This window comes from Orcinus orca, chromosome 5 (genome assembly GCF_937001465.1).
Source record: "Orcinus orca chromosome 5, mOrcOrc1.1, whole genome shotgun sequence".
In the NCBI taxonomy this organism is placed as follows: Eukaryota; Metazoa; Chordata; class Mammalia; order Artiodactyla; family Delphinidae; genus Orcinus; species Orcinus orca.
The window spans coordinates 23,206,018-23,278,106 of NC_064563.1; the positions used below are offsets into that span (position 1 = coordinate 23,206,018).

General features: G+C 36.9%; 1 protein-coding gene across 1 annotated transcript; it reads left to right on the top strand.

The window, feature by feature from the left end:
* Positions 1-29,044: 29,044 nt before the first annotated feature.
* Positions 29,045-46,844, top strand: PLSCR5 (phospholipid scramblase family member 5). The gene is made up of 8 exons (XM_004278202.2): positions 29,045-29,185; positions 34,320-34,483; positions 38,901-38,943; positions 39,874-40,094; positions 42,106-42,267; positions 43,885-44,046; positions 46,572-46,654; positions 46,738-46,844. The coding sequence occupies exons 1-7, from the start codon at positions 29,173-29,175 to the stop codon at positions 46,608-46,610; spliced, it is 804 nt and encodes a 267-aa protein (XP_004278250.1). The 5' UTR covers positions 29,045-29,172; the 3' UTR covers positions 46,611-46,654; positions 46,738-46,844.
* Positions 46,845-72,089: the final 25,245 nt, after the last annotated feature.

Genomic DNA, 72,089 nt, shown 5'->3' on the forward strand with positions numbered 1-72,089 from the left:
TAATTACACAAGTATGAAAATGAAATTCAGGAGAGAAAACAAGAATTTTCTTTGTACATCAAATTTATATAATATTTATATAATATTAAAATATTATATAATTTTCTTTGTACATCAAATTTATATAATATTAAGTACATCAAATTTATATAATATATATAATATATAATATAATAATCTGCTTGAAAAAATCTGTTCGTTTAAGTCAACTAATCTGTATTGAGTTAGAAAGAGACATAAACAGGATAGAAGGGGTTGCTGTCCTTTTAACACAATAAATGAGAGATGAACATGTGGAAACAAGCAGCTCTAGTACAGCATGGGATAAGCCATGGGGGGGAGCAACAAGATGGGACAGTAGTCCTTAAGAGGTAAACCTGGGTGATGCTCAGGGTCGCTGGACCTAGAGCTCCTGGAGGGCCACATGTGTGTTTTGTTTGATTCTAATTCTTATGTCCAGCGTGATGACCGGCCAGCAGAAAGTCACGTAATAGAGATTTTGTGTTGAAAATTCAATTTGTCATGGAGTTGATGATGGTGGTGGTGGTGTATACGTACAACTTATAAAACATCAGAGCTTTTTAAATAATCAATATGTATAGGTATTTATACATGTTTTACAAAATGTGTTATACAAATCGAAAGATCAGAAGAGTGGTATGGACTAATATTATGAATTTGAGAGTTGATAGAAATTAGAGTGCACATGTAGATCAGATTGTTCAGGGAGAGAGTATAGAATGAAACACAAAAAAAAGGACCAAGGATGCAGCATAGGTAACACCAAAGTTAGAAGTTAGGTAAATGCAAGAAGGCCCTCAGGGTCATAAAAGCAAAACCAGGAAGAAATAATATCAAATAAGTCAAAGAAGGAAAGTGTTTTGAAACAAGCAAAAGCCAGATTGCGCTTGTCTAGGTAGAGAATGGCGGGTAGTGGGTGGGGAGAGGAAGCTGAGAAGGCAAATAGTGATGTTTATTTCAGGAAGCTTTTATTCAAACAAAGGAGACAAAAACACTGACATTGCAACTGACACAGACACCAATGAGAGAAATATGCTCCAGATTTCCCTTCATGTGACACATGGATTCCTGCCCAAAGGATTTCACACAGATTTAAGAACTCTCTGCCAGGAAGGGGAGGTCAAATAAACATTACAGTGAATTATGAGAAATGGTTTCTGGAATCACCTTTTCTCTAGGTTTATCTGTCCAAATTGCTTGTAAAATGTGCCTGAGGCTAAGGAAATGAAGCACCTGAGACCTGGAGACTTTTTGCAACTCTGTAGCACTGTCATTCTTTTTTTTTTTTTTTAAACTTTAATTAGCCTTCTGAGGAGCAACTTAGAAAGGCCAATGTACCATTTCTCAGATAATTCCTGGTTATAAAGAATATAAAATATGAGGGGAAAAATTAAACACAGATGACATAGAAGCCCTTAACTCGATTTCCTTATTTACAAATACTTGCAGCCAAATACAACTACAATGTTCACTTTCCTTCCTTGCCATTGTTTTGTTTATTTCTACTTCACTTAAATAATTGGTTTTGTTCTGTGACTTCTCTTGTGCAGTAATGCATGCGAATATAAATGAATTAAATCAGCCAAAGAATAAAATTAGATGATAACGTGTGATTCCTTCCCTCTGCGTTTTTTGCTAAATAGAACAATTTTTAAAACTGAAAACTCTCAAAGTTAGCTTTTCCCCTTTGTTTACTTTAAACTAATAGAGGGTCTAATCCTCTCCTTTCCTCTGGCACACTAACCAAAGGGACAAGGTGGGCCTCTGTGAGATCCCCTATGGCCTCCTACTTTGTAATCTCATTTTAGTTACAAACTCAAGAAAACGCTGTTTTGGAAATCCTGCCATTTGGGAAAACATGAATGGAACTTGAGAGCAGAGCATTATGCTAAGTGAAATAAGCCAGACAGAGAAAGGGAAATCCTGTATGATATCACTTAGATGTGGAACTTGAAAAACCTGAATTCATAAAAACAGAAAGTATCATGGTGGTTACCAAGGGATGGGGGTAGGGTGAGGGGGAGAACTGGGGAGATGCTGTTTAAGTGTACAAACTTGGAAATAGTAGATAAATAAGTCCTGGAGAGCTAATGTACCGTATAATGATTATAGTTAACAATACTGTATTATAATATTCAAAGTTGCTAAGAAACTAGATCTTAGTTGTCCCCACTGCAAAAATAGAAATGATATTTATGTGACATGAAAGAGGTATTAGCTAAGGCTTTGCTGGTAATCAGACTGCAATATATACACATATCAAATCATCATTTTATATACCTTAAACTTGCACAAAGCTTTATGCCAATTATATTACAATTTAAAAACATTTAATAAAGATGATTATTTGAGGAAATAAAACAGTTTGGAATTCTTTTTCCCTCACTCTTTCTTTAAGCTCTTGGTGACAGAGTGACTTAAGGCTTTCTGTGTAACTGGATAGGCAGAGTTCACACTTCCACCTACCCGGGCAAAATTACAGATCCCTTCTAGACCCAGCAGAGGCATAAAAAGGCAATATTCATACAATAACTGGACAGGTTACGGTTGCTTATTAATTCAGTAAATATCTCAGTAAATACCGTTCTCTTGGTAAATGTAACAGGGTGATCACAGAGACCCAAAAGAATCGACAAATGCCAGCTCTTAAGGAGGATGAAACGAATCTTTAGTCTGGGAGGTGGGTCACGTTCTACTCTTTCTCACTTTCACTTTCCTAAAGAACTGTTTGTATCTGATCGCATGTTTGTTTAATGAAGTGTCTGGCTTTAAATGAGTTAATGAACCTTTGTTTGCAGAGCAAACTAGGCAATGCTGGTTCTTACGTGAATAGCAAGCTGATCATTGCTTCATTTCTCCTTAATTGTAATATCGTTTGAAAGCTTTATGCCACTAATATATTAGAAGTGATTTTGAGAGAATGTTAAGATAATTAATATTAAGAACATTTTGAAAGCAGATTAAATCAAAGCTGCTCTGTTTGGGGCTTCCCTGGTGGCGCAGTGGTTGAAAGTCCGCCTGCCTATGTAGGGGACACGGGTTCGTGCCCCGGTCCGGGAAGATCCCACATGCCGCGGAGCGGCTGGGCCCGTGAGCCATGGCCGCTGAGCCTGCGCGTCCGGAGCCTGTGCTCCGCAACGGGAGAGGCCACAGCAGTGAGAGGCCCGCATACCGCAAAAAAAAAAAAAAAAAAAAAAGCTGCTCTGTTTGAAAGGAGAGAAGAGGAGTCCAAAGTCTCTCTGCCCAGCCTCACATACACCCCTGGCTGCACTCTGCATCCCACACCCTGCCCCTCACACTCAGAAGCCCCTGAGACCTGATCTTGGAATGTGAGGATTTCCCGAGACATAGTCAGAAATTCATTGATCTAGACTATTACCTTCTCACATTCCTTTCCTCTCCTAACTTTGGTCATTTTATGACTCATAATCACCTTCAACTGTAGAGCCATCAAAGAACATTACTGGAACCGAATTTTGTGAAAAACATACACAGCACTTGTAAAACAGAGAGAAAATTACTCGCCTTATCAATTTACTGTGATTAACTAAATTAAATTAAATATATTTAATTTCTCTCATAGCATCTGATACAAAGATGATAAGGGTATAAAAATTAATAAATAAAACCCTCAGTTAAATAGAGGGGCAGCTCTCATGCTCTTCCATGATAGCAGAGCCCAGCAGGAAGAAGAAAGACTCCCTCTTCTTGCCCGGCAAGAAGCTTAGTCAGTGAGAGACAGTCACAAATCAGAGTATGAAAAGCCATGGACTGTTTGTTTACTGTAGCCCTCCCAACTTCCTTTTCCCTCTATAAAAGAGCTGTCCTCTCCATTCATGCTAGGGACTTACTTCCACATGGCTCACCATAGTTGCAGACCCCAAACTGCAATTCTTTGCTGATCCTGAATAAACTCTTTTTCTGCTGGAAAAATAACCGGCAGTCTATTTGTTTTAGGTTAACAAGACCATGTGAATTTCCTTCCTTCCCCTTACCTCCTTCAAGTATTCCCTTTTTCAAATGAACCAAGGACTCTAGTGATGCCCCAGATTTTTTAAAAGAAGAAATTTTATTTAAAGTCATGATTTCTGCAGTGAAAATCATTTTCTCTGTGTGTTTCTCCAAACAGGGGAATAAGTATTCTAAATAAGGGCTATAGAAAATGGAATTCAAAGGAATTCTCTGATGGTGGACCTGAAGCATCTTGATGGGGACAGCTCCCACCTGTTGAATTCCATCAGCGTGTCCTTAGTGATGCAATGAAATTTAAACTCATAGTAGCTCCCTTTTAGGGGTTTGTGTTGCATTATTAACAGAAGATACCAATACTGGCGTCTTTTTACTCAAACAGAAGGCAGCAACCCATGGCTTAGCAGGTGGTACAGTGCACAGTGTTGCCATATCTAATGAAGGCCATACATATTATAGATATGGCAGATTTGTATATTGATTACAACAATTTTTCTAACAGATGAGAGTAAAATCCCAGTTCTAACAAAATCACAGAAGGGTCTCAAGGTAGGGGTTTCATGGCAGGTATTTCCCTTTTGTCCCTAAAAATCCATTCTCTATCGATCTCCACCTATCCCTACCTTGCTCTCTACTCAGAAAAACTGATTTCTTTGTTCTACAAAATAGAAGCCCCTGTCTTCTTGTTGGAGTTTAGCCAGAGACAAGCCGGGAGATGGGAAGGTCAAGGGAGGGAGAAATCAGAGTAGCTATATTCCTTTTACATACCTCTCATGTCAGCCAACCCCACCCACCTCTGTCTTTCTGGGTTCTTGTTGTAAGTCACACACTTGTCCCTTTGGGGCTGACTAGTAGACTGAGGGGTATTCGTCCTAGGTCACCACACCTACAAATTTAGAAATAATGGCTTTGTAAATAAATAAATAAATATTTCTGACCTTGTTCTATTTTGAAAGTGCTTCTGTTTCCTCTTGGTACCCTGACCGCTGGGGGTCCCTTCCTCATTCATATACAAGCAGTGCATGTGTTGGCCCTTCTTTGTGCTCATGCTCCAAATTCAGGGCCTTGGGTCCACTGATATGTGCCTCTGTACTTTCTCCCTAAGAGAAAAAAGGAAATAAAGGGAAAATCTCAGAAGAAGAGAAATGTTTATGGGGAAAAGGACCCTCTTAGAGAATCTAGGGCATACGCTTATGTTCAAATTCAATTTGGAGAGATAAAAAAATTCGTACACATTCCTTTTTACTGTGAAAAACACCATTCCAAAATTCAGAACAACAAAAATCTCGATTTGCTATTTATTTAAAATGCTTAGTACTTAAAACATAAATGTCAAACCATATAAAAGTTTTAAACTATGAGTCTTATAAACTAACTTCCAACTCCTGGTTCCATTTTCTTTTTAACAATTTACATTTTTTTCAAGATGGATATCAGAAGATATGCTTAAAATATTCTAAAAACATTCAAATATCTAAATATTAATATACGAAAATATCTATAAAATTATTCTAAAATATGCTTATGCTTTAGCTTCCTGATTTATACATTTAAATAGTACCTCTTGAGTCAACAATATTAGGTTAGCTATTTAATAAAATCACACTTGGTTTCACCAAACATTATATGGATAAATGTATACAATTGCTTTTATGTTTTCAAGGTTTCTAAAATTTACCTTCTGTTATTTATCTATAACCATGTCCTCTGTGTTTTATCCATAGGTTGATTATACAAACTGACCAATAATAGCATTTATCATATGGCATACAATACTGCAGGATCAAGTTATATGGGGGAAAAACGGATACAAGTAACCTTTAGCTGCTAAATATGTGCCAAGGGGAAAATATTCTCAGCATCAAGGTCAAATTAATTTTCTTTTCAGATACTCAATGAATTGCTCAAAACATTGTCACGTGACTGTGCTTGTTCCTCCATCTTGAACCATAAATCCAGTTATATATAATTTTAAATGAGAATTAAAAATAATCATACTCAAATCCATAAATTATGTACAAATACAGTATTATTTATGTTCAACTTTCAATAGATTTATTAATCCTAAGAAAAATTGTTAATGAAAGTGAGATCATAGCTTCAGGATGGTTACCTTGGTAACAGTTTGGCTTGGTTTCCATGGTTACAAAGAGTACAGCTGAAAGGCTCAAAGAATCACAATTTCCTTTGATTGGTAGAGTCTCAAAAATGATGATTTGGAAAGTGACAGGGGATTAAAAAAAAGAAAAAGGTTTCCCTCATGAGGAAAGAGACATTAAGTGTAATAATAGCACACTGATGCTCAGACACAAGACAGGCCTTTGAAATTTAATGAAATCCCCCTTCGCCTCTTCATAAAAAAATTGGACAGACTATCTCAATTTATAACAGCATGAATCTGCAAACCCAAATTCCTGCTCCTGATTAACTGGTCAAAATATGTTAGATGGTTTATGAAGAACTTTTGAAAAATTAGTTTAAAAATTTACTAATTGACTTAAAAATGTAAATGATTCAAAAGACTAAAATAAATATTTTTGATTTCTCTTTATTGTTTTCTGGGTTTGAGTAGGAAAAAATAATATGGTGTAATAGAAGTATAGTGAGTGATAAGGGCATTAAGAAATCAGAGTCAGGGATATCTCTGTAGCTAGTTGCATGTACTTAGGCATATCATTTTATTTGCAATTATCAGTACTTACTATCAAAATTAACACAGAAACTGAAAACTATCTAAGCTACTCGTTGGAAAATACTATAATACATGATTTTAAGATCTCTTTCTGTGCCTTGAGTCCTTTGATTTTAAAATATTTCCTCCCAATTGAAAAGCACACTGAAGAGATGTGTGGGCAGGCTAGGAAAAATGTGGACAAAAGCTCTAGACACTTAGCCCCTCCCTACTGTGTCAGAGCCTCATAAGAAGAAGAAAAAATGTCTAAGACTCTTCATTTAGATTTTCCCAGCAGGAAGGATGTTTAAAGGAAAGACAGAATGAACAATCTTTCCCAGAGTTAATTGTCTCCAGCCGGAAGGCAAAGCAGTCAAAGACAAAGAACTTAAAAAGCAAGGCAGATCCACCGAGAAAGGAATGAGGCCCATAGAAATGGATTCACTAAAGGCCATGGGTCTAGACACCTTGACTGCGGTCTCCTAGCCCCCTTTACCAGGCAATTCCCCAACCCCTCAAACTCTAAGCCCCCAGTTTGTAGACTAGTCATTCTGGAAATTCTGTGGGCAAAAGCAACAGTTTCCAATTGTGTTTCTGTTCCCCTGCTTGGTGAGAATGTGGAAATGGCAGCTGGAAGAAGTGACAAAAGAACTACCCAGCCAAACCTTGCCAGAAGCAGAGGAGGGCTCTAGGATCCCACTTGACTTTGGATACAAGGGTATCCACCAAACAGAAGCAGGATACACAGCCAACTTAGGACATTGAAATGGATATAAAATCTTTCACAAAAAATGGAAAAAGGAGTACAGAGATCAAATCTTGCAAATAAGATAACACAGAGTCCAGGTTGAATTCTACTCTTGATTTTCATGGTCTTGGGCTACATAATAGTAATAGATTGTGAAAAAACAAGATGTTAAACTGGAGCTCTGTGAATTATATATCAGTCCAGGAAAGAAAATCATGGAGGATTTATCCACACTACCTCAAATAGATTAGAAGATCCTGGCAGAGCTGGATGAAAGATAAAACATCTTAAGACTGCAAAGATGCTATTGGAAGGAAAAAGGAAGGAAAGAATGAGAGAAGAGAGAGAATGAAAGAAAGGGAAGACGGAAAAAAAGAATTTGGCTGAAAGGGAAGTTGGATGAAATGATGGCATACAAAAGTGAAGTAAAAAATTAACTCCCGAAGGAAAAATTATCTAAGAAAATAAATAAAAATTTCTTACTGTTCCTTGACAAAAAATAATATAAAGAAAACACAAACCCAAAATACTAAGTTTACAGTGTTAAAATAGCTGAATAAAATGCAAATGCAGAACTAAGGACCAAGTTGAAAGGGCAAAAATAGCATTACAGAACTAAGAAATAATCTGAAAATAACAGGTACTTCCAGTAAATAGATTATACTAGATAATATAGGTAAAATGCATAACATAAAAGATAATATAGGAAACTCTTGAGATAATAATGTGAATGCAGATGAACAAAGTTATGAAAGCACTTAGAAAAAAAAATAGTAGATACAGAGCAGGTAATAACGATGAAACCTAGGATAACCCTTGAAGTAGAGAGCACAACTAAAGGAACAGAGAAAAATACTTTTAAGAGAAAAATTCTTTTAAAAGAAAAATTTTCTTATATAAGAATAAATGGATGCATGGATCAAAAGATTATGTGTTTCTTTTTCTTTCTTTCTTTCTCTCTTTTTTTTTTTTTGGCCACACCACGTGGCTTGTGGGATCTTAGTTCCCCCACCCAGGCCTTCAGCGGTGAAAGCGTGGAGTCCTAACCACTGGACTGCCAGGGAATTCCCAAGATTATGTGTTTCTAAAAGAAGCGGTGGCGCAGTGGTTAAGAGTCCACCTGCTAATGCAGGGGACACGGGTTCAATCCCTGGTCCGGGAAGATCCCACATGCCGCGGAGCCACTAAGCCCACACACAACAACTACTGAAGCCCGCGTGCCTAGAGCCCATGCTCCGCAACAAGAGAAGCCACCGAAATGAGAGAAGACTGCACACTGCCACGAAGAGTAGCCCCCACTTGCCTCAACTAGAAAAAAAAAAAAAGTACTAAAAAAAAAGTGTTACAATACAATTAGCTTCTAACATGGTAGTCAACTTCTTGAACTTCAAGACTAAAGAAAGTATTCTTCATTCATCTAGGTAAGGAAAGTAAGTCACTTATAAAGTGGGAAATGTCATTGTCCTCAGACCACCACATAAATATTGAAAAAGCCATAGGAGCAGAGTCTACAAAGTTCAAAGAGGAAATCAAGTATAATCCAGGAACGTTATACACAGCCAATCTGTCAAGCAAGTGTAAAGACAACAGAAAGAAATTTTCAGATATGCATGGTTTCAGGAAACATGAGTCCACAAGCCCTTTTTGAAAACACAACATCGTGACAAACGTAGCCCTAAATAATATACTGACCTTGTGGTAAAGAGCTAATGTTAAACATTGAAAACTTTATGTATAGAACTAAGACCAAACATTAAGATATGGTATAGAAGATAACTTTAGACTTTATTACATACATGTGATCAATATGTAAGTTTAGGCTTTATAGAATAGAAAAAGAATCTATAAATTTCAAGCCAAGAAGCTGAAGAAAGGGGGGTTGTATAGGAATATTAAACGGGGTGATTAAGATAGACTGCATATAAAAGGTGATATTTAGGCCAAAATGTAAATGGTATGAGGGAGATTATTTGCAAATATCTTGCAAAAGAACATTCCAGATAGATGTTACTCAGCAAGGGCTTGCTGCCTTATTTGCAGGTTGACGAGCAAAGAGACAAGGGGCAAGCCTCTCAAATCTGTTTGCTGATCCAAGGTTAGGGGTAAAATTTAAGGGGCTGGGGCAATCTCAAACTTGGAACCTGATTGGCTAATATTGAATTCGTACATATAAGTTACTCATCTGCTGGAAGCTAGATTTTCCTTATGGAAGGACTTCTTGCTTTGTAAAGGGCTCCAGTGACAACATTTCTATTCTTTGAGTTCCATAGACTGAAGATTCTTGGCTCTGGGGTCATGCTGGAGACAGGGGTTCCTGTCCTGCACCTCCACAGTGCTGTCTCTGTAAAACAACTCAAGGTTTGATTTTTCAACAACCTATTTGAGGAGGCAACGTCAGTTTAAGCTGATGCTATTTCATAGAGGGAATAGTTAGAGCAAGTCGTAAAGTGGAAGAATCCCAGGCGTGTTCTAGGAATAGCAAGAAGGCCAGTGTGACCAAAATAGACTAAGGGGAAGAGTAGCAGAAGATGGGATAATAGAGACCAGATACTATAGGGTCTATCGAGCTCATTCCAAAGTTTCAGGAGCAGGATGATATGATCTAACTTACATTTTCAAAGAGTCGTTCTTGCTGTTGCATTTGAGAATTAACTGTAGGGGGCAAGGGTAGGAACAGGGAGTCTGTTCCCGAGACTACTGCAATAATCCAGGCATGGAATTATCATGGCTGGGCTAAGATGGAAACAGTGAAAGTAATAAGAACTGGTGGGATTATTGATGTAGTTTGAAGAAAGAGCCAAGGAACTTCCTGTGTGAAATATAAGGTGTGAGATAAAGAGAGGAATCAAGAATGACCCACAAGATTTGACCTGACTGGGAAGACAGGGTTACCAATGACTAGACGGGTAAAGCAGATTAGGAGTTCAGTTTGAACCTGCTGAGTTTGAGATGTTATTACGTAAGTAGAGAGTTCAGAACAGCAGCCTGAGCTAGAGATATATTTTGGAGTAATCAACATTTTTAAAACCATGAGACTAGACAAGATCACCAAGGAAGTGAATGTATAGGAAAAAAGGACTAAGGATTGAGCATTGGAGTATTCCAAAATAAACATTTGAAAGAAGAAATGTCTCCAGCAAAACAGACTAAGAATGATCAGTAAAAACAAACAAACAAAAAAGGGATATGCTAAAGCCTATTAAGAAAAGTGTGTCAGCAAATGAACTTATCTACAAAACAGACTCACAGACATAGAGAAGAGACATGTGGTTTCTAAGGGGGAGGAGGGTGGGGGAGGGATGGATTGGGAGTTTGGGATAAGCAGATGCAAACTATTTTATATAGGATGGATAAACAACGAGGTCCTACTGTATAGCAAAGGGAACTATATTCAAATCCTGGGATAAACCATAATGGAAAAGAATATAAAACAGAATGAATATATATGTGTAACTGAGTCACTTTGCTGTACAGCAGAAATTAACACAACACTGTACATCAACCATACTTGAATAAAATTTTTTTAAAAAAGAAAAATGTGTCAGGAGGAGCACATGATCAACAGTGTCAAGTGTTGTCAGTAGATCAAGCAAAAGGAAACAAAATTGACCACTGGATTTAAGAACATGGAAATTATCATTAACCTTAACAAAAGTATAGTTTTTTTGTGGAATGGTTAAGGCAAAAGTCCATGTGGGGCAAGTGAAGAGAACACAGAAGGAGAGAAGTCAGAGGCTGCAAATACAGAAATCTCTTTTGAGGAGTCTTGTTACTAAAAGGAGCAAAAAATTGGTCTGTAGCTGACAGGAGAGGGGGTCAAAAAAAGTTCAGATGGAAGTTATAACAGCAGTTTGTACACTGATGGACGTGATCCTGCAGAGAGTGAAACTTGATGTAGGAGAGAAAGGAGAGAATTGTTGGTACAATGTCCTTAAGTGTGCCTGAGAGGAGGAGATGCAGTGCACACAAGAAGCGACCAGCATGGACAAACCATGTATGGATACACAGGGGAAAGCAGGCTATGTGCTTGTATAGTTGCTGACAGGTGGATGATATGGTGGTAGGAGTTTCTGAAAGTCATGTTCAGATTGTTGTATTTTCTCAGTGAAGTAGGATGCAAAGTCATAAGCTGAGAAGAAGGATAGGATAGGAGGTGTTGATGCTTGTTTAGAGAGAAGGCATGAAATTGTGGTTTAGGTTAGTGGATGAAATGGTAATCTGGCAGCATTGAGGAACCACTTGATTTTGAGGTCATGAATATAAAATTGAGACTGATATGCATTGTTTTGTGTCCTTTGTTCATGGTAAGGTACAGACCTGCAGTAAAAGTGTTGCAATTAACCAGGATTTTTTTTTTTTTTTTTTTTTTGCTGGTTGGTTGGTTTTTGCTAAATAAGTACTACAAAATAGGAAATATGTATATTCAGGGGTGTGATTATAACAGTTCTCCATAGACCTTAGGCTGAATAAACAAGCAAATGAAGACATCAAGCGGGGGCAAATGGTAAGCAGGATGGGAGGCCTCGGTGCATCAAAAGATTGTTTCATTGAAAGTATCAGAGACAGCAGGCCAGAAATAGAGGAAGGAAATAGAGGATAAGATACATGAATTTAATATGATGGAAGGACTGCATTCACTAGTCACCAAAAATATCTAAGATACACCTATAAAGAGGATATCTTTTTAAAATGTAGGCTGAGGTTGAAGAGGAAACAAAATCATCAGAGGAAAGTAAAAGGGCAGGCACTGTTGGGATCATTTATGTATATATTGTATTTTCCAAGTGTCAAGATAAAAGTAGTATTGAAACAGGTGACAGAGAGTCAGGGTCTAAAATCACTGAGAAGCAGTGATTTTACCAACAAGAGAGTAAACTTGTTCTATTCCTCTTTTTTTAATAAACATCTTTACCACTGTCTCTTCAGGTTAATCTGTGTACATCTAGTTCATTATTCCTAATAGCTGGTTGCTATTCCACAGTGAGTATCCACCACACTTTGTTTATTCATTGTCCCAGTTACGGACAATCTAAGCTGCTTACAAACCTTCACCACCACTAGCTATCATGAGTGTCCCTTATGGTCCCAACAGAAGAATTTCACTGAGATATCTGCCCTCGGTATATACCCAAATACTGCCAGATTACTCTCTAGAGTGGAAACACCTATCCACACATCACACCAGGTAAAAATTAGAATGTTGCCACGACTTAAGGATCTACTTGTAGGTCTCTCCCTTTCACATATCTTCCTTATCTCTCTAAAGGTAACTAACAATCTGATATTCAGTTTATTTTTCTAAAAATGTATACTTTTAGTTTTTATGTATGCATTTGGTTTATAGCCCATTTCAAACTTTACAGAAATGGAATCACTCTATACAAGCACTTTTTTTTTTTTTTTTTTTTTTTTTTTTTGCGGTACGCAGGCCTCTCACTGTTGTGGCCTCTCCCGTTGCAGAGCACAGGCTCCGGACGCGCAGGCTCAGCGGCCATGGCTCATGGGCCCAGCCGCTCCACGGCATGTGGGATCCTCCCGGACCGGGGCACGAACCCGTGTCCCCTGCATCGGCAGGTGAACTCTCAACCACTGCGCCACCAGGGAAGGCCTATACAAGCACTTTTTGATGACTCACTTCTTTTGTTCAATATCATGATTGTAAGAAATAACCATATTGCATGCGTGTAGCTGTAGTTTATTCATCTTCATTTATGTGGAGTATTCATTATATAAGTATGCAACTATTTGTCACATTTTTTGTGAATGGAAATTTTGGTTGTGTTGGAGAAGGTAATCAAGTAACTGAGAGGATGTGACCACCAATTGACCCTCAAGCTGGACCCAGGCAATCAGAGGCTCCTCAATCCCTCCCCTGTCCTTGGAATGTGTGTTCTTCTTGCCTTCCCTAAGCTAAAAGTTGCCCCATGGACACAGCCTTGAGATACAAGGTGTTGTTGAGAACATCTGGACAGTATACATGACTGAATCCAGTTCAAAGCCTTATATAAGTTTTAAGATTCTAGTGAGCAGTTGTGGAGATCTATTCATTTTGCAGCCACCCAAGCAAGCTGCCTAAGTTCCCTTGCTTAGTAAAACTACCACCTACCAATCTGAAGTGGTCTGCCTCTTTCTTTGGTCTCTCTTTGTCCTCCATGTACAAGGGCCAGTTTGCAAACCAACAGGTTGCTTCCCATTGGGGGTTATAATGATCAATGCTTCTAACGAGTAGTCTTCCATATTTCTCATGTGGGAGATGTGCAAGGGTTTCTTTGTATATACCTTCAAATACACAGTTGACCCTTGACCAACACAGGTTTGAACTGCCTGGGGCCACTTATACATGGATTTTTTTTCCAATAATATACAGTCATCTCTCTGTATTTAAGAATTTCACATCCACTGATTCAACCAATGACAGACTAAAATTTCCATCTGCTGTTCACTGAATCCATGAATTCAAAACCCATGGATATGGAGGGCTAACTGTATCCACTATACTACACCATGTTAAAAAAAGGGACTTGAGCATCTGTGGATTTTGGTTTACCTGGGGCCTCCTGGAACCAATCCCCTCTGATACCAAAGGATGACTGGACTAAATAATGCCAAACTGTTTTCTACATCATTGTGGCCATACACACACTCACCAGCAGTGCATAAGAGCTAACATGCTCCATGTCCTGTCAACACTTAGTATTGTCAGTACTTTTAACTTCTGCCATTTTAGTAAGTGTGTCATGGTATCTTATTTAATTTTTCTCTGTTTACTACAGAAGCTGAGCACAGTACAGTTCTGTTTGTATAAGATTTCATATGTTTAGAAATTCTTTATATTCCCATATTTTAAGTATAAGAATATTTTTAACCTAAAAATATACACATAAAAGTTAACAGTAATGATTTGGGGAGGAAAGGAACTGGTATCAGGGGAGAAGATAATCTTTTACTTTTTATTTATCATTTTCAGTATAATTTCAATTTGTTTGCCCTATCAATATGTTACTTTTATTTAAAAACTATAAATTACAAATTCAAGTTCAAAATTATCTTAAAGCACATATGTATTTAAACAAACACATAAGCTTAACACACAACTTTTAATCTGTCACCAGCCAAGCCGTTTTCTGGATAAATATGCTAGAATTTCCATGTCCAGTACAGTAGCCACTATCCACATATGGTTACTGAGCACTTGAAAACTGACTAATGCCACATGTTGAAATTATATGTTTGAAATAGTTGGTGAAATAAATCATTTAATTTCACCTGTTTCTGTAAGTTTTTTAAATTATTTTTTTAAGTATTTATTTATTTATTTTTTGGCTGCATTGGGTCTTCATTGCTGTGTGCAGGCTTTCTCCAGTTGCGGCGAGTGGGGGATACTCTTTGTTGTGGTGCATGGGCTTCTCATTGCAGTGGCTTCTCCTGTCGCAGAGCACAGGCTCTAGGCATGCAGGCTTCGTAGTTGTGGCATGCGGGCTCAGTAGCTGTAGCTTGCAGGCTCTAGAGCGCAGGCTCAGCAGTTGTGGTGCATGGGCTTAGTTGCTCCGCGGCATATGGGATCTTCCCAGACTGGGGATTGAACCCGTGTCCCCTGCACTGTCAGGTGGATTCTTAACCACTGCACCACCAGGCAAGTCCCTCTTTTAAGTTTTTAATGTGGCTCCTAGAAAACTTTAAGTTACATATGTGGCTCAAAATATATCTCTATTGACAACATTGCACTCGAATCTATTTAGTAACTAGAGAAAAACATGACTAAGGATATTGCCAAAGAAAAAATACAAGTATGCAAAACATAAATATACTTCTCTTTAAGCCAGTCCAGAATTATTTCTAGTTATGCCAAAAACACAAAGCATACTTGGATACATCTTATTCAAATCACAACTGACTACAGTTTGAGGTCAGGTGCAAGATTATAATTCTCATCAATTTTTACAGTTCATACATTTGCTTGTAGACAAAACACGGAAAGAAGTCCCAAACCACAAACAATGCTTTTGGTAACATCTACTCCCTCATTCTTGGAGTTAACATTTCATGAATGCCTATAATGGGTCAGGACCTGCATTAGACAACAACAAGAAAAAGGATGTTCACTAATAAACACAGGCCTTCCTTTTCCAACCCCATTCAGTGAAGCCACATTCTCCGTGGCTTATAGGACACGTCCCACACTTTTAGCCACCACTTCACAAAGCATGCATTTAAATGCAGTAACATTTTCAGGATGATCTAGCCTATAAATAGCACCAGAAGAAAACACTAGATATGCACCGTTAAGCATAAATTAACTCTAATGTATGTTGTCTATGCACTTAATGTATATTTGTTATAATAATTATCTCAATTTCTTGGGAACTTTGCTCTTGGGGGGATCCAAGCTTGGGGAAGCTTATTTTCGAGGCTGGAAATGTGAAGGGAATGTATTGCAGAAAACAATTGGTGTCCTCTGGCTGGCACTGAGCTGCAGCTGCACCGGCTGTGTGTGATATGGCTGCTGTCAATGAAGGCAATTGCATGCAGAGCACTGCTGGGCTGTCGGCTGCAGCCACGGAAGGGCTTGTTGCAGTATTTTGGTGATGTCTGAAGATGCAGGCAAATGTTGGGAGGACAAAGCAACCACACTGAGCAAGGCACAAGAACCCAGGCACAAGGTAAGTATATTTAAAATAATGGTAGAAATAAAGAGATTTTCAAAATGGTAAAGCAGTTCTTGATGGGGGGCACTGGGGTTTCTGATGATTTTAAATGTCTTCTTAATTCTCCCCATCAGTCTACTTGGTAGCTCCAATTCCCTTCTGTTCTCTTTCTCTCTCTCCTTCTCCTTCTCCTCCTGTCTCTCTCAGAGACACAAACATACACCCTGAAGGACATCTAAATAAATAATTATTGATGTCATATGTCTGTACAGTTTTGTGCTTGCAATGCTCTTCTTCTAGTACTATAGCTTGCAATGAGCCAGAACCTCTCACAAGATTCCCACTACTTTTAGACTCTTTAAAGGAAAAATGCTGTTATGAACTGTTAAAAGTTTACATTATGCATAAAAGGTCAGAAAAATGCCAGAAGACAAAGTACAGTAAAGACAGACTACTTCAAAGAACTCCATTCAGCTTAACTTCATCTTACCTGAAGAAAACGTACAAGGCAGAAAATTTTAAAAAGAACTTCTATGGGGGGGAGAGCAGGAAGATGGCGGAAGAGTAAGACGCGGAGATCACCTTCCTCCCCACAGATACACCAGAAATACATCTACACGTGGAACAACTCCTACAGAACACCTACTGAACGCTGGCAGAAGACCTCAGACCTCCCAAAAGGCAAGAAACTCCCCACGTACCTGGGTAGGGCAAAAGAAAAAAAAGAATAAACAGAGACAAAAGGATAGGGACGGCACCTGCACCAGTGGGAGGGAGCTGTGAAGGAGGAAAAATTTCCACACACTAGGAAGCCCCTTCGCGGGCGGAGACTGCGGGAGGCGGAGGGGGGAGCTTCGAAGCCGCGGAGGAGTGCACAGCAACGGGTGCGGAGAGCAAAGCGGGGAGATTCCCGCACAGAGGATCGGTGCCGACCGGCACTCACCAGCCCGAGAGGCTTGTCTGCTCACCCGCCGGGGCGGGCGGGGCTGCGAGCTGAGGCCGGAGCGCAGGGAGAGGACTGGGGTTGGCGGCTTGAACATAGCCTGAAGGGGTTAGTGCACCACAGCTAGCCGGGAGGGAGTCCGGGGAAAAGTCTGCACCTGCCGAAGAGGCAAGAGACTTTTTCTTCCCTCTTTGTTTCCTGGTGCGTGAGGAGAGGGGTTTAAGAACGCTGCTTAAAGGAGCTCCAGAGACGGGCGCGAGCCGCGGCTAAAAGCGCGAACCCCAGAGACGGGCGCGAGCCGCGGCTGAAAGCGCGGAATCCAGAGACGGGCGCGAGCCGCGGCTGAAAGCGCGGAATCCAGAGACGGGCGCGAGCCGCGGCTGAGGGCGCGGACTCCAGAGACGGGCGCGAGCCGCGGCTGGAGGCGCGGACCCCAGAGGCGGGCGGGAGACGTTGGGGCTGCTGCTGCCACCACCAAGGGGCCTGTGTGCGAGCGCAGGTCGCTCTCCACACCCCTCTTCCGCGGAGCCTGTGCAGCCCGCCACTGCCGGGTTCCCGGGATCCGGGGACGACTTCCCCGGGAGAGCGCACGGCGGGCCTCGGGCTGGTGCAGGGTCACGCCGGACTTTGCCGCCGCAGGCCCGCCCCGCATTCCGTGCCCCTCCCTCCCCGCCGGCCTCAGTACGCCAGAACCCCCGAATCAGCGGCTCCTTTAACCCCGTCCTGTCTGAGCAAAAAACAGACGCCCTCCAGCGACCTACACGCAGAGGCAGGGCCAAATCCAAAGCTGAGCCCCTGTGAGCTGTGAGAACAAAGAAGAGAAAGGGAAATCTCTCCAGCAGCCTCAGAAGCAGCGGATTAAAGCTCCATAATCAACTTGATGTACCCTGCATCTGTGGAATACATGAATAGACAGCCAATCATCCCAAATTAAGGAGGTGGACTTTGGGAGCAAGATCTATGATTTTTTTCCCTATTCCTCTTTGTGTGAAGGTGTATGTGTATGCTTCTGTGTGAGATCTTGTCTGTATAGTCTTGCTTCCACCATTTATCCTAGGGTTCTATCCGTCCATGGTTTTTTCTTAAAATTTTTTTCTTAATAATCAATTTTAATTTTAAGAACGTTATTATACTTTACCTTCGTCCTTTCTTTCTTTCTTTCTTTCTTTCTTTCCTTCCTTCCTTCCCTCCTTTAGACAACGAATCATCCCAAATTGAGCAGGTGGTCTCTGACAGCAAGATTTATGATTTTTCCCCCTTTACCTCTTTTAGTGAGGGTGTATGTGTACGCTTCTGTGTAAGATTTTGTCTGTATAGCTTTGCTTCCAACATTTGTCCTAAGGTTCTATCCGTCCCTTTTTTTTTTTTTTTCTAAATAAGAATTTCTTAATTCAATAACTTTATTATACTTTATTTTATTTTTACTGTATCTTCTTTCTTTCTGTTTTTCCTTCTTTCCCTCCTTCCTTCCTTCCTCCATCCCTCCCTCCCTCCTTTCGATCCTTCTTGCCTTCTTTCCTTCCTTCCTTCTTTCTTTCTTTCTTTCTTCCTTCCTTCCTTCCTTCCCTCCTTCCTTCCCTCCTTTCCTTCCTTCTTTCCTCATACTTCTACTACTTCCCTCTACTTTTTCTCCCTTTTATTCTGAGCCGTGTGGATGAAAGGCTCTTGGTGCTCCAGCCAGGAGTCAGGGCTCTGCCTCTGAGGTAGGAGAGCCAACTTCAGGACACTGGTCCACAAGAGACCTCCCAGCTCCACATAATATCAAACGGCGAAAATCTCCCAGAGACCTCCATCTTAACACCAGCACCCAGCTTCACTCAACGACCAGCAAGCCACAGTGCTGGACAACCTATGCCAAACAACTAGCAAAACAGGAACACAACCCCACCCATTAGCAGAGAGGCTGCCTAAAATCATAATAAGGCCACAGACACCCCAAAACACACCACCAGACGTGAACCTGCCCACTAGAGAGACAAGATCCAGCCTCATCCACCACAACACAGGCACTAGTCCCCTGCACCAGGAAGCCTACACAACCCACTGAACCAACCTTAGCCACTGGAGACAGACATCAAAAACAGGAGGAACTACGAACCTGCAGCCTGCAAAAAGGAGACCCCAAACACAGTAAGATAAGCAAAATGAGAAAACAGAAAAACACACAGCAGATAAAGGAACAAGATAAAAATGCACCAGACCTAACAAATGAAGAGGAAATAGGCAGTCTACCTGAAAGAGAATTCAGAATAATGATAGTAAGGTTGATCCAAAATCTTGGAGATAGAATGGACAATAGAATGAACAAAATGCAAGAATCAGTTAACAAGGACCTAGAAGAACTAAAGATGAAACAAGCAAAGATGAACAACACAATAAATGAAATTAAAAATACTCTAGATGGGATCAATAGCAGAATAACTGAGGCAGAAGAATGGATAAGTGACCTGGAAGATAAAATAGTGGAAATAACTACTGCAGAGCAGAATAAAGAAAAAAGAATGAAAAGAACTGAGGACAGTCTCAGAGACCTCTGGGACAACATTAAACGCACCAACATTCGAATTATAGGGGTTCCAGAAGAAGAAGAGAAAAAGAAAGGGACTGAGAAGATATTTGAAGAGATTATAGTTGAAAACTTCCCTAATATGGGAAAGGAAATAGTTAATCAAGTCCAGGAAGCACAGAGAGTCCCATACAGGATAAATCCAAGGAGAAATACGCCAAGACACATATTAATCAAACTGTCAAAAATTAAATACAAAGAAAGCATATTAAAAGCAGCAAGGGAAAAACAACAAATAACACACAAGGGAATCCCCATAAGGTTAACAGCTGATCTCTCAGCAGAAACCCTACAAGCCAGAAGGGAGTGGCAGGACATACTGAAAGTGATGAAGGAGAAAAACCTGCAGCCAAGACTACTCTACCCAGCAAGGATCTCATTCAGATTTGATGGAGAAATTAAAACCTTTACAGACAAGCAAAAGCTGAGAGAGTTCAGCACCACCAAACCAGCTTTACAACAAATGCTAAAGGATCTTCTCTAGGCAAGAAACACAAGAGAAGGAAAAGACCTATAATAACGAACCCAAAACAATTTAGAAAATGGGAATAGGAACATACATATTGATAATTACCTTAAATGTAAATGGACTAAATGCTCCCAACAAAAGACACAGATTAGCTGAATGGATACAAAAACAAGACCCTTATATATGCTGCCTACAAGAGACCCACTTCAGACCTAGAGACACATACAGACTGAAAGTAAGGGGATGGAAAAAGATATTCCATGCAAATGGAAACCAAAAGAAAGCTGGAGTAGCAATTCTCATATCAGACAAAATAGACTTTAAAATAAGGACTATTAAAAGAGACAAAGAAGGACACTACATAATGATCAAGGGATCGATCCAAGAAGAAGATATAACAATTGTAAATATTTATGCACCCAACATAGGAGCACCTCAATACATAAGGCAAATACTAACAGCCATAAAAGGGGAAATCGACAGTAACACATTCATAGTAGGGGACTTAAACACCCCACTTTCACCCATGGACAGATCATCCAAAATGAAAATAAATAAGGAAACACAAGCTTTAAATGATACATTAAACAAGATGGACTTAATTGATATTTATAGGACACTCCATTAAAAAACAACAGAATACACATTTTTCTCAAGTGTTCATGGAACATTCTCCAGGATAGATCATATCTTGGGTCACAAATCAAGCCTTGGTAAATTTAAGAAAATTGAAATTGTATCAAGTATCTTTTCTGACCACAACGCCATGAGACTAGATATCAATTACAGGAAAAGATCTGTAAAAAATACAAACACATGGAGGCTAAACAATACACTACTTAATAATGAAGTGATCACTGAAGAAATCAAAGAGGAAATCAAAAAATACCTAGAAACAAATGACAATGGAGACACAACGACCCAAAACCTGTGGGATGCAGCAAAAGCAGTTCTAAGGGGGAAGTTTATAGCAATACAAGCCCACCTTAAGAAGCAGGAAACATCTAGAATAAACAACCTAACCTTACACCTCAAGCAATTAGAGAAAGAAGAACAAAAAAACCCCAAAGCTAGCAGAAGGAAAGAAATCATAAAAATCAGATCAGAAATAAATGAAAAAGAAATGAAGGAAACAATAGCAAAGATCAATAAAACTAAAAGCTGGTTCTTTGAGAAGATAAACAAAATTGATAAACCACTAGCCAGACTCATCAAGAAAAAAAGGGAGAAGACTCAAATCAATAGAATTAGAAATGAAAAAGGAGAGGAAACAACTGACACTGCAGAAATAAAAGCGATCATGAGAGATTACTACAAGCAACTCTATGCCAATAAAATGGACAATCTGGAAGAAATGGACAAATTCTTAGAAATGCACAACCTGCCAAGACTGAATCAGGAAGAAATAGAAAATATGAACAGACCAATCACAAGCACTGAAGTTGAAACTGTGATTAAAAACCTTCCAACAAAGAAAAGCCCAGGACCAGATGGCTTCACAGGCGAATTATATCAAACATTTAGAGAAGAGCTAACACCTATCCTTCTCAAACTCTTCCAAAATATAGCAGAGGGAGGAACACTCCCAAACTCATTCTACGAGGCCACCATCACCTTGATACCAAAACCAGGCAAGGATGTCACAAAGAAAGAAAACTACAGACCAATATCACTGATGAACATAGATGCAAAAATCCTCAACAAAATACTAGCAAACAGAATCCAACAGCACATTAAAAGGATCATACACCATGATCAAGTGGGGTTTATTCCAGGAATGCAAGGATTCTTCAATATACGCAAATCTATCAATGTGATAAACCATATTAACAAATTGAAGGAGAAAAACCATATGATCATCTCAATAGATGCAGAGAAAGCTTTTGACAAAATTCAACACCCATTTAGGATAAAAACCCTGCAGAAAGTAGGCATAGAGGGAACTTTCCTCAACATAATAAAGGCCATATATGACAAGCCCACAGCAAACATCATCCTCAATGGTGAAAAACTGAAAGCATTCCCACTAAGATCAGGAACAAGACAAGGGTGCCCACTCTCACCACTCTTATTCAACATAGTTTTGGAAGTTTTAGCCACAGCAATCAGAGAAGAGAAGGAAATAAAAGGAATCCAAATCGGAAAAGAAGAAGTAAAGCTGTCACTGTTTGCAGATGACATGATCCTATACATAGAGAATCCTAAAGATGCCACCAGAAAACTACTAGAGGTAATCAATGAATTTGGTAAAGTGGCAGGATACAAAATTAATGCACAGAAATCTCTGGCATTCCTATATACTAATGATGAAAAATCTGAAAGTGAAATCAAGAAAACACTCCCATTTACCATTGCAACAAAAAGAATAAAATATCTAGGAATAAACCTACCTAAGGAGACAAAAGACCTGTATGCAGAAAATTATAAGACACTGATGAAAGAAATTAAAGATGATACAAATAGATGGAGACATATACCATGTTCTTGGATTGGAAGAATCAACATTGTGAAAATGACTCTACTACCCAAAGCAATCTATAGATTCAATGCAATCCCTATCAAACTACCACTGGCATTTTTCACAGAACTAGAACAAAAAATTTCGCAATTTGTATGGAAACACAAAAGACCCCGAATAGCCAAAGCAATCTTGAGAACAAAAAAAGGAACTGGAGGAATCAGGCTCCCTGACTTCAGACTATACTACAAAGCTACAGTTATCAAGACGGTATGGTACTGGCACAAAAACAGAAAGATAGATCAATGGAACAGGATAGAAAGCCCAGAGATAAACCCATGCACATATGGACACCTTATCTTTGATAAAGGTGGCAGGAATGTACAGTGGAGAAAGGACAGCCTCTTCAATAAGTGGTGCTGGGAAAACTGGACAGCTACATGTAAAAGTATGAGATTAGATCACTCCCTAACACCATACACAAAAATAAGCTCAAAATGGATTAAAGACCTAAATATAAGGCCAGAAACTATCAAACTCTTAGAGGAAAACATAGGCAGAACACTCTATGACATAAATCACAGCAAGATTCTTTCTGACCCACCTCCTAGAGTAATGGAAATAAAAACAAAAATAAACAAATGGGACCTAATGAAACTTCAAAGCTTTTGCACAGCAAAGGAAACCACAAACAAGACCAAAAGACAACCCTCAGAATGGGAGAAAATATTTGCAAATGAAGCAACCGACAAAGGATTAATCTCCAAAATTTACAAGCAGCTCATGCAGCTCAATAACAAAAAAACAAACAACCCAATCCAAAAATGGGCAGAAGACCTAAATAGACATTTCTCCAAAGAAGATATACAAACTGCCAACAAACACATGAAAGAATGCTCAACATCATTGATCATTAGAGAAATGCAAATCAAAACTACAATGAGATATCATCTCACACCAGTCAGAATGGCCATCATCAAAAAATCTAGAAACAATAAATGCTGGAGAGGGTGTGGAGAAAAGGGACCCTCTTGCACTGCTGGTGGGAATGTGAATTGGTTCAGCCACTATGGAGAACAGTATGGAGGTTCCTTAAAAAACTACAAATAGAACTACCATATGACCCAGCAATCCCACTACTGGGCATATACCCTGAGAAAACCGAAATTCAAAAAGAGTCATGTACCAAAATGTTCATTGCAGCTCTATTTACAATAGCCCGGAGATGGAAACAACCTAAGTGCCCATCATCGGATGAATGGATAAAGAAGATGTGGCACATATATACAATGGAATATTACTCAGCCATAAAAAGAAACGAAATTGAGCTATTTGTAATGAGGTGGATAGACCTAGAGTCTGTCATACACAGTGAAGTAAGTCAGAAAGAAAAAGACAAATACCGTATGCTAACACATATATATGGAATTTAAGAAAAAAAAATGTCATGAAGAACCTAGGGGTAAGGCAGGAATAAAGACGCAGACCTCCTAGAGAACGGACTTGAGGTTATAGGGAGGGGGAAGGGTGAGCAGTGACGGGGCGAGAGAGAGTCATGGACATATACACACTAACAAACGTAGTAAGATAGATAGCTAGTGGGAAGCAGCCGCATGGCACAGGGATATTGGCTCGGTGCTTTGTGACAGCCTGGAGGGGTGGGATAGGGAGGGTGGGAGGGAGGGAGACGCAAGAGGGAAGAGATATGGGAACATATGTATATGTATAACTGATTCACTTTGTTATAAAGCAGAAACTAACACACCATTGTAAAGCAATTATACCCCAATAAAGATGTTAAAAAAAAAAAAAAAAAGAACTTCTATGGACAATCTAAACTTTTGCTTCTGCCTTGGGCTTTACAATCTACTGATTATGCGATACCCTTGGTCCCAGGGAGTCTGTGCACAGGACTCTAAATTAAGAGTCTTTTTTTATGTCATCTTGGTGAGTGGGGACCCCTCTAGATATATTTGTTCCAGAACCAGCTTCTCTTAGTTTCAGACAGATTCTTCCCTGTATCTAGGATTCTTTTCCATTTTTTTTCTAGTCCTTTAAATCAATCTCTTTTTAAGTAGGCAGAAAGAGAGAATGCAAGAAATCTATCCCTCATTAGCAACCAAGAAGCATGATCCAGTATACTATTCTTTCATTTTTAAGAAATAATATCTTAATAGTTACTATTTTTCTGTTTTAAAGTAACAGAGGAAAGGAAAATTAGACATGTACATGTGAAACAAAGAATTGCTCATTTGAATGATACATTACTGATTCTGATTAGCTTTGTTTTTCAGAGAGAGTATGAGTTGTACCATTTTATTTTCAGGAGGTGGTAACTGACTCTTACTTTTAAAAAACAAAAGGAGTATTGCATCTCTATGCTGTGATCCTCCACTAGAGTAGAGGTCATATCATTACAGTCTGTAGACCCCATATGATATGCCCACAGTAAAAAGTTAATAAATAATTATTGAAAGAATGAATGAAGCATTGTATCAAAAGGGCAGGTCTGAATAAGATAGCAAAGAAAAGCACTTTGATAGGAGGTTTGCAACATGTGGACAGATGGCTGCTGAAATAGTAGTTGTACTTTCCTAGGGAAGACACATCCAAGTTCGCATTAAAAGATTGGATATCTTGGACTTCCCTGGTGGCACAGTGGTTGAGAGTCCGCCTGCCGATGCAGGGGACACGGGTTCGTGCCCCGGTCCAGGAAGATCCCATATGCTGCGGAGTGGCTAAGTCCGTGAGCCATGGCCGCTGAGCCTGCGCGTCCCGAGCCTGTGCTCCGCAATGGGAGAGGCCACAACAGTGAGAGGCCCGCGTACCGCAAAAAAAAAAAAAGATTGGATATCTTACATCCACAGTGTAGTTGCAAATCAAATAACTCTGGAAAAAACAGTTATACTAATGATATTTCTTCCCATGATTGTGTTAACTAATTAATTAATTAGTACCCACCCTGAATTGTTTCACAATGAATTTTAGTATGGGAAATTATATATCCAGAGATAAGATTTATGCATAGGAATGCATGCCTTAAGTGCTGCAAGTTTGCTAAAAGTGGATTCACGTTTTAGCAGATCCGACCATGAGCCTCACTGAATGAAAGGAGTTATGTTATCACCAAATTGCAGTCCATTACCATACCATTCCTCACCTGTAGCAGTTACTTGTATGATAAGCTGTTCGTAAAATTTGCTATTAATTATTCTTGCATGATATAGTATGATGGGAACAACTGAAAATATAAATACATGCAATCATGTTTACATGTATCAGATTATAATGTAATTAAGACTTCTAGATGGTGCCTTCTCATAAATTAATACTTAGGAGTCCACTAGATATTCCCCACTATGGTGATCAAGCCAGTGTTGAAAGGGATATGTGGAAATGGAAATTCTTATCCCTTACTGTTGGGAATGTAAATTGGTACAAGACCACTGAAGATCAATTCAGTGATACCTAGTAAAGATGAAGATCTTCATATCCCATAAGCCAACATTTTTATTTCTGGATATATATCTTCCAAAGGACTGCTATACATGTGCATAAGAACCATTGCCTTACATAATGGAAACAACTAAACATCCATTAAAATGGCAATGAGCAAAAATTGTATTCATTATACCCATAAAATGTAATAACATGCAGTGGCTGAAAACAATGTAATGCTATGCATTACCATAAATTTTTAAAAACATAATTTTAAGTGACTAAAATGTGTTTGAGTTATACCTAAAATAATATTTATATAAATCAAGAAAAACAAGTAATTCTCTCACTTCATGTATATGTATATTTAGTTATATATTTACATATATATGTTTATGTATGTATGTATGTATATAATTTCCAGGAACACATACTTTTATAGTAAAACCAGAGGCAGAATAACTATTAAGCTGATGAAAGAGCCTAAAAGTCAGTTCCTACTAGTCCTGGTCCTTGGTCCTGCCCCAGACCTGTAGGCTTACATCTTAACGCACTCCATACTCTTTCCGCAAAGGATGTCATCAGGAGCATATTGCTGATTTTGTTTCGTTTCGTTGTATAACAGGTAGCATTTATTTGTCACTATATAGGCTTAAATAAATAGGCAATCTCTCCCTTTGTACTGAGAGAAACTATTTTGGTGAGACTTTTCAATCATGAAAATTTAAGTCAAACATCTCACAACTAAATAATTAAATAATGGGGAAGTTCTGAACAGTGATGTAGCATTGAATGGATGGACCTTCTGAAATAGCTTTGACAGGTCCTGGGAAAAGGCCATGGGCAGGCATGATTGTGTCAAGATTATGATGGAATTTTTTTTCATTTCCTTTTGGCTGAAACTGAAGATGGAGGATATAGAGTCTTTTCTTTCAGCGGGGGGACGAGGACAGGCAAGGCAGGACATCCTGAGTAGATGAGCACGCCCAAACAACAGAGCAGCAGAGCTGAGGCTCATGACAGAGAGACCGGTAGGGAGTTTCCTGGGAAGGGGCAGGCCCACTGACACTAGATTTCCTGATATTCATTTTCGCGTCTCCTTTTGTGTACTTCAATCCCACTATGTTATCATCAAGCCCTGGGTTATGTCTGTTGGACATGCCCAACTTGTACTGTCTATATTTTATGGAATCAAGGGAGCAGACTGAAATACTGTAGCCTGCTGGTGAAATAAAACTGAAGCTGCTTGAAAAAGCCCAGGGCTTCATAGCACAGGGATAGGAGGATTGTGTGACCATTTGGAGTATTGAGAGTGGTCCCGGTTCTTCCATAGAGGCGGCAGGTGTTAGGGGAGTTGGAATGAGAGCACTGTGAAGGTGAATGGCAGCAGGAAAGCAGCAGGATGGGGGTTGAGGGCAACTTGTGGAGCAACATCTCCTGTCTGTGGGAACACTCAGTGACAGGACACTTGAACCTCTGGGAGGTCCCTTAAGGAGGGTTTGCAAGTCTCTCCTTGAGAAAGGCTGGGAAACCGAAAGGAATGGAGGGAAGGGGAGACCTCAGGTTGGTATCTGCTGGGCCTTTTTTAAAAAGAAGAAAGGATGTTGGTGCTGTCTTTGGCAGGACAGAGGAAGAAAGTATAAAGGAAGAAATAGGCAGTACCTACACATCATCAAGTTAGATGGAAAGTCTTTGTTGTAGGTCAAATATTGAAAGATTCAGTGAGTCAAATGGCCATGTCCAAATGCATAGATGGTTGGCCTTATATAGGCCAAAACATATGTTTAATTCACTTAGGTTTCTATATTTTGTTTCAAAATTGGTGCTCTGTTGAAAGTCAAAATTAACTGGTCTGTTATGACCATAATTTAAAATACCATGTTTTTTAAATTAATTTTTATTGGAGTATGGTTGCTTTACCATGTTGTGTTAGCCTCCACTGCACAACAAAATGAATTAGCCATACACATATCCCCTCCCTTTCGGACTTCCCTCCCATATAGGTTACCACAGTGCATTAGGTAGAGTTCCCTGTGCTCTACAGTATAAAATACCATGTTTGATAGTGCTAATAACAACTTAGTTTCTTTGGATCAAAGTTTTTCCAGATGCCTGTGGCAAACATTAAGAAATTTAGGAAACATATAATTTAATTTAAAAATACTAATCATATTTATACACATTTTCTGCAAAATGATAACTCAAATAATGGCAGCTCATTTTAACCTCGAACATTTCAAAACAACAACAAAAAGAAACATCTCTTTGCCACATAAGAAGAACCCAAACTTTTGGCTGTCTACAGCCTGTGAGCTGACTTCATAATTTTTCATCACTATCCATGCCTTCTCAGGACACTTAACTATTTTTAGAAGCAGACAGTATTGCTGATAATGTAGTATATCCTACAAGTTCAACCTTTGCAAATCACGCCATCCAGGGCAACTGACTTGGTGAGCAAAATCTCCATGGTCATTTAGAAATATGAACTGTCTAGTCAAGTTTACAGTGCTTTTTTGTTTCCCCTCAGTGTGCAATGCAGTTAAATATTACCTGTATGTTTCATTTAACTCTATGAGATTATTGAAGGTTTCTATTTTCAAATTCCTGATTAATCAAATTCAACTAAAAATAAATATTCATTTATGTATGTAAAAAGTAGGAAATAATCCTTGTTACGGGGAGAGGAAAGTGGGGAGAAATCCAGAGTAAACATAAAAATATTGCCGTTCAAACATTTTCAAAATTTAAAAAAAATTATTTATAACTGTCAGAAACTTACATGTGATAAGAATGTTTTATCACAGACTCTGGTACAGGAGATTTCTAGAAATTAGAAAAGTAGAATATTTCTATTATAGTAGTGAGGGCAAAAATATATATTCCAAGAAGTAATTTTTAAACACTAAGTGGAAATAAGGCCCATAAAAATGAATGTTGTATGTTGTATATTTTCCTTCCTGGTTTTTATTATTTTGAAATTGGTCCTTCAGCCACCAAGTAGGATGATGGTTTCTGAATAGTGTTTACTTTTGATGATAGCTTTGTCTCCCCCTGTTGTTCAAAATGATAAAATACAGCACTCTGGAAACAGCAAGGCTCTCCGTTCCTCCGGTATTTGTAAGCTGACAAGAAGTATACAGATACCCTCTGAAGTTTTATGCCTGCTGTGTTTCTCTCTTTGCTGCAAGAGGAGCCTTTTCTTTTAACCTGCATGCCTTTGAAGAACTGACTCAGCATATTCATGGCCTCTAAAGGTAAGAGTAAATATAGGCAGCTAATAAATTTTTCCTTATATTATGACTGAAAATACACAGTTCTAAGGGTGTTACAATCGGTGAGATTGATACTTTAAAACCTGTCATTTAGTGCTTTTCAACGTTGGAATTTTTAACTTTGAACTCCAAGGAGCATGTTGCATTACATTTTTAAAAAAACCCTCTATCTGATAGAATGTAAAAGTTAAGATGCAAACAGTGTTTTTGTTATCATAAATATAAACCTAGTGACTTGATGTGAAAAGCTGCAGAATAAAATTTAGAATGGGAATATTTAATGCCAAACACAAAGACAAGTTGATATTCCCAGTTTCAAGGGATTTGTAGAAAACTTTTCACACATAAGTTAAAAAGTGTTAAAGTACAGTTCAATATTTAAAAATTTCCCATTTGTTGTTTAAAATATGTGATACAGCCATTTCTTATAGAGAATTAAACATGTGTTTTCAGGAAATCCTAGTAAATTTAATGGACTAGAAGTAAAGATTTCTGAACTATGAAGCAAAAATCTTTCAAAATTTCTTTGATGGTAAATTATATCTAAAAAGCAAACAGAAACTAAGCAAGCAGATTAAAGACTTTGGGAGGGGGAACTGGTAAGTTTTCCTCAAATCCCTAAAACTGCAAATATCATTAGTGTTGTCTCACTTAAAGAACTTCTCAGAAGACAAGGGATGTGCTTGTTTTAGGTAATGGGTTGCAATCTCACAAAAAATATTTGTGAAATGATATAAAAATGAAATTATAATGTGTTTTCATTCCATTATCAGAAGAAACCATTAAACTCTAGGCTATAATGAAAGTGAAGAATTATGATTAGTATAATTAGTGGAAACCTTTTAACCTAATTACAAATAGGATAATAGAGTTCACAATTTAAAATATCCTAAATTAAATTAATGATCCATTCAGAGAAACATGTATGCTTATTTGCTTCCTTTATCAAAATAGACTTTGGATGATATTTAATTTGGAACAAAGGAAGTAATCTTTTCACTTTTTGTCAACATGTAGCATACACCAGTCCCTGAGTATCACTGGGAAAGCTCAAACAAATTGTAAAATATAGACGTGAAACATCAAAATTATGAATTTTAATACATGTGTACTTCATTTTTATATTTGAAGACAGCCAAAAAAAATCTTGGCAAGTTCTTTCTTTCATTTAAGACTGACACTAAGACTTAGTCCAAAACACTTCATCACTTTATCAAGTAAGAGTTACAGCAACAACTGCAGCCTGTAAGGTAAAGAGTTGCAGAGTATGTGAAATATTTATAAGCTAGTTATACATTTTTAAAAGAGTAGATAGAAATTCAAAGCCAGATAGAAATTCAAAGGAGTTCCTTCTTCATTTGGTGGTCTGAGTCTCTGAAGAAACTTGTGACTAGAAAGCAATATTATGATCAAAATATGATTAATCTACCAAAAAAGCAGTGATGTTCAGTAATGATAGGGGCTCAAGACTAAACTTAGAGGCAAAACTTACAGTAGAAAACTAACACTCTTGCTCCATCTCACTCAAAATATTTAACAGATGAAGTGGGTAAAAAATCTGTGAGAGACCCTATACTACTTAAAAGAAGTGAAAAATGAAGTTTCCTTTTGAATTAGAAATCTGGTTTTAGGGGGCAAGTTGGTTTATCATCATTTACCTAAAATATTTTTGTGGAGTTTTATTCAAATATATTTAAAAACATTATTTATAATGTCATGATGTTTTCTGGCCCATGAAACTGTATTGGCAATTAGCATTTTTCCAGGGAATACAGGCTAATTAGACATTTCACACATTTTGTAGGAAGGTCAATCAGCACCACTAAATCAAATGACAGTCTGGATACTGGATGCCATTAGAACTGAGGAAATATTTGTGTGGTCTGGAGTCCCCTGGTTTAGTATAAATAAACACAATTTAAGAACAGGTTGGTCTCAGACTTTAAGTTTGAGAAAAACAGGAGTTTCCAGGATGATCTAAACTGAACAGAAGCTTCAGTTTAGGTCTTCAGAGGCTGTGCTGCTCCAATGTGAGCTGAAATCCCAGAAGAGAAAGCAAGTGATCTCAGAATGGTGATCCCAGCAGTCTCTAACTGAGCCTCTACTCCCCAGTAAAGACTTTGGACATGATCTGCTCTGGGCCCCAGTGCATTAACATCTCTTAATGCCATGACATCTAAGGACCTAAAGACCTGGGTCAGAAATGTGGAGCCACTTGCCAGACACTCAAGAATCTACCACGTTTTGTCACAGCAAAATAGTTTACAAGATACAATTGGAGTAATTTGCTAATCTTTTCAACAATAAAATTGGCAATGAGAGAGAATCTAATAGTCTTCTGTCAGCTATTATTGGAAATTAATCCCTACACATTTTTTTTAATTGAAGGATAACATGTGTACAGTTAAGTGCATAAAGGCACCAAACTTAAGCTCCATGATTTTTAAAAATCAGGATGCACTTGTGTAACCACCACCAAGATCAAGATACAGAACATTTCTGGCACCTCGTAAAGTTCCCTTTCTGGTCAATAGCCATGCACCTCCACTCCCAAGATGAACCACTATTCTGAATTTTATCATTATGAACTAGTTTTCCCCAGATCACAATTTTGTCTCTGCTTCTCTGAAAGTCAATGACAACAGTGTTTTTGGCACTAATGCCAAAGAAAGGATGTTTGTTGCCTTTTATTATTTTCTAGCTGTTATTGCAGTAGGGGCCATTTGCTCCTCTCCCAGATTTGACATGGTGTTACCTAGTCTTCCTCTCAGTTTACTCAGTTAGTAGCTCTCGAGAAGGGGTAAGAGCAAGAGGAATTCTAAAGTCTATATCCTTTGTGTCTGCCCCAAATCTGAGAGAAGTTCAGGATGGGGGCCTTTGGGGAAGCAAATTGTTATAATATTATCAGTGTGGAGCTCTCTTTTCATGGGGCCAAATGACAAGTTTGCTTCCATTCATTCCTACCCCTAAAGCGTGTCCAAATTCTAAATGTCACAGACCAGTATAATCTTAGAAATCCATATTGGTCTCTTCCCACAACCTTATTGTTAAATGAATAAATGAATCATTTGGCAATTAATGTCCCTCATTAACACCAAATGTACACATGACTTTAATGAGCCAATTGTTACTAGAAACAGTTTATGTCAGTGTCCAAAGGACCACTCCTTAGGTGCCTGTGTTCCTTCACCAGGTTTGCTTGGGCTTTTTTAATCCCTCTCAGATGCTCACCCAGGCTGTGCTTGAGAAGCAATGAATGAAGAGGAATTTATAATCTCCAAAGGAAAATCAGTCCTTTCTTCAGATTTATTTTGTAGAGGTTTAAAAGATTCAGAAGAATACCTCCTCCCGCTTCACACACACATATTACATGGACCTGGGTATCAGTGCTGAAGAGAGACCATTCTCATCTACTGTGAATTATATAGCTGTCACTCCAATTTTAGTATATGTACAATGAGTGCTTATCCAAATCTTTGTGCATCTGTTATAAATTTCTTCCTCATATTAATCCAGAGCCAGTCTCCTTGTCCTTCCCATTCATCGTTTTTGTTTGTTTGTTTGTTTGTTTGCGGTATGCGGGCCTCTCACTGCTGTGGCCTCTCCCGCTGCGGAGCACAGGCTCCGGACACACAGGCTCAGCGGCCACGGCTCACGGGCCTAGCTGCTCCGCGGCATGTGGGATCTTCCCGGACCAGGGCACGAACCCATGTCCCCTGCATCGGCAGGCAGACTCTCAACCACTGCGCCACCAGGGAAGCCCCATAGGTTTTTAAAATAGTCTAAATTACTTTTCTTCATAATGGCTTCTCTGATATTTGAAAACACCCGTCATGAACCTTGCTTGCTCCATACCTACACTCAAGCTAAGACAGCAAAGTGTAAACGAAATGAATGCACATGTGAGAACTCTGACAATTTGGCTTAATAAAGATGAGAAGTAAAAACACTGATAGTCTTTGAAAGAAGTAATGGTATCTAATGAGGGAGACCGCCAAATGGCACTCATGTGAGAAGAAAAGGGAAAAATAATAGTAGAAAGGAAATAAAGTATATTTTTAACGAAGAAGAAGAATTTTGCATGCACCACGTACATGTCTTATGCATAATATTAGGCTCCAGACTAAGGCAGTATAAATAGCAAATCTCCGAATTTCAATCGAAGAGATAATTGAAATAGTAACAATTTTACCTGGCAATAATATAATATAATATAAACAGGTGATTAAAAAATCAAAGCCAAACATTTTAGAACTCTGTAATTCTTTTATCATTTGTAATTTGTGAGCTACAAAGGGATTCATACTGTCAAAATTTTTTCGGATGCTTTTATACCAAACACTGAGAAATCAAAGCTAAATTAAATATTACACTGCCCTTAAGAAGCTCATAAATTAGTTACAAATATTCCCATTTGTTCTCAAAGTATATATCGTCAGACCAGCAGCATTAGTTTACCTGGGAACTAGTTAGAACTGCAAAATTCTCAAGCTCCACACCCACTCCAACCACAGAATTAGAAAGTCTGGAGTGTGGCCCAGCAATGGGTGTTTTAATAAGCCCCCCAGCTGGTTCTGGTGCAGGCTAAAGTATAAGGGCCCTGAATTACATCTAGCCATAGCAGTATGATTGATAAAAAGAGACAAAATATCCTTGGAAATTATGAGGCACCTTCATAATATTTGAGGAAGGGAGAATATGCTTGAAAGTCATAGTTATGATTTAAAACCTATGTCTAAGGTTATCCTTTTATGAGTAGAGAACATCTAGTTTCTTTTGCCATTGATTTTCTTTTTGCAGTGTATAATCTTTTAGCTCTTTGAATAGAAGTTTCACTTGCCTTCAAAAAATATACTTTCTAAAATCATTTATTTTGCCCAAATTATCCAACTTTTCTCACAACTACCTCTGGTAGTCTTCCACAGTCCTTTATCTCTGGCTTCGGGGTCAAGTGGCACTGACAGTGAGTAGGAAAAATGAAGGAAAGGGCACTGCAGTGAGAGGCTACTGTGGGAGATACTCTACCCTCTGAATTAAGAGGAAGCAAATATTGTAAGACAAACTAAATAAAATGGCCTATATTTAAATACGGACTGGGATGGTCATTCTCTTGCAGATGCACAGAACCAAAGAAGCAGAAGTCTGCCTGGTTTTCTTCCGGGAGCTTCAGACCCAGACCACGACCTTCACATCTCACCTTCCAATCCAGGGAACCAAGTGTGGCAGCGGGGTCCCCCTCCACCAGGGAGTCTCCCTCCTGGTCTAGAATATTTAAGCCAGGTGCTTTTATCTATTTCTACTAAGTGTTTGCCCTTAAAATGAATATAAACTTGATTTCTTGCCTTTCAATCAAGGCTGAAGAACTTCAACAAATAACTTACTGAAGTGAGAAAAGCATTATAAATCATGAAATTATAAAATCTGTCTTTTATTTATTTCTGTTATTTGGGAAGCAACATTTTTCTTTTATGGTCACTTCTAATTTCCTTATTTAATTGTCAGAGGAAGAACACTAAACATTTTCGATTGAGCTGTTTAGCACACTTATCATTTTACTGCTCATTGCTCAAGGTGTCAGCACATTTGGCCTGGAGAAACTGTCTAATATGTCTAGTCACCTACAGCTATTTAATTAATGACATTGAGTACCTGTCTTAATCAAGGCACATTAATGGTATAAAACCTAGTCCCTCTCACCCAAACGTTCTGCAACCTCATTGGCAAAGACAAAAAATGATGACAAAAAATGCAAGGCTGGGTACTAGAGCCAGATAAGCACACAATTTTAATTTGCGCAGGTGTACAGAGAAGAGAAACGTTGTTAAAGATCAAAGTACTCAGGAGAGACTTCTGCAATGAGCTGAGAGCTCAACATCTTCAACTGAATCTCAAAAAGGTGGATGGAAATCCAAGAGAAAATCAGCCTATCAAGTCAGCATTGTCTTCTGATGCTCTTGCATCTCCAGGCCAATTTGCTTGAAAGATCATATTATCATTAGGTATAGCCACTGTTCTAGTCATTGGAGGGTAAGCGATGATTCAAGCCTTATAATAAATCAATCAAGAAATATTATCACCTGAATTCTATGGCACATAAATAGCAATTGATATTTATGTATATTATTGTTGCTTTTGTATTTATCCTACAAAAGATTAGAAATACACTTACACTAATATTGAGATGTCAGCACATCTGCTGCAATTTTCAGCTTGTTTGGCACTCTTTCAAACTATAAAGTCTATCTCCTTTATCAAAATCAAATCTCTGTGTTAATTCCCTTAAGGTGCAAGAGATTTCTGTTATGCCTGATAGGGTTTAAGCTGCACGCAGCATATGTTCCCGGGAAAATGTTTATAATTGCAGATGCCTTCTCCAGAAACCCACTGGCAGACAAATGTACTTTAGAGACTGGAGAGCTCAGGGAGATATGTAAAAGAGCTGGAAAGGCTAACCTACCATCTTCCATCTGCAGGAAGGATCAGCTGTAATAGCTGACTAGAGTTGATTAACTGCTGCAAGCTGTTTGGGAATGTTGTCAGACAAAGTTTCGCCGAGTATAAAAGTGATATACCAGTGCCAGAGGGCTGAGGTTTGATGATCACATATGGTCATCACATAGTCTTCTTCCATCCATGAATGATGACACACCCGGAGCCAGATGCTTGACATGAATACACTTTTTTCATATTTGATAGAGATATGAACCCGTTGGCTGCAGTTCTAAAATGAAGTCAATTTTCCAAACGTACACCTTTGGTAATCTTTTTCAGAAAACAAAAACATGCCACAAATTGGTGGATATTTTACTTCAAAGGGAAAGAAAATTTATAATCTTTATACTAAAAGAACACTAATTTGCTTTAAAGTGGTGCGTATAGAAAAGGATGAATGCACATTTTGAAAGTTTAATACTACTAGTTTGTTAAGAAACATATATATAAAGAATTTTATGAGTTAACTTTTATCTAAAACCATAAGGTTAAATAAAACTATGAACATTTGAAAATAGTACATGCTTCAATAAACAAACAGGAAAATATTTAATAAAAATCCTTCTAAGGTAAAAAACTCAAAGTAAAATTAAAAAAAAATCATCTATTCTCCTTTAATCAAGACTATCCAATGACTACTACTGAAAATCATGTTTCCATTAATAATTTGAAAATAAACTCCCAAGCGGGGTGTGTGTGTGTGTGTGTGTGTGTGTGTGTGTATACATACATATGTACATGCACATACTTGTATGTCTAGACATGTATATATATATGTTGTTCATGTAGGTTAAACTTAAGAATAAAACCAATACATTCTCTTTCCAGATGGATTAACATGTTCATAATAGTCAATAACATTATATCCTATAAGCGTCAAAGGATAACTATTTATAATTTAGTCACCTATAGCTAAGAGTAGTGAATCAAAGTCTACAAGGACACATGTAAAGATCACATTTATTTTGCTACATGTATTAAATGGAATCAATGATACCTGTAAACCTGATAAATTATACATAAGAATTGATTCTTAGTTACATATCCAAGGCTATAATTAGGTTTCCATTCTATACCTTTCATACTTCAGGAGTCCTTTACTTGCCCTGACACCCGAATACATGACACAATCTCTTTAGACTTTCCAACAATTCCTAGTTCATCAATTAATAGCAAAAGATGAAAAGGGCTCTTTTGGACCATGGTTTATAAGTGGCCTGGGGCGATTTAAAGGAAACTACAAGAACAACCAAAACCAAGACCCTCAAATCCAGGACGTTTGCCCACAGAGGTAGATTAAGTCAAATGTTATTACAGAGGACGGGTGAGTATAAGAGTAAATAGGGAGGAAAGGTACTCAGAAGTCCCATAGCATCACTTAAGAATTGTTTCTCCCAGTTCCTAAGATTAGTTTAGTGATGTGGTACAGCAGAGTAAAGAGCACGTCAAAATCAGCGGCATTACTGCCTGGGTTCAAATCCCAGTCTAACCACTTATTGATACATGCTCTGTGACGTTGAGCAAACTACTTTCTCTCTCTGGGATTGTTTCCTCACATGTAAAATGTAATGATATCTAGCTCTCTGATGTGTGTGAGGATTAAATCAGACACTATGTCAAAAAATCTGGCACAGTGACTACCTCATGGTAGTCATTAAATAAACAACTGCTATTATTAGGTATTAGAGAGGTGCAACTTCCCTTTTCAACCAATAGTCTTTAAATTTCAAGGCTGAAAACTTGATCCATGACACAAATAGTCAAAGCTCCTAAACTCAAACTTAACTTCTGCCCCCATACTCCTTCTCTATCTCTAAGTTACTCCTACATAGATCCACTGCTTAATAATCGTGCATGTCCTTTTGAAGCTTACCCCTTCTCTTTCCTCAACTCTCCATTTTCCTCAAAAGAGGAGAACAGAACTAACAATACTACACAACAAAGACCGATTCAAATTTTTTTTAAAAACTTTGTCATAGTTGTTAAAATATGTTTTAGAATATCTTAAATCATAAGTTTTGGAAAAAATATTTTTGTGAATCTTAAAATGGAGGTCACATGTACTTTTATCAATAATAAGACTTAAATAGAAGAAATGATATTAGTTTTTACCTCCACCTCAGGATATACAAGGAGAGTGAAGGAAATAAGGTAATATCATATTTTCTGCGTTTGTGATGCCCAATCAATTCCAACTGTTAGTATCGATTACTTTCATTTAAAAGTTATCAGTGAGTATATTAATGTGAAGGGAGAATAAAGTGAAGAAAATTTTAAGGCAAGATAGAAAATGAAGCATTTAAAAAAGTAATAATCAGCATTGCACTCAGTGATTTTACCTTAGTGAATCTTCAAGTATTGAATATCAAAATGAAAACATACACAAATAAAATTTACTCTAAGAACATATTTTAAATATTTCCTTTAAAAAGCAGTTTGTACTGTATTCTGTTTAATAAGTCACTCCTCAACTGTGGATACTTTATCTCTGTAAATTAACTTCATTTCTAATTACAGAGGCAAGTTTTAATGTGTCATGCATTTAGAGGCTTAACTCTTTTCTGCTTAAATTGGTACTTTGCTGGCATCAGCAGGATTTCTGGGTTTTCTTCCCCTAGTTCAAAGGAAGATGTGAATGAGAAAATTTTAAAGAATAGCTTTTTTCAGCTTTAACAAAGACGTTTCATCACTGTGAGGAATGAGTTACTGCATGACAGAGTGAAAGTAGAGTTATAGGGCTGAGTGGAGAGGCCATGCATGCAGGTCATTACTGTTTTGTTTCATTTTGGTTCATTTCTTTTAAAAAGAGAGAGAAAGAGAGAGAGAGAGGTTTAAAACCTTATAGGCATTCTTATTCAGATTGTTTAAAAATATTCTCAAAGATATTGTTTCCAAGAGCTACACTTTTATCTGATTACCACAGAAAAAAACACAGAGCTAATCACAGTTGCTAATGTTATCCTGGGCAATTCTGCCTTGAAATTTTCAGGGTTCTTGTAATTTTTAAATTTTACTTGAATAAAAACCATGTTAACTTCTTTTTCACTATAAAATGTGAGCTGTTTTCAACCATTTCCCTCACAGAGAACATGAAAATCATCTAATTTCAGGTAGTCTAGTAAACAGGTTAATAGTAATAGCTGCAAAGGTTTTCAAAGACCTGTGATGTAATACTTTTTATTTCCTTTATGTCGTCTTTTAACAGTTAGACCTGATAATTATACACCAGCAGGTGGAGCTTCTTGGAAGTAAGTATATTATATTCTGTAATTATTAAAACTGTTGAAATGTTTTAAGTTTCAGAAGTTTCTTTACATCTAAATATTTTAAAATGATAAAGTTAAATGTTTAAGATAGATTAAAAAGAGCACGAGGCTTATTTTTTAAAATAAATATTGAAAGTAAAATTATTAGTCTGATATAGATAAATATAAAAGCATAAAACTCCCCAAGTCTTTGATGATATTGTCATTAGGAATCTAATATTATTTTTAATCTTAAAGTAATAAAAACTATTGGTCATTTCCATGGCTGCTAATAGTTTAAATTTTCTTAATGCTGTAATTTCAGACATGGAAATCAAGGTTGAGACTAAATAACAAAAAATCATCAAAACAAAATATGTTTTATCATAGTGTCAGTGATTCGTCAAATAGGCAAATCATTTAACAATACACAAATTTACAATGATGACTAACTGAATTCAAATTAATCAAGTATTTTTGTCCTTAACTAAGATATGTCAAAATTGTAATAGATAGCATGCAGCTGTAGATATAATAGCAGATAGAGATTTTAGACAAAATCATTACTATCAGTGTGAGTTGTCCCAGTAAATTCCATAACAGTGATAGAATTATTATCTGAGTATTTGATTCTTCTTTACAACGTTGCTTCCCTAGTTGAAAAGTGGTACTATATGTGTCCAAGTAGGTCATATATCTGTAATCAAAATTTAGTAATTGCACAACTTTGTTCTCAGAGTTTACTTTGATTTCTATGCCTAAATCCTCAAAATTTCGAGCACGGAAGTAGATTTGTCTGAATAAGATACCATATACTTAATAACTGATCACACACTCTGTTTTCTTTTAATAACACAACAATTTTTACTCATATAAAGTTCTGATAGTAAGCAATAAGCATGATTTTGATAATTATTTTTTTTGCTCCATTAGTGATACTTGGCACTGAGACCTCCAACAAATATGAGATTAAAAACAGCTTGGGACAAAGAATTTACTTTGCAGTGGAGGAAAGCATCTGCTTCAATCGTACCTTCTGTTCCACACTGAGATCTTGCACTCTGAAGATCACCGATAACTCCGGTCGAGAGGTGATTACAGTCAACAGGCCCTTGAGGTGTAACAGCTGCTGGTGCCCTTGCTACCTACAAGAGGTTAGTCTTTGGCTCTGGGTGTGCTTGTATTTTTCCATGTTTGGAAAGATCAGCAATTATTTCTTAAATAAATGGCATTCATCTGGAGATATGGGGCAATTAACCTTTCAATTGGTTGAATTAGAATGTTGCTCCTTTAGGATCAGAACAGCTTGAGGATTTGGTGATTCACTAAATTTTTTTTCCTTTCCAACCAAAAACTATAGTGGCTTCTGTGATGTTAATCGGTAACGACAGCTCATGCATCATGTAAATGAGACACATCCTCCTGAATCTCTGTATTAGCCACGTAATTGTAATAGCTATAAGTTCCACCATTAAGCAAATCTACCCTTTTTCTTCTCTTATTGGTGCAAAGTTCAGGGAGTGCTGAGTGATACTAAACTCTTCTAAAGTATTCTCTTGGGTAGGTATTATTTTTAGTACAGAATCTCAGGTTCCATTGACCCATTTATGACAGACTTCAAGGTTTAGCAAAGACTATGTTCTTGTTCTAGAGGGAATCATCTGATTCTTATATTTTTAATATATAATAGATTTTCATCACGAATAGATCTATAGTAATAACTTTCATTGACATGATGCAGCTAAGTTGATATGGAAAATATACTTACTTTGATGTTTTTGATATCATAACACCTCTATAAGTTAGAAGGAATAGATTTTACTCTCTACATTTTGCAATTGAGGAAACTGGGACTTAGAGAGCGGAGGTGGCTTACCTATGATCACACATCTAGAAGATACAATAAATGGAACTTGATCCAGGTGTCTTTATTCAAGCCCAAGCTTCTCTATTGAGGACCTATGTATAAATAGTCTACTTAGCACAAAGGGAAATAAATAGTAATATGGAACTCTCCTTAATTAGAGAAGTTTCTCACAATATATATTGAAGCTAATTCTCCATTTATAGGCAATTACCTGGCTAAGTGATAGGATTGCTAAGGTACTTATATACAGAGCCCAAGAATTTTTATACTTTTACTGGGGATATTCAAGATCTAATATGCCCCCAGATGCTAAACTTAGTATAATCCAGAATATATGCCCATTTGAAAATTTCTGATAATTGATGTTTTATTTCAAAGTAGCTCCATGTCATATAACTTAACCATAAGATGCATCCTAATACTGATTAATATGTTTTTTAATTTGGTTAAAATCACATCAGTTACTTTAAAAGTTATCCTAGAACAAATCTGTATAATTCTAAGAAGACTTGTTGAAACCACATTTGTCCATCTGAAAACACTACAGACATGCACATAAGACTATGAACTTAACAAATAAGGAAAGACAAAAGGAGATCAGATGATGAGCGCTGGTTTGATCTAAAAGCAAACAATGTTCATCATCTTCACCCACTTCCAGCTTATTTTACAAAGTATTTGATTTGGTTACATAAATATGTTGAAATAGAATATTATGGACAATAAAGAAATCAGGGGAATAAAGGATGATGGAGTAAAATACTAAAGTCAGCCCTGAAAATGCAAGTGCTAGTCTTTAACACTTTGGACAAAATGAAACAAATCAAATTGGTGTGTAACTCTGCAAGAAGCATTTGTTTTTAACTGAGCACAGAGAAGCTAGAAGTTGGCAATCCAAAGAGAAAAAAGTCCATAATAATCAGTAAGTGACACTTAAAAATAGATGTGTGTTGTGGCCACAACTGAGAGGGGATGGAAACATCTTCAATGCTTGATCAATTACTGTACTTGGAACAAAATGGCAAAGAAGCCAGTGTCCCAGGGTCAGAAAACAGCTTTGGGATAGGTTCTCCTTAGGGAAGGAAGATCAAAGACATGGACGTTTAGCGCATAATGCAGAACACATATCTATATAGTGAATTTCTTTGTTTCTATAAATTATAAAAAAAAAAAAACCAGTATAAGATAGAAGCAGATATTTAGAAGCTTTTATATACTGTTTAGAAGTAAGCTGACATTATAGTAAAATTAAAATACAACAACTTTAGGAAATCTTATTTTATTATCTCTTCTTACAGTTAGAAATCCAAGCCCCTCCTGGTACTATAGTTGGTTATGTTGCACAGAAGTGGGACCCCTTTCTGCCTAAATTCGCAATCCAAAACGCAGACAAAGAAGATATTTTGAAAATTGTTGGTCCTTGTGCAACATGTGGCTGTTTTGGCGATGTGGATTTTGAGGTATGATTGACAAAATGAAGGACCGTTTTCACTTAGGTCCTGATTTTTTGCAACATAATTCAATTTTTAAAATGTTCAAATCATGAAACATCTCTGAAATAAATTTAGAAAATTATGTATTTGTGAAATAATGTAACAAGTAATATTGTACATGCCAATAATAACTCATAATTCCAGAGATAGTAAGTTCAAGAATTTTTTTAAAACATACTACAAAAATTTGATTTATGTGGAATATAGTGCCTATGGTATAAAGCAAATATATTTAGTTCAGAATCACCAAAATTACATCTTCTTTCCTACATCCCTGGTGGTAACATATCCAGTCCTGATCTCAAGAGCACACTCCATTAAAATACCATTAATTCAAAAGCTATGCTCATAAGACTTGCTAACTTCATTTTGTAAAACAATCTATTCTCATGTAAACATATTTGTGTAAATTGAATGTTAAAAAACACTAATTACTTGCAAATTCAATGTGTAAGAATGTGAACTATCTTAACAGATTTTCCTAGAGGATATAGTATAATTTAGAGTATGTATTTCTTTTTCATTTCATTTCATTTCACTCCATTCATTCATGTATATCCCACATAGGACATTAAGGTTGCAGGATTTCAGGGAACATTATTCACCTAGAATACAATGTACATTTTGCAAAATGAGCTGTCATAACTCCAGCCCACGCCAAAAAGACTTGGTATAACTTTCCTAAGAGTAAAGGATAAAAATATGCCCTATGATTGAGGAGAGCTTAAGAGTTTCATTATTCATGGTATAGACATGGCCTAAGTAACTTTCTCTATTTTCTATCCTCTACTCCCATACAGAAAGTGAAAGTTTATACTGAATCACTTTCAGCCTTTGAATGAGAAACAGGGCAAGCAAATGAATAGTGGATAAAGTTTAACTGTAGATTCCTTCTAGCTGAAAAGAACTATAGACTTTTGATGTCAAATTAGTCTGAATTTCCTGTGTGGTACATTAGCCCAGAGAATTTTTCGAATGAAAAATAGGACTTAGGGTTAGTTATAAAGGAATGACCTAGTAAATATCTGAGTATAATATAAAAATGAAATTGAGCAATGACTGATAATATTTAAACATATTAGGAATTATAAAATCTTAGCAATAAAAATTAAAAGGTTATAAATTGTACTTAGAAATTATTTTTTTCTAAAAAATTTCTTCTAAAATATTTCACATATTTTTCTTTTTTGATGAAGAATTCAGATTTAAAATCTGGACTTCAGGTAAAGGAATCATGGTTAGACCATATAATTGAGACTATGTACCTGCTGCCATCTTGTGGTAGCCTGTCCTCAATTACTTGAGGCTATTAAATTCTCAATCTGCATACAAAAACAAAAAGAAAAAAAATAAATAAATGAATTACAATGGATTAAAAAATGTCAGAAAAGCAAAATTCCAGAAGAGTAAACTGGAAAGTTAAATCTACAAACCTATGCTTATATAAAGGAATGAGTACCATCGAATTGTCATTTAAAGATGATGAATAAAATAATTCCTATCTCTCATGAAGTAAATATATGAAGAAATGTAAAACCATCTGTATCACCTTCAAATTTACAACTTCTTATTTTCTTCTCAAAGGTGAAGACCATTAACGAAAAGCTTACAATTGGGAAGATTTCAAAGTACTGGTCAGGATTCGTAAACGATGTCTTCACCAATGCTGACAACTTTGGAATTCACGTTCCTGCAGATCTAGATGTGACAGTCAAAGCAGCCATGATTGGTGCTTGTTTTCTCTTTGTAAGTGCAGTCTTAAAGAGTAAAGGTGATTTATTTCTTTCCTTTTCCCTTGTTGATTATTATAGAGCCAATCCCGTTTTACACAGCATTTACTCCAAAGAGTAAGTTTAATCATAGAAGGTTAGTTTGGGGCCAACATTCTTCAGAAGTCAGAATGTACAAGCCTGCATTTCTATTAGGCAGGTCTCCTCCAGTGGCCCTCATACCCCCTCTTCCTCGAGGATTGATACCCCGTCAACATCCTACACATCATTTCTCGAAACATGAGTTATCCTTCTCTTTCAACTTTAATTTAGACTTTTGGCTTATTTTCACTTTCACTGAAAAATATTTAAACTTAAATATCATATTATTTATCCTGTGTAAAGTTCAGGACTGCTTAAGAGCTTACCAAGGAGTTAGGTGATATTCAGAATGTGAAAAGTACTGTTTTCTTGCCCTTCCAATATGTACATAGATACATGATTAGGCAGAGATGAGTTAAGATGTATCAGTTTCTATTAGTACAAAGATAAGATGTCTTTGTCCTTTCTTGTCAACTTCCAATTTCATTAAAAAACATTTTCTTCTAGATTGGTGATAGGAGAACAGAAGTCAAGTAATACCAGTGCCAAAGGTATTGGCCTTTGGGCTGGTTTTCCTGACTTTCCTTCTGATATCTCCCTCATTGCTTACCATCTTCAGTGCATTCACAAAAGCTCATGGAATTATAAAATAAACCTACATTCTTCCTCTCATATTTTGTTATTCTTCAGGGTTTTAGGATCCTAATCTTATGGTGATATTAACGTGTGCTGCTGTGGGGAAAAAAAAATGGTCCTATTTACTTAGTCTCTTCTAGAGACACTTGGGAATTATATTAACTAAAAATAATTCCCCGGTGACATCACTGATGGATACTTAGAGTTTAATTAAAAATATATATTAGGGGACTTCCCTAGTGGCACAGTGGTTAAGAATGCACCTGCCAATGCAGGGGACACAGGTTTGATCCCTGGTCCGGGAAGATCCCACATGCCGCGAAGCAAGTAAGCTGGTGCACCACAGCTACTGAGCCTGCACTCTACCGCCCGCGAACCACAACTACTGAGCCCCCGCATGAGCCACAAACGTTGAAGCCCGGGCACCTAGAGCCCGTGCTCCACAACGAAGAGTAGACCCCGCTTGCTGCAACTAGAAAAAAACCCGTGCACAGCAATGAAGACCCAATGCAGCCAAAAAAACAAACAAAAAACCATATATATATATTAGGATTTTTTTCTCCAGCAGCTTAGAGAAACTATTTTAACTTATTCATTCCCTATCATTGGTAGACGTAGAATTAATACGTAGAGAGCTAGGTTTCTATACTTACTAAGTCATCACTTACACTCAATTCCCGTTTTCATCTACAGATCTAACCAAGTCCAGTCAATTTTGCCTGTCACCTAATACTTTTTCAATTTCCCACTCTCCTTACCTGTTTGGTAAGGCTTTTAATTTGCCACTTCCTGCTCACCCCTTCTATTTTTTGATGATTTCTGCATTTCGACACCAAACATGCCAGCGATCATGTGCGTGCATGCACATAAAGGTGCGCACGCGTGCACACACACACACATGCCCTTTTCCCAAAACCTTAATTTGGCCTGTTTAAGCCCCTTACTTAATATTTATATTAAAAATAGATTATCTTTAATCTGCCCTACTGACCTATTTTATGTAACAAGCTGATGGCAAAAATGCACTGTCAACAATTCCCTATGCCTATAAACTGAAGAAGTACTGATCTAGATAACATCCAAATAATCTGAAAGGATAACTTTTTAACTCCAGTGTCTGAGGGAGAAACACACTCACTGAGACTATCAGACAGCTCCTATCCATTGCTTTTCCTTTCCTTTTTACCATAATATCATAAAATATTTGCACTTTTTTGGACCATATAGCTTTTAAGATAATTTGTCACCAAGAATTGTCTTTATTGCTGTCTCCATTTTATTACCTTGTGGTGAGAGATCTTTAGAAAGCTGTTGGTGTGAGGATATTCTCCGATCCAAACAGCAAAATTCACAAGTGTAATCTTATTATTGGTCTCTTCTTGTTCGAGGCTACCACTACACAACACACAACTCTGACCCCTCCCCGCCTAAGTTCCCTCTGGTATACTTCCTCAGATGACTGCCGAGTTACTGACCACAAAGTCCATAATGATATGTCTACCTCTTGTTTAAAGGTCAGAGTCTATTACAACTTCCCACGCTGACCCAGACTGCCCTACAATCTAATTCTAAAAAGTCTTGATCACCCCAAATTTGACTGGTGATACCATGTTGATTCAGATAAGGTTTCCAAGTTACTTGTACTCTGTAAATTAGACATCTAAGTGTCATGAAGTGAAAAACTTTGATTTCTCTCCTACTGATAAATCACATGTTCCTGGAGCACCACTGGGAAACATAATTGCTTTATGTAATCAAAGCTTACATGTGAGACTCTTGTTGCCTTTTTGTAAATTCACTCATATTCCATTTATTTATTTGTAGGATTTTATGTTCTTTGAACATTCGCTAGCTGGATTATAACAAGCAAGATGACAAAAACAATAAAATATGCAGAACAGATTTCAGTAAGTAAAAGACAAGTTTAAATGATCTCTTTCCCTTTGAAGAGGTCTATATTTGATGCTAATTCTTTTTCATTTTCTTCTAGAAATCCCCTGGGCTCTGGATTTCATTTCTGAATGGCTTGAGTATTGGCTTTTTTTGGTAACAAAATGTTAATTATTATATTTATTAAAGCATAATGTAATGAAGCAATTATCTGGTTGTGAATGCATGATAGCTAAAGACAAGATGACTGGCCTTAGCAGAGTGTCGCTTGGAGAGATTACCATTCTTTCTTTTTATCCTTTTGAAGTTATTGCATGGTAAGCATGAAAGATGAGAGCTAAGGCTTGCAGCATCACTGATGAAAATTCAATGTTTAGAGAGCACTTTGAAGTTTTTCTGGTACTAGGGCTGGTTACTAATCAAAAGGACTGGATTTCTAAAGTATTTTTTCATAAATAGACTTTTTTGCTTTGTTTATTAATCTTCTTATTGTAGTGAGACATTTTTACGTTATGTTGGAAAAGCTAAAAGTTGGGTAAATAACACGTTTAAAGGTGAGACGGAAGATAGATGAAATCAATTTGTTCTAGTGGCAAAAGGCACAGTTACATTCCATAAAAAAGATAATATTTACAAATCAAAGCATGTTTTAAATACATACCCATGCTAGGGATTTAAATAAGCATATTAATAGACTTCTAAGTTAGTATCAATAAAGCAGTGGTATAGAGCAGGAATTTTATCTATTCGCAGTAGAAGTTCAGTCAAAAAAGGGATCTGAGGCTCTAAAAAATAGACAACTCCAGGCCTTAAAAACAAGCAAACAAAAAGAAACAAAGCCTTAACACATGAGGCAAATACAGATGTCAGGAAACACAGCCAATTCAATCAATTAACGCCTTCCATTTTAATGTTTTCATAGTCCTCCAGATTACTATGTCTAGTTGTCCACACACTTCCAAAGTCCATTCAAAAGGAAAATCTTTTTTTATGAATGACAATAGTCCTCTCCCTTTTCAAAATGAGGAAACAAATTTGTTTTAAGCAAAGCAGCATGTAGACTCTACTTTAGAGTTACACAAACATGCCAGACACTATGTTTGCTGTGACTTTCTGGTGGGGTAACAAAACGAAGTAAAACAAAGAAAAATCAGGCAGTATGTGGAAGGCTGCCTGGCAACCTCTCTTTCCCCATGCTACCCTGCCCTCCATGTCCCAAATGTTCTCCCTAAAGATGATCCTGCTTTCAGGGCTTTTTCTTGTCCTTCACTTTGATTTCCAAAATGAAAGATTTTTGTAACTGATGTTACAACAGCAGCACAGCAGTGGTTGAGACTTTCACAGGGAGGCAAGAATTGGAGAAAGAAAACACCATTTGTAAATACTGCCTTTTAATATGACAATGTTTTGGATTTTTAAAATATTTAAATGAACCCTAAAACTAGTGAAAACAGCTACTTAATACCTACATCTAATGGAGACTCCCCAGGAATCAAAATCCTTCTTAGAATATAACACTCATTTTAAAGTTGGCCGTATTAAATGAAAACCTGCTACAGTATTTGCTCACTCCAACAGATTAGGACCCATCCTTTCTCTCCTTCTTTGTTAAAGATGAAATTGATCTTTGAATGTCTTCTATGCACCACTTTTGTCTTTACCACCAAACATGAGCCCACAAAAAACTAGGGAGACTCTTGCTTTTCAGTGAAAATTTCAATGAAAAGAAAGCAGCTCTAGAATGACATTTTTCCTCACTGCCTTTCCTTGGCCCACTATACTCTCAGAACACAGGTTCCAACCCTGTTTACTCTGAAATATGCTGGGAAAGTCTTGACCAGATTCAAATTCTTTCCTTTCATTCATTTTTTCATTAATTTAATAAATACTTCTTGACTCCCTCCTATATGCCCAAAATAGAGTGCCCCCGCCCCATGAAGCTTACAGTTTAGTTAAAGAGATGGCTATTAATCCAATAATGACACAAACAGAACTTAGATTTTCAACATGAGAAGTGTTTACAGGAGATAGACAAGGTTCTCAGTAAGGTAGGGGTATGTGACTTGGTCAGGGAGTGAGGGAATGATGGTGGATTTAATATGTGTAGAATAAGTCAGAGCAGGAGGAAGAATGTTTTAGGCTGAGGTACTAACATTTGCAAAGCTTTCTGATGGAGGAAAAGGAGGACATGATAATCTCAAGTGACGTAAAGAAAGCCAGTGACGCAAGTTCAGACAATGAAGAGGAATGTGGTACAAGATGAGAATGAATGGAGTCTGGAGGCCATGTTGAAGATTTTAAACTCTGTTCTATTAGCAAACCATCTGATAAAAGTTTATAAGGAGAGAGTTGACTGATGAAAGGTTAGATTGGTGAGAGGCCTCGAGAAGGTGCTCATGGACCAATTAGTGTTACTAAAGTAGTTTAGACGACAGCTAATGGTAGCTCTGATTAACGTGATGCTCATGTAAAGGGAGAGAAGTCAGCAGATTCAAGATATATTTGGGAGGTAAAATCACCCTTACTCGATGCTGGGTTGAAAATGGACGTTCAAGGGAGAAAGGGGATTCCTGGCCTATAACATTTAGTGACAGAGAGAACATTAGAAGAGGATCTGGTTTGGTGGTAAAGAAAGAGTGTGGGTTCCGTTTTAAACACATTAAACCAATAATGCCTCTAAGTCTTCCAAAAGGAAATGTCAAATAGCCAGGTGGGCATCTTTTCATCTAGTGTATCTCTGGAGAGAGAGATGAGTTTATGAGAACCATATGGACCCACAGAGATCTGAGTAATCTCTGGTTTACTTTAAGATATCCCTAACAAATATTTTGAAACCTGCATGGACAATGAATTCATTCATTCATCTAAATAATACTTTATGGAATTACTTCTGTGTACTAGGCACTGTATTAGCAGTGGGGATATTATGCTAAGTGGCCATTATTCCTACTCTAAAGATGCATTCGACAAATACTTGTACATTTCATATTATGTGCTAGGCACCTATGTCGTCAATAAGTTGGAGCAGTGAACAAAGCAACAAAGTACCTCCCCTCTTAGAGCTTGCATCCTAATGCAGATAGATAATAAACCAACAGGGAACAAAAATATCATGTAATTATAGGTGATCATAAATACTAATAAAGAGTCTATCACTCAATATCTAAAATAATAAACTGAATGTATTTCTTGCTAAGGCAAGGGAGGGCTGAGCCTATAAGACACAGTTTATAAGCAGAGAACTTACAAAGGGTTTTGGAAAAGTGTGGAGTTTAGAATCTGTAGTATTGGCTTTAGCTATGGAAGCAGGTTTACCAGAGTAAGACTGTTGCTCACTGGCTGACTCTCAGACATCTGTTCACTGGATGGAAGCTGTTGCTGATTATCTGATTTTCAGTCTGATTTTCAGGAGTTGATTGCAGGGGATGTTGCTGATTTCCCTTCAGAAGTGTGTGCACTTTTGTAATCAGTCAGACTGATTAAACAAGTTTGATACAGGCACACCTCATTTTATTTCACTTCACTTTATTGTATATTTTACAAATTGAAGGTTTGTGGCAACTCTATGTTGAGCAAGTCTATGGGTGTCATTTTTCCAACAGCATTTGCTCAATTTATGCCCCTGTGTCATAATTTGGTAATTCTCATAATATTCCCAACTTTTTCATTATTATTTATTTATTGTAGTGATCTGGGACTAGTGATCTTTGATGTTACCATTGTTAATTGTTTTGGGGCACCATGAACAGAGTCCATATGAGATGACAAATTTAATCGATAAATGTTGTTTGTGTTCTGACTGATCAAACCGACAGGCTGTTCTCCCATCTCTCTCCCTCTCCTCAGGCTTCCCTTTTCCCTAAGACATAATAATATTGAAATTAAGCCAATTAATAACCCTATAATGGCCTCTAAGTGTTCAAGTGAAAGGAAGAGTTGCAGATCTCTCACTTCAAATCAAAAGCTAGAAATGGTTAAGCTTAGCAAGGAAGGCATGTGGAAAGTCGAGGTAGGTTGAAAGCTAGGCACTTACACCAGTTAGTAAAGTTGTGAATGCAAAGGAAAAGTTCTTCAAGGAAACTCAAAGTGCTACTCCAGTGAACACATGAATGAGAAGAAAGCAAAACAGCCTTACCGCTGATATGGAGAAAGTTTTAGTGGTCTGGACAGAGGATCAAACCACCCAAAACATTCCCTTAGGCCAAAGCCTAATCCAGAACAAGGCCTTAACTCTTTTTTGTTTTATGAAGGCTGAGAGAGGTGAGGGAGATGCAGAAGAAAAGTCTGAAGTTAGCAGAGGTTGGTTCATGAAGTTTAAAGGAAGAAACTGTCTCCAAAACATAGAAGTACAAGGTGAAGCAGCAAGTGCTGGTGTAGAAGCTCCAGCAAGTTATCCAGAAGACCTAGCTAAGATCATTCATGAAGGTGGCTACAGTAAACAGATTTTCAACATAGGCAAAACAGCCTTATACTGGAAGGAGATGTCATCTAGAACTTTCACAGCTAGAGAGGAGGAGTCGATGCCTGGCTCAAAACTCCAAAAGACGGGCTGATTCTCTTGTTAGGGGCTAAGGCAGCTGGTGACTTTAAGTTGAAGCCAGTGCTCAGTTACCATTCTGAAAATTCTATGGCCTTTAAGACTTAGGCTAAATCGACTCACCCTGAGCTCTATGAATGGAACAACAAAGCCTGGATGACAGTGCATCTCTTTACAACATGGTTTACTGAATATTTTAAGCCCAGTGTTGAGACCTACTGCTCAGAAAAAAAGATTACTGCTCATTGACAATGCACCTGGTCACCCAAGAGCTCTGATGGAAATGAACAATGGGATAGATGTTGTTTTCAGGTCTGCTAACACAACATCCATTCTGCAGCCCATGGATCAGAAGGCATTTCAATTTTCAAGTCTTATTCTTTAAGAAATACATTTCATAAGTCTGTAGCTACCACAGATAGTGTATTCCTCTGATGAATCTGGGCAAAGTAAATTGAAAATCTTTCAGAAAGGATTCACCACTCTAAAAGTCATTAAGAACATTCATGATTCATGGGAAGAGGTCAAAATATCAACGTTAACAGGAATTTAGAAGAAGTTGATTCCTAGCCTCATGGATGACTTTGAGGGGTTCAAGACTTCAGTGGAGTAATTAACTGCAGATGTGGTGGAAACATCAAGAGAACTAGAAATAGAAGTGGAGCCTGAAGATGTGATTGCACTGCTCCAATCTCATAATCAAACTTTAAGGGATAAGGAGCATAAGGAAGTGTCTTATGGATGAGCGAAGAAAGTGGTTTCTTGAGATGAAATCTACTCCTGGTGAAGATGCTGTGAAGATTGTTGAAATAACAACAAGGGATTTAGAATATTACATCAATTTAGTTGATAAAGGAGCAGCAGAGTTTGAAAAGATTGACTACAATTTTGAAAGCAGTTCTACTGTGGGTAAAATGCTATCAGCTAGCATGGCATGCTACAGAGAAATCATTTGTAAAAGGAAAAGCCAATTGATGTGGCAAACTTCATTGTCTTATTTTTAAGAAATTGTCATAGCCATCCCAGCCTTCAGGAACCACCACCCTGAACAGTCGGCAACCCTAGACACTGAGGCAACACCCTCTACCAGCAAAAAGATTACAACTCGCTGAAGGCTCAGATGATGGTTAGCAATTTTTAGCAATGATGCATTTTAAAATCAAGGTATATACATTGTTTTATTGGACATAATGCTATTGCACACTTATTAGACTACAATATAGTACAAACATATGTTTTATATACACTGGGAGACCAAAAAATTTGTGTGACTCACTTTACCGCAACATTTGCTATATTGCAGTGGTTGGGAACTGAACCCACCATATCTCCAAGGTATTCCTGCCCAGGTTTTGATTATTATTCTTTGCTATAATGAACAAGCAGTTATTTCCCAGGAGGGTGAAAACTTTATATTCCCAAAAACCATGAAGAAAATAATTCAAGATAAAAAAAAATAGAGAGAAATGAAGCTGCTGTTACTTTTGAACAGCAAAAGGAAATAAGGCAGCAATTCATAAGAATATTTGGGAAAAGAGAATTCCAGGCAGATGGAAAAGCAAGTGCAAAGGCTCTGAGTCAACAGGCTGCTGGACAAGTTTGAGAAATGCTGGAAGCCAGGGCAGTTGGAGTATATTAAAACAAAGGAAGAGAGGTTTGAGCTGCAGTAGGAAAAGTGGCCAGGGGCTGGATCATACGGAGTCTTGCTAAGCAAGGTATGGAAGGGTAATTGATAAACCCTGGAATTTGATTGCATGTGGGGTGTAAGGAATATTCAGAACTCATGGAAAAAGCCCCAGTTTCTATTGTGGCCATGCCACTCACCAAAACAGGTGCAATTTAGTTTTACAGGTGCCATGATAAAAGAATATACATGAAGGAACAAAAAGAGAAAGAATTAAATATATTTACGGTGGGAAGTCAGAACCCCTAGAGAGTAGATAACAGTACCTGAGATGAGTGTGTGTCCTCCAGGCCAGGTGGGGTCAAAGCCAGGAAGTGTATGTCTGGGAGAACATTCCAAGCCAAGAGCACAGCACTAAGGCACAGAAGTGAGGAACGTCATTCTCAGCACCAAGAATGAAAAGCACCCAGGAGTTCAGGATGTACCTAGTAAGTTCATAGTTTTCTTGGACAACGAGGCCATACTTTCCCACTCAGCTCTCCTCCAAATGGTAGCACTAGATCATGATTCAAAGAATAGCTTCTTCTCCTGGATGTATGTTCTATGTCTATACTTGACCAAAGCATCCTCTAAGGGCTGTGAAAAATGATCTAGACACTAGATTGAACTCAGAAGCTGAGTCTGAGTGAACCAACAGGTACAGAGAAAAACAAAACAAATCAACAAAAACCTTGAATATTCATCCCTATGCAGAATATTCTGGAGGAGAAAACCTAAAACTCACCAGATAAATCACCTATATTTCGCTACAAGAGAGGTTTTGATAGATGATCTGAAGAATCAAAGTATAGCCCAGACAGCATACATAGAAGTTCACTGAAATTCTGATTTCTTGGAACCTTAATTAGAGGTTTATATACATTTGTTTTAGATTTGTTGTTTTTTTTAATCAGAATAAGAATAAACCTAGGAAATAACATAAAATTTTAATATTTCACCATTTACTCATATTTTTCAGTTCTGTCATATTCTTTAATTGTTAAAATTAGAGGGAAGAAATTCTTGTTTATAATAATTTGAGTTCTGAAGTTCAGCAATTTCCCTTACTATAAACTGTGATTTTGTCCTTTATCCTAACATTTTGTTTTAGAATCTGCAGATTATCTTAAAAAGAAAAAGCCTTTTTTAATAAAAATTCTCTAAATGCAAATGGATTTTGTCTATTTCTTATACTATGACATTTTTTGCCATAAAAACAAGTGAGCATTGTCCTTAGTGACATGTATGATAGTTCATCCAACTGCCCAGGTGTTAAATTTAGACATCATAGATTTAAATAATATAAATTAAATAATTTAAGGAATCTATGATTTATTTTTAAGAGAAAAAACACAGTAATTAAAATCTTGTTAAAGAAAAGGAGAGCTCAAGAGGGAGGAGATATGGGGATATTTGTATATGTATAGCTGATTCACTTTGTTATACAGCAGAAACTAACACACCATTTTAAAGCAATTATACTCCAATAAAGATGTTAAAAAAAAAAAAAGGAGAAAAAACACATTAGATCTTGCTGACTGAACCAGTATTTTATGACTATCTGCTGAATATTATAAAAATAATTGAAAATGCATTTTCTGGGCATTTTCTATTTAATTATAAATATCTGGTTTTTAAAGATCTGTTACAATAGAAATATAAGAGATTTCACATATGAAAATATGGCATTTTGTCTGAAACCAAACATGATGAAACAATTTGTTTTATGAATATATAAAAGCTAATATCAATGGGTCTGTTTCAGACATTGTGCTACACTTTCCACACTCAATTCTCATCCAGTTTCAATGCAACACGACAAGGTGATCATTATAAGCCCAAAAGCACAGATGAAGAAAACAATGCTCAGGAAAGTCGAGTAACTTGCCAAATTCTACAGAACTGGTAGCTTTTTGTCTACCTTCTATGATGAGAATATCAGTGGCCAAGAAATGGCAAGAGGAGAAGAACTTTTAAAATACATGGAATGAGAATTCGGAAACCTAGGACAGAAGTATTCTCATCCCTTAAAGACCTGAATAAGTAATATTCTCACCAACCCCATGAGCTATCTCTATTTGGAAAACAACATATAAACGACTTAAAATCTTTCATCCATTGACAATATACCTCTGGTGTCATTTTTGTGGATGTCTCTGTGGTTACTATTCTATATAACAGATTAAGTAGGTAATGGGTAAACCTGAAAAAAATCTCTTTGAGAAAAAGTTTAAATTTTATTGGAGTAATTTGTTTTTAAAACTTTGTCAAACATAATCGATTTAGAAAATATTTCCTGGTATCAATAAATCATAAAGGCTATTTTAGTCTATCATTTAATTGTTTTTTAAATTAATTTTAGTATAATCAAATAATCAATAAAAATAATCTCAGGATTCATTTTGGTACCTATACTATATTCATAAGTACTTTGTGATGTAAAATTTAAAATATATTACATTTTTAAGTAATATTGAAAGCTAGCAGTTGAAAATACATCGAAAGACTAAGAGAGAAATTAAAGTTCTTAAGTAAGCAAGTTGTTCAAAACCTATTTACATACGTACAGATAACATACACTTTTTTTTTTTTTTTAACGTTTTTCATGCTGCAGATGGCAGCAACACTTCACATTATCAGCTCTGCTTAGCTACACCAGCAAACTCAAGGAAATACAAATGTCTATTGAATATTCACTTTGTTCTTTCTGTAATTTGGAAAAGAAAATGTGCTGATTTTGTATGCAGGAGGGTGAAATTTGATGTTATTTTTCCTCTCAAACAAGAAACAAACCATTATGGTTGCATTATGCCCAACATAAAAGTTCAGTAATTACTATTTTTGATGACAAAATATAACTTCACAATTTCAATCAATTTAGTGAATGTACGTATTCCTATTTTTCCAAGGAAACTGAGTAACACTGTGTTATCAAATAGTTAATTATAGGCAACCGTAAAGATTAAGCATATAATGAAAAATAGATTCCCACCTCTGATTTGCTATTTCTCACTTAAGAGATCTAAAATTATTCAGAATCATGCAGGAAATCTCTTCACTTTGGTCATTTGTATGTTGCATCTTGATCATCACAGGTAATGTATAGGCAAAGCTGAGGCACATACATGGGGTCAAACCTCTTCCAGAATTGGTGATTCAAGGTCATCAAGCAAGAGTAAGTAGGTCTGATTGTAGATGGGAACATCCCACTATTTCAAAATAGGCTTTTAAGATGATAAAGTCATAGGAACTCAAAAACTGTAATTAATGTTTTATCCAGAATGGTGATAGGAGGAAGAGCAATAGTAGGAGAAATGCAGTGTAAAATATAGACAAATCAGCTTTATCCTGTATGGGTCATTTTCAATCCAGCCTGAATGTTCAATGTGGACAGATTTTTAAAAATATCAATTCTCAGGCCTCATTCCAGATCAATTAAATCAAAATCCCTTGGAGTGTCCTTGGGCCACTGCATTCTTTGTTAAAAATATTCCCAGTAATACAAATGCTCAACTAGTGTTGCAAACAATTTCCTATTCAGTGCTGACAAAATAGTATACGATTTATTTTTAAGTCCAGTTCCCAAATTCGGCATTCAAAACCTTCAGTAATTTGGCTCTCATTTACTTACATAAACTTCCCAGTAGCCTATAAGCCCTTTATAGTACACTCAGGTACCCCTGGGATTCTTGTGCAGATCCCTAGCCTATTGCCCATGTTTCCAAAATACTGAGTGACTGCAAAATCACAACAGTGGTGCCATCTATATACTGGTAGAATTCTTTACAGTAGTTTAAAGCACTTCCACACGTATGAATGACCTGAGCAGAACCTCACAAGAAAACAGAGAATTTCAATTGTGCACGGTTTGTAGATGACCAGGTACAACCTCCATACATTGAAGTTATAGAAAATGAGACATAGAAAAATGACATTTTTCTACTTCATGTCTACAGGTCAATTTTATAATAGCAGAGTTTACATAAAAGACTATTAATAAATATGTAAAATGCTCAATGATGGTGAAGAGATGAATAAATTATGGTTCACACATCACATGGTATTCTCTTTTCTTAAAATTAGATTGTAATTTAGACAATAGAGAGGATACATAGATATATGGACAGACAGACTAGAAAACATCTATATTATAGTAGGTAAAGGAAAAGCAAGTTACTTTGCAGAAGCATGCAGAATTATGATCACCTTTTGTAAAATCAAAACTAATTACATGTGGATTGTGGGTATAAAGAGAAGTACAAAAGGTTAAATTGTCTATTTGCTCTAGCAGAAGAAGCATGCAATTATAAAATCCATATAAAATGTTTTTAGATATATGTTTAAAAGCGTGACAGGCAGAATATAGGTCTATTCTATAGACTTACGTCTGTTCTAAAACTAATTTGTTTTCTCAACTTCTTTGTACCTAGGGGTCCCCATGTAACTCAGATTTGTCAGTGAAGCATAACTAGAAGTCTCTTAGGGCTTCCAGTAAATTATCTGCTGTTCTGTTAACAAGGGCAAATATGGCTTGTTATTTTTCTGCCCACTTCTTCCTTTTTGGAACATTATATGATGCCTAGAAATATAGCAGCAATCTTAATGAGTCAGCAAGCCAATAGTCTAAGGATGGCAACTCTAATAGAAAGAATATAGGTCTTTAATGATATGATGTAGCTCGTGTACTATCTATCTCCAAAATTCTTAAGTGAGATTATCATTGTGCTTAGGAGATCATTTATTGCTTAAGCCACTAGTATTTAGGTAGACTGTAACATGAAATTGAGAATATTGCTATATGATATATCCATTTAGAAAAAATAAAATATGACTTAAAGTCACACACAAACAGAACTTTAGATATAAAAATAAAACCATGAAATTTTAGAAGACTAAGATTTTCTGTTTTGCAAAACACAACCTAAATTAAGACAAAGGAAAAAGAAGTTGCGACACAAAAGAAGACACAGATAGTGCTTATTTATAATGAGGAAAGAGCTTCTACCAATGTATGGAGACAAATATTTTAAAAGAAAACAGGTCTAACAATGAATATAAAATTCATTACAAAGGAAATATTAGTGGCCAGTAAAAATACAGTCATGTTCAAATAGTCTATTAAAGAAAGGAATCAGGTTAGAAAAGATTCAAAAGTTAAATTATCCATTGTTATCAAATGCTCAAAAAAGCAGCACTTTTTATACACTCTTGGTGAAACAGTAAATTGATATTAATAAAGAGGAAAATTTGGTATCAAGTATAAAAAATTTTAAATGTAGATATCAGTTGAGCAAGCAATTTTGTTTTCTTGGAATTTATTCTATAGATATGCTAAATAACTGCAAAAGTTTTCAAAGATATATGTACCATGGTGCTAGTTACAAAACTGTTTTAATATTCACAATAAAATGAGTGGAGATATTCTAAAGGTTCGCCAGTGGTAGATTGGTTAATAAATAATTGTTCACAAAGGGAAGGGAATTTTTCTTTCTTAAAATTACAAAGATTGATCTCCTTTTAGATGGGGGACAGGAGACGGGGGCAGGAGATAGGGAAGGAGGATGGAAAATATCTACACTATAGAAAGTAAAGGAAAAGTTACTTTGCAGAAGTATGCAGAACTATAATTCATTTTTTTGGTAAAAAATATATTCTAAATACATATACATTATGTAGGATATTCTTTTTTTAACTAAGACTTTTATTTATACAAGAAATATTTTTTTGATTATCTGAGACAATTAAAAACAACCAAAATAACTCACACAGTACACCAACGTTCGATTATACAATGATCAAAAATTCTGTAGGGCTGCACTGTCTGCTGTGGTAGCCACTAGCTACATGGGCCTATTGAAATATTTTAATTAATGAAAATTAAGTAAAATTAAAAATGCAGATCCTCAGTTGCACTATTCATGTTTCAAGTGTTCAATAGCCACATGTAGCTAGTGCCGCTGTATTAGTGCAGATAGAGAACATTTCTACCATGGCAGAGAAAATATATTACAACTCTGTTCCACAGTCATCCAATCTCTGAAACTGCTGAAACCCTTATCCAGGTGTGACTGATGAAAACAGTTCTGTCCAGTCCTGTCCATATGTTCCTCATCATTAATTCTGAAGCTTTCTTACCTGTGACCCTCATCCTATGCTGTCTGACCCACAAGGAGTAACTCTTGATATCTTTGCTGATCTGCTCATTACAAAGAATTCTGTCTTTCCATCTGCGATTGCTTGGAGTTTACATTTTAAGTGCAGAATCCTCTTCAACTAGCTCTACACCGACGGCTTTAGAGAGTGAATCTTAGGAGCTTGCATGAAAACCTCTCCTTTCTGGAACTTGGCTGTGTTGTCCTGGGAACATGTGTCCTGCATTTACACAAGTCTGAGGCAGTAAGGTGACAGACACAGAGCCTAGGGCAAGAACCAAGGTCTTCAGAGTCTGCTTGTCCTTTGGTTCAAACGCCCTTGGGCTGCTGTAATCATTAACTCTTGCAGGAGGCTCAGAGCATCTGCTTCTGATCAACTAGAGGCAGCTTCTACTGAAGTCCTCACTCCACTCAGGCTGTGACACCCTTTGCAAGCCAGCTGTTCCCCATGTGGCATCTTCCTTACTCCAACCTCACAGGATGGGTCACTCTTTGTCTTAGTTCAGGCTGCTATAACAAAGTGCCTTAGACTAAGTGGTCTATAAACAACAGACATGTATTTCTCACAGTTCTGGAGACTGGACATCTGAGATCAGGGTATCAGCAGGGTTGGTTCTGGTGAGGACCCTCTTCCAGTTTGCAGACTGCTGACTTCTTGCTGTGTCCTCACATGTGGAAAGAGAGTGAGGGACCTCTCTGGGGTCCCTTTTATTTGCAAGGGCACTAATCCCGTTAATGAAGGCTTCACCCTCATGACCTAATCACCTCCCAAAGGCCCCACCTCCTAATACCATCACATTGGGCGTTGGAATTTCAACATGTCAATTTCGGGGGACACGTTCAGTCCACTGCACTCTTCTACCCAGATGTCCCCTTACTCTGCTGAGGCTCCAACACCACTGCTTTTCTCCCCTCCCTCCATGCATGCCTGTTTTGCTTGGTGTCACCAAATGTCTTTGGGACTGAATTGACTAGAAGGGAAAAGGAAAAGAAAGAGGAAGAGAAAGAGGAAAGGGGATTGTGTCTTTATTTTTAACATCTAATATGTCTCGGCACGTACTGAACACTCTTTGCCTATTTCCCCTGGTGCATAGTGTGTCAAGTTGCCTTTTATTTCAGGAACATTCTTGCATGATTTGTCCAGAATAGGATATTCTTAAATTAAAAAATCTGGAAGAATACATTCCAAAATTTTAATAGTGATTACTTCAGAGTTGGGACAGGCATAAGGAGGGAGTAAATTACTATTTTATATATTTCTGAAATGTTTGAACAATAAACCCATTCCATACCTACATACACACACACACACACACACACACACACACACACATCAACCCCACATACAATGGTTAAAGTGCAAATATCTTTAAAAACAATTATCCAGATTTGCCTCGTAAGGGAACATTTGTGACATTTTTTGAATTCATAGAAAAGCAATTATTAAGGATAAACTTAAGAAAAATAATGTCTTTTTTCTTTATGACTACTTCCAATATTTTCACTTGTGTTCTAAATGAGTCCATCTTTTATGCATATCTATTCCTATTTTTTCAATTGATTTGTTTGTCATAATGTCCAGCCTATAAACATGTACCAGGTTTCCTGGGCTCTATGACACTACCCAACATTTTAAAATTCCAGCCTGTTAATATTCCCCTTTGCATAATTTAGTAGAAGTAGATTTGACATAGCATCAATGGACATGAGTACTCAACATGGGAAGAATGAATATCCTTCTGTCAAAATACTAAATAGGACAAAATTTACACCTTTAAATCACTTGGTATCTAATTTATCATTAATACACATTATAACCTTTTTTCATTACTAGTTTATTTTCCACTCACATAAGAAATGCGGTCAGAAGATAAATTGGGAAGGGAAGTTCATCTCTTACTGGACTGGCTTTGAGGTGTTTATGACACATCAAAGTGAAGAAATTTGGCAGGTACGATCAGGAGAGAGCTTTAGCTCAAAGGTTTAAACTTAGGAATTGAAGCCATGAGTACATGACTTAACCCACTAAAAATACATGGCATGAAAAGAGAAAAGTGTCAAAAGTGGAGGGAAGCCTTCAGACACTATACTTTAAAACTGTGAAGAGGAAGAATTGTCCACAAAGGACAGAGTAGAACTGCCTAGACACTAGCAGGACAGACAACAAAGTATGATGATACAGAAATTAAGAAAGAAGACATTTCTATGAGGTGTGTAGTAATTCACCACATTCAATGCTACAGTGAGTTAAAATGCTACAGCGAGTTTAGTTATTTCCTTTGGATTTAGGCTTTCAAATATTATTAGGCCTTAGAGAAATAGTATTAAATGAATTTTGTTAAGGGTCCTAATTTAGTGCATTTGGGCATGATGAAAAGAAAGATTAGAGAAAGTAAGTGAAGAATTTTTTTTTATGTAACAAAACTAACTTGCAATTAATATTAAGAACAAATATCAGCAATCACAAGGATCTGGAAGAGGATGGCCATGTCAGGTCTTAACTGGGCAGGGAGGATTTTATTATGCTGCAAAATCACTGTAGGAAATTACATAGGAGAAGCTGAGAGAATAATACGCCCAAAACAGGTGGATAAATCTGTTATTCTGCTAAGAGTGAGGTAGTTCTTCCAGAATCAAGAACATAAACATTTGATGAGTCTGAGTTAAAAGGCTGAGCCTCAAATATCATTTTATGGAGTGACAGTAAAAGGCGAGGAACAATGAAGAATTATGGCTTCCAATGTTTCAGTGAATTGCTCTATACTGTTTACATATAAATCCAGACATCATGGCTCCATGACAGATTTCAGAAAATATACCAGTTAAAGTCAGTAGATCAAATTTTAATTACTTAGAACCTAATTATACAGTTAGAAAGCAGTTCTGAAGAGACATGCGTCCTGGAGTTTTACATATTGTTTTTATATTAAAATTATGTTAATTGGCCATGCAAAAGGAAAAAAATTATTTCCTCCTGTGTATTCACAACTGCCAATGACAAACTAATTAGTCACCAAATGTTACAAAGTCTATCTTCTTTTTACCTTACTTCTCTCTCTTCATCTCCCTTTCTACTGTCACTATCTTATTTCTGAACCTGCTTACTTACATCCCTGGCACAAACCTCTCCTTCCTATAATCCATTCTCCATATAACTGATAGATTGACTTCTTAAAGCAAGAGTCTCAAAACATCTCTTCCAGTTCAAACAAAAGTGAGAACTGACCTCCCCTTTCACCTAAATCTCTAATAAAATTATAGTAAATGAAGATATTAATGAATAAGACAGAACCAGCAAAAGGCAGGCCAGTACACATGAATGGTCTACAAAGGAGAAAAGCCTTTATCCCAGGGAGGCACCTGGCTCACAGACCACAGTGTCATGCAAGGTGGGACTAGGAAGAAGGTTTAAAACCAGAGTTAATTGACAGTCTGTCTACTGAAATGCTACACTAGTCAAGTGCCCCACACTGACCTCACCCTAACCTCTCCCTTTTCTCCACACACACTGAGCAAAATAGCCCAACATTATACTCCCAGGCATCCAAAATAGTACTCTTAAATAATTTAATTAACTGCATGAGCATAACGTTTCTAATGGTGCTGGAACGGTCTCCAGTGCCACAGAGTAAAGATCTCAAGATCTCCCCATTTTAGCATCCAAAGAGTGGTTTCCCCATCTACTCGCCCTAAAGATAACAAGCACTGTTCACACCTGAGCTTCCAATCCTTATCCTATAGCTGGGAGAAAGCTAGCAGAGAAACAGGCATACAAGAGCAGAGGGAAATAAGTCACCAGCCTTCTATTCTTAAATATGAATGAACTAAGGACCACCAAATATATGGAGAAACAAAAAACCAAATTAATAAAGAATTACTTACCAAAAAGAAACAAATATAAGCCAAGGAACAGAAGAGAACTCTTATAAACAAAACTCCAGTGTATGTTGAGGAATTTGAAAAATCAATACATCCACTGAAGAAGAACAGCAGGCTGTGAAAACAAATAAAAGAACTCTTGGAAAATAATATATTACTATATTCCTGGGACCCCTGTGACTTAGTATCATGTTCTGAAAAAAATTTTGAATTTTCTATTTAAGAGTTTTTGCTCTCTTTCCAGGAAATATTTATTAGAACTACTAATAAGTAGCATAATTAGCAAATTTTAAATAGTAAACCTTTTCAGTCTCATATGAAGGAAAATAACAGCAATAAAGATATCATTAACCAAAAAGAGAAAAGGTATGCAAAGACATATAGATTATACATAAACCAAGTATATAATCACTTGCTGAAAATTTTGTTTACATTTCCTTAACGAATGTATCATTCATGTGCACTTTGGCACAAAAATTAGGAGCCATATTGCAAAAAGAAAAAGGTTTAATTTTTTATGTATTATTTCATAGAACATAAAAGAAAAGAAGAAAATTACAAATGCATAATCCATATAAATAATCCACATAAATAACTGCTAGTTCTTCTCTTAGATTTTAATGTTACTGAAACAAACACCAAATTGTAACAAATAAGTATATTATAAAAAATTTTCAGCTTACAGGAAATTAATATGTTCTCTCCTTACCCTACAATTTTTAATAACCATTATAATGAACTATGCAACTATTACATGAGTCAAATTGTATAAAAGCATTATTGTACTTCTTTATATTATAGTTAACATACATTTTCAAAAATTAATACCAAGAATAAAGTATAATAGGTAAAGTCATGTATTAAATAATTATAAGAAGAGATATGGTGATTAACTGAAATAAATACTATACTACAATGTCTTATGACTATTGTAGGAAGTAAAACAATTTTACCCTTGATATGTACATTGGAGTAGATTAGAGATGCATGTTAGAGTACCTGTTTATTCCAATAAAATTGGGTTCACTATGTACATTTGTGAATGCAAAATTTTTTACACGGGTTTATCCCTCAATGCTTTATGCCAGTTGTAGCTTCCAGAGAATGCCAAAATGTAAATCTTTTGGCAGGATGGAATACTTCAATGATTCAAACAGCAAATGGGACATTGTGAACATTACAAAAACACAAAAACAAAACCAAACAAGCCTGCACATCTATTAGCCTCACAAGGGCTGGAAGCAGTGAAATCTCACTGTTAAAAAGTTAAAACATCATAATGAAGCTTTTCAAGATGAATTTTGAAGCAAAAAGCATGAAAATATCTAGATTTTACATAATCTTAGGTGATATGCTACATTCAAATTCAGCTATGCTCCAAGCACTTCTATTTCCCTACATTTATTTATACTTGTCCCCCCCAAGCACATTTTCATATTTTTCTGCCTATCCAAACAGGCCTGTCATCTTTTTAATGCCAAAATTGCTTCTGCCTCAAAATTCTTTTCTGATTTTTGTTCAGTTTATATTACTTTCTTCATTCTCTTTGTGTCAAAATATAACGTTATTATGGAAGTTAGCATGTTCTATTGTACATTAGAGGTATTTATCTTCTGTTTATGAGTCATCTTTTTTATTTTTCATTTTTTTCATTTTTTAATTTCTCTTTTTTTATTGAGGTACAGTTGACATACAAGATTACATTAGTTCCAGGTGTGTTACATAGTGATTCGACATTTATATACATTACCAATTTATCACCATGATAAGCCTAGTAACCGTCTGTCACCATGCAAAGTTATTGCAGTATTATTGACTATATTCCCTATCCTCTGTATTATATCCCTGTGACATATTTATAACTGTAAGTTTGTACCTATTAATCCCCTTAACCTGTTTTTCCCAACCCCCAACCCGCTCCTCTCTGGCAACTACCCGTTTATGCTCTGTATCTATGTGTTTGTTTCTGTTTTTGTTTGTGAGTTTGTTTTTAGATTCTACATATAAGTGAAACCATAGGGTATGTATATTTATAGTCTTAGCATAATAGCTTCTAGGTTCATCAGTGTTGTCGCAAATGGCAAGATTTCTTTTTTTTTTTATGGCTAATATTCCATTGTATAAATATGCCCTATCTTCTTTATCAATTCATCCATCAATGGACATTTAAGTTGCTTCCATGTCTTGGTTATTGAAAATAGTGCTACAATGAACATAGAGTGCATATATTTTTTGAATTAGTGTTTTCATTTTATTCAGATAAACATCCAGAAGTAGAATTGTTAGATTGTACAGAAGTTCTATCATTGTTTGAAGAATCTCCATACGCTTTCCATAGGGGCTACACCAATTTACAATCCCACCAACAGTGCATGAGGGATTCCTTTTCTCCACGTCCTCACCAACATGTTTTTTCCTGTACTGTTCATAATAACCATTCTAACAGGTGTGAGGTGATATCTCATTGTGGTTTTAACTCGCCTTTCCCCAATGATTAGTGACATTGAGCATCTTTTCATGTATCTGTTGGTCATCTGTATGTATTCCTTGGAAATTCAAGTCCTCTGCTTGTTTTTTAATCAAGATTGTTTGGGGGATTTTTTGATATTGAAATGTGTGAGTTCTTTATATATTTTGGATATTACCCCCGATCAGATATACCATTTGCAAGTATCTTTTCCCATTTAGTAGGTTGCCTTTTCATTTTGTTGGTTTCCTCCTCTCTGCAAAGGCTTTCTAGTTTGATTTAGCCCCACTTAATTTTGCTCTTGTTGCCCTTGTCTGAGGAGACAGATCAAAAAAATATTACTAAGACTGATGTCAGAGAACATACTGCCGATTTTTTCTTCTAGGAGTTTTATGGTTCCATAAAACTCTTTAGTATTTGACTCTTTAATATACATTTTGAGTTAATTTTTGTATATGGTACAAGAAAGTAGTCAACTTTCATTCTTTTGCATGTAGCTATACGGTTTTCCCAAAATTATTTATTGAAGAGACTGTCTTTTCCCCACTGTACATTCTTCAATCCTTTGTTGTAAATTAATTGACCATACAAATATGGGTTTATTTCTGGGCTCTCTATTCTGTTCCATTGATCCACGTGTCTGTTTACTGTGCCAGTACCAAACAGTTTTTGATTAGTATAGCTTTGTAGTATATTTTGAAATCAGGGGCCGTGATAACTCTAGCTTTGTTCTTTCTTAACAGTGCTTTGGCTGTTTGGGGTCTTTCGTGGTTTCATACAAATTTTGGTATTATTTGATCCAGTTCCTTGAAAAATTCCATTGGTATTTTGATAGAGATCATGTTGAATCTGTAGAATGCTTTGGGTAGTATGGACATTTTAACAATATCAATTCTTCCAATCCATAAGCATGGTATATCATTGCATTTTTTGTATCATCTTCAGTTTTGTTCATCAGTTTCTTACAGTTTTCAGAGTATAGGTCTCTCATTTCCTTGGTTAAATTTATTTCCAGTATTTTATTCTTTTGGATGAAATCGTGAATGGGACTGTTTTCTTAATTTCTCTTTCTCATAGTTTGTTATTAGTGTATAGAAACACAGCAGATTTCTGTATAATGATTTTGTATCCTGAAACTTCACTAATTCATTTATTAGTTCTAACAGATTTTTGGTAGCATCTTTAGGATTTTCTATATACAGTATCACGTCATTTGCAAACAGTGACAGTTTTACCTCTTTTCAATTTGTATTCCTTTTATCTCTTTTTCTTGTCTGATCTCTGGCTAGGACTTCCAGTACTATGTTGAATAAAAGTGGCAAGAGTAAACGTCCTTGTTTTGTTCCTGATTTTAGGGAAACTGCTTTCAGCTCTTCACCACTGAGTATGATATTGGCTGTGTGTTTGTTATATATATGGCCTTTATTTGTTGAGATATGTTCCCTTTATACCCACTTTATTGAGAGTTTTTATCATAAATGATGTTGAATTTTGTCAAACACTTTTTCTGCATCTATTGAAATAATCATATGATTTTTAGTCTTCATTTTGTTAATGTGGTATATCACACTGACTGGTTTGCAGATGTTGAACCATCTTTGCATCCCTGTAATAAATCCCACTTGATCATAGTGTATTATCCTTTTAATGTATTGTTGAATTCTGTTTGCTAATATTTTCTTGAGGATTTTTCATCTATGTTCATCAGGGATATTGGCCTGTAAATTTCTTTTATTGTAGTGTCTTTATCTGGTTTGGGCATCAAGGTAAAGCTTGCCTCACATAATAAGTTTGGAAGTGTTCCTACCTCTTTCTTATTTTGGAATAGTTTGAGAAGATAGTTGTTAACTCTTCTATAAATGTTTGGTAGAATTTTCCTGTGAAGCCATCTGGTCTTGGATTTTTGTTTGTGGGAAGTTTTTTTTTTATTACTGATTCTATTTCATTGCTAGTGATCAGTCTGTTTAGATTTTCTATTTCTTCTTGATTTGGTCTTGGAAGATTATATGTTTCTAAGAGTTTATTCATTTCTTCTAGATTGTCCAATCTGTTGGAATATAATTGTTCATAGTAATCGCTTATGATTCTTTGAATTTCTGTGGTGTTGTTTGTAACTCCTCCTGTTTTATTTCTGATTTTATTTATTTGGCCCTCTTTCCTTTTTTTTCTTGATGAACGTGGCTAAAGGCTTATCAATTTTGTTTATCTATTCAGGGAACCAGCTCTTGGTCTCATTGATCTATTCTGTTGTTATTTTAGTCTCTAGTTCATTTACTTCCTCTCCAATCTTTATTATTTCCATACTTCTGCTAACTTTGGACTTTGTTAGTTCTTCTTTTTCCAGTTCCCTTAGGTGTAAGGTAAGATTGTTTGAGATTTTTCTTGTTTCCTGAGATAGGACTATATTGCTACAAACTTCCCCCTTAGAAGTGCTTTTGTTGCATCCCATTAATTTTGGAACATTATTTTTTTTTCATTTTTATTTACCTCAAGGTATTTTTTTATTTCCTCTTGGATTTCTTTGTTGACTCATTGGTTGTTTAGTAGCAAATCATTTAGTCTACACACATTTGTCATTTTTTCCAGTTTTCTTCTTGTAATTGATTTCTGGTTTTACAAGATTGTGGTCAGAAAAGATTCTTGATGTGATTTCAATTTTCTTAAATTTATTGAGACTTGTTTTGTGGCCTAACATCTGATCTATCCTGGAGGATGTGTCATGTCCACTTGAAAAGAATGTGTGCTCTGCTGTTTTTGAGTGGAATGTTTTGTATATATCTACTAAGTCAATCTGGTCTAATATGTCCTTTAAGGACAATGTTTCCTTACTGATTTTCTCTCTGCATGATCCATTATTTGATGTAAGTAGGGAGTCAGAGTCCCCTAACATTATTGTATTACTGTCATTTTCTCTCTTTCGGTCTGTTAATATTTCCTCTATATATTTAGGAGCTTCTATGTTGGCTGCATATATATTTACAAGTGTTATATTATTCTCTTGTGATTTAATACCTTTATTTAGTGCTGTTTGTATTTCTTTCTCTTTCTTTTTTTGTGTATCTGTCATAGATTTGGTTTGTGTTTATAATGAGGTTTATATATAGCAACCTATATATATAGCATACATATATCTACTTTAAGTTGATGGTTGCTTACATTTAAGCGCATTCTAAAAGCATTACACTTTTACTGCTCCCCCCATGTTTTATGTTTATGATGTCATATTTTACAGCTTTTTATTTTGTGTATTCCTCAACTATTTTAAATATAGACGATTTTTACTATTTTTGTCTTTTAATCTTCATAGAAGCTTTATAGGTAGTTGATTGACTACCTTTACTATATGTTTGCCTTTACCAGTGAGTATTTTCCTTTCAGTTTTCTCCTTTCTAGTTATGGTCTTTTCTTAGTCATCGAAAGAAATCCCTTTAACATTTCTTTTAAGGCCAGTTTAGGGATGGTGAACTCCTTTAGCCTTTGCTTGCCTGGGAAACACTTTATCTCTCCTTTGATTCTAAATAATAACCTTGCTGGGTAGTGTATTATTGGCTGTAAATTTTTCCTTTCAGTACTTTGAATATATCATCTCACTCCCTTCTGACCTGAGAAGTTTCTGCTAAGAAATCAGCTGATAGTCTTATGAGGGTTCCCCTGTATATAACTAATTGTTTTTCTCTTGCTGCTTTTAAGATCCTCTTTTTAACTTTTGACATTTTAATCATAATGTGTCTTGGTGTGGGTCTCTTTGGGTTCATCTTGTTTGAGATGTTCCGTGCTTCCTGGACTTGGATGTCTGCTTCCTTCAACCAATTAGGGAAGTTTTCAACAATAATTTCTTCAAATAGTTTTTCTGTCATTTTCTCTCTTGCTTCTCCTTCTGGGAGCTCTATAATGCAAACGTTTAGTACTCTTAATGTTGTCCCACAGGACCCTTAAACTATCCTTATTTAAAATTTTTTTTAAAATTTTTTGCTATTTTGATAAGTGATTCCCTACCTTGTCATCCAGATCACTGATCCATTTTTCTGCATTCTCTAATGTGCTTTTGATTGCCTCCAGTGTATTTTTCTTTTCAGTTATTGTATTCTCCCATTCTAATTGGTTACTTTTTACATTTTATACCTCTTTGTTGAAGTTTTCACTGAGTTTATCCATTTTTCCCCTGAGTTTGGTGGCATTTTTATGACTATTTGAACACTTTATCTGGTAAATTGCTTGCCTCCATTTCATTTACTTCTTTTTCTGAGGTTTTATTATTTTGTTTAGAAGTTATTCCTTTGTCTCATTTTGGCTCTCTGTCTTTGTTTCTACGTATTAGGTATATCAACTACATCTTGGAAGAGTGGCCTTATGTAGGGACCCAATGATACACTTGACACACTTCCCCCTGCTCACCAGATCCAGGTACCCCAGGGGTGCCCCCCATGTAGGCTGTATGGGCCTCTTGTGGTTGGGTTACAATTGCTGCAGGCACATTGTTAGGCAGGGCTGACCCCTCGCTCAGTTGGATGTGTGGCTCAGCCATGACTACTGTTAATGTCCTAGTGGACAGGTCTGATCCCCAGCCCAGCTGTCTGTGAGACCTAGCTGTGAGTGTTGTGGGCATGCTGGTGTGTAGGGCTGGCTCCCCAGAGCAGAAACCACTTTAGTGGGGTGCCAGTGCAGGCCAAGCTCAGCTACTGAGTTGGTGAGGCTACTTCCTCTGGAGGGATCCTGCTCCTTGCTGGGTGGGGCAGGAAGGGAGCCATTTCAGAGGGGCCAGCCAGGGCAGGCAGGTTGCACAGGGCTGATCCTCAGGGGAATGTCAGGGTGGGGTGCATGGTATTATCTATGTTCACAGAGAATGACAAAAATGGCTCTTGGCAGCACCAGGACAGCTAGGTGAAAGGAGAGTTAAAAAAAAAAAAAGGAAGAAGGAACCTGCCAGTGCTTTCGTCCCTGGAGAAAATTCCCATCAGACCTCTCCCATACACACCCTAAAATTAGTCAGTGAGTTTCCTTCTTGCATGACCCAGCAGTTTTCAAGCTGCTGCTTCTGCACTAGGACTCAGAGTGAGTTTGTGTGTGAGTTTTCCTACAGTGGAGCCTCACTTTCCCACAGCCCTCTGGCTTTCCTGAATATAAGCACCACTGGTTTTCAAAGTGAGATGTTTTGGGAGCTCATCTTCCGGTACAGGTCCCCTGGACTGGGGAGCCCAACATGGGGCTTGGACCCCTTGCTCCACAGGGGGTACCTCCACAGTTGTGATATCACTCCCACTTACAGGTCACCACACTGCTGGTATGGATTCTGAGTAGACTGTGACTGTGTTTCTGCCTCTCTTATCCTTCTTGATGTGACCTTTTAAAAATATCCTTAGTTGTGGAAAATCTGTTCTACTAATCTTCAGAATGTTCTCAGAGACAGTTTCTCTCTATGTGGTTGTAGTTTTGGTGTGTCCATGGGATGAGGTTAACTCAGGATCTTCCTACTCCACCATCTTGGTCTGGATCCTCTGTGATTCATCTTCTTTCCTAGACTATGAGCTCCTTCTTGGAAGGGTCTGCCTCTGAACCATTTTTGTACTTACCCTCAGTGATACCAAGAACACTGCCTTGCATATAGTTAATTTCAATAAGTATTTCTTTTCTTGTGGTGGAATAAATGAAAAATTTAAACAGTTAAATCTACATTCTCACACCTGACTACAAATCATCTTCAAATTTTCAGAATGGAGAGTGTGCCAACATTTCATGTAAATGAAGAACAAGGGTTTTATTTAACTACATGCTCAAGTAACTACTAAAAAGTCAGAATCTTACTAAGATGATTTGACAGAAGTACAATGTCTATAACAAAGGTGGTAGCTATGGCACTGTATGTGTCAAAAATCCTCTCCCTTGGGTTTTATAAACACTATAGTAATGTATTTCAAACTTCAAGAACACTGGAGGACATTTGAAATAGAATGATTAAAAAGATGAAGATGAGGGGTTCCAGTTCAAGGTAATGATGTAGGAGACCCTTGAACTTATGTTATCCTACACACACACCAAATCTACAGCTATAAATGTGAAAATTCCCTCTGAAAGAAATACAGAAACTAGAGGAGTGACTCGTACATATCAGGCAAACAAGAAAATACCCAAATCAAAACAGGCAGGAGATACTGAGACACATAAACCTGACCCGCATCCTGGCTACACACAACTGGGAGGGAACTCACAACTCCTTGTATCTTCTTGAGTAGCAAAGTGTTTGACTCCACATCTGATACCCCACCTTTTAATACTTTCACCAGAGAGATGGGCCCCCAAAACATCCAGCTTTGAAAGCCAATGTGGCTTGCATGCACGATACCCACAAGGCTATAGCAAACACAGAGAAAGATCTTAAAATGTTAGTGTGGACTCACTGTGGTTATAACTCTAGGGCCCAGAGCAGAGACAACAGACTAAAACACAACCACTCTTTTCATAAAAGAGGCCTATTTTCTTATCTTAATAGCTGTAGCCTGAGGAGCAGACTTCTATTTTAGCACATATAAACAGGCTAACTGCAATACTCTCCAGAGACCAGGAGGAAAGCAGCCCCTTCTTCATGCTGTCTCTCCACCTTGCTCCAGGTTGCTGATATGTCTCAGAGAAGCTCGTGTATGTGTCTGAAGCCCTGGTTTTTGTCTATACTTACATCAGGAAAAACAGACTTTAAACCAAGGACTGTAATAAGAGACAAAGAAGGTCATTATATAAAGATAAAAGGTCAATTCAACAA

Coding starts and splice junctions, on each gene's coding strand:
- PLSCR5 (XM_004278202.2), top strand. Junction 40,095..42,105: donor GCCCTTGCTACCTACAAGAG/GTTAGTCTTTGG, acceptor CTCTTCTTACAG/TTAGAAATCCAAGCCCCTCC. Junction 44,047..46,571: donor TTGGTGCTTGTTTTCTCTTT/GTAAGTGCAGTC, acceptor ATTTATTTGTAG/GATTTTATGTTCTTTGAACA.